The 69,598-nt window shown below is 40.1% G+C and overlaps 8 protein-coding genes across 8 annotated transcripts in view; 2 read left to right on the top strand and 6 right to left on the bottom strand.

Annotated features, from left to right (window-relative positions):
• The window catches only part of LOC134640608 (extracellular calcium-sensing receptor-like), a 5,112-nt gene extending 2,908 nt beyond the window's left edge, over window positions 1-2,204 (bottom strand). The window contains exons 1-5 of the mRNA XM_063492516.1: window positions 2,201-2,204; window positions 1,945-2,104; window positions 1,315-1,603; window positions 1,135-1,221; window positions 554-745 (exon numbers count right to left, since the gene is read on the bottom strand). Of these exons, the coding sequence (XP_063348586.1) occupies window positions 554-745; window positions 1,135-1,221; window positions 1,315-1,603; window positions 1,945-2,104; window positions 2,201-2,204 (732 nt within the window). The remainder of the gene's footprint in view (window positions 1-553; window positions 746-1,134; window positions 1,222-1,314; window positions 1,604-1,944; window positions 2,105-2,200) is intronic.
• Window positions 2,205-4,643: 2,439 nt separating this feature from the next.
• On the top strand, window positions 4,644-7,198 carry LOC134640607 (extracellular calcium-sensing receptor-like). The gene is made up of 6 exons (XM_063492515.1): window positions 4,644-4,822; window positions 4,965-5,310; window positions 5,633-5,920; window positions 6,130-6,536; window positions 6,792-6,871; window positions 6,990-7,198. The coding sequence occupies exons 1-6, from the start codon at window positions 4,644-4,646 to the stop codon at window positions 7,196-7,198; spliced, it is 1,509 nt and encodes a 502-aa protein (XP_063348585.1).
• A 2,980-nt stretch (window positions 7,199-10,178) lies between these two features.
• LOC134640606 (extracellular calcium-sensing receptor-like) lies at window positions 10,179-12,183 on the bottom strand. The gene is made up of 4 exons (XM_063492514.1): window positions 12,142-12,183; window positions 11,527-11,715; window positions 11,292-11,415; window positions 10,179-11,083 (listed from the first exon to the last, which is right to left on the bottom strand). Exons 1-4 carry the CDS (start codon window positions 12,181-12,183, stop codon window positions 10,179-10,181), a joined length of 1,260 nt encoding a protein of 419 aa, XP_063348584.1.
• A 5,175-nt stretch (window positions 12,184-17,358) lies between these two features.
• Window positions 17,359-22,466, bottom strand: LOC134640604 (extracellular calcium-sensing receptor-like). The gene is made up of 9 exons (XM_063492513.1): window positions 22,463-22,466; window positions 22,207-22,366; window positions 21,577-21,865; window positions 21,395-21,481; window positions 20,814-21,005; window positions 19,562-20,095; window positions 19,240-19,464; window positions 18,369-18,492; window positions 17,359-18,260 (listed from the first exon to the last, which is right to left on the bottom strand). Exons 1-9 carry the CDS (start codon window positions 22,464-22,466, stop codon window positions 17,359-17,361), a joined length of 2,517 nt encoding a protein of 838 aa, XP_063348583.1.
• A 5,869-nt stretch (window positions 22,467-28,335) lies between these two features.
• LOC134640603 (extracellular calcium-sensing receptor-like) lies at window positions 28,336-33,102 on the top strand. The gene is made up of 9 exons (XM_063492512.1): window positions 28,336-28,517; window positions 28,657-28,850; window positions 28,896-29,002; window positions 29,332-29,619; window positions 29,829-30,380; window positions 30,477-30,698; window positions 31,908-32,031; window positions 32,136-32,608; window positions 32,692-33,102. The coding sequence occupies exons 1-9, from the start codon at window positions 28,336-28,338 to the stop codon at window positions 33,100-33,102; spliced, it is 2,553 nt and encodes an 850-aa protein (XP_063348582.1).
• Window positions 33,103-40,253: 7,151 nt separating this feature from the next.
• Window positions 40,254-43,359, bottom strand: LOC134640602 (extracellular calcium-sensing receptor-like). The gene is made up of 6 exons (XM_063492511.1): window positions 43,271-43,359; window positions 42,849-43,131; window positions 42,172-42,744; window positions 41,701-41,823; window positions 41,367-41,490; window positions 40,254-41,152 (listed from the first exon to the last, which is right to left on the bottom strand). The coding sequence occupies exons 1-6, from the start codon at window positions 43,357-43,359 to the stop codon at window positions 40,254-40,256; spliced, it is 2,091 nt and encodes a 696-aa protein (XP_063348581.1).
• Window positions 43,360-57,374: 14,015 nt separating this feature from the next.
• LOC134640601 (extracellular calcium-sensing receptor-like) lies at window positions 57,375-60,522 on the bottom strand. The gene is made up of 6 exons (XM_063492510.1): window positions 60,434-60,522; window positions 60,013-60,298; window positions 59,330-59,902; window positions 58,852-58,974; window positions 58,510-58,633; window positions 57,375-58,273 (listed from the first exon to the last, which is right to left on the bottom strand). Exons 1-6 carry the CDS (start codon window positions 60,520-60,522, stop codon window positions 57,375-57,377), a joined length of 2,094 nt encoding a protein of 697 aa, XP_063348580.1.
• Window positions 60,523-62,068: 1,546 nt separating this feature from the next.
• On the bottom strand, window positions 62,069-68,708 carry LOC134640600 (extracellular calcium-sensing receptor-like). Its single transcript, XM_063492509.1, has 7 exons — window positions 68,620-68,708; window positions 68,190-68,475; window positions 67,447-68,019; window positions 66,977-67,099; window positions 66,621-66,744; window positions 65,490-66,384; window positions 62,069-62,264 (listed from the first exon to the last, which is right to left on the bottom strand). Exons 1-7 carry the CDS (start codon window positions 68,706-68,708, stop codon window positions 62,069-62,071), a joined length of 2,286 nt encoding a protein of 761 aa, XP_063348579.1.
• Window positions 68,709-69,598: the final 890 nt, after the last annotated feature.

Raw genomic sequence — 69,598 nt, 5'->3', positions numbered from 1 at the left:
CCTGTGCCAGTCTAAAAACTATTTTGGGATTAAAAAGCAGCTTTTGTAAGGATTTTTGTTCCTGATATACTACAAGTCAATGTTGTTTTGGTAACTGAAAATCACAGACATGGCTATTTTTTTAATGGCTGGCCTCATGGCATATTCTTTTTTAAGCAATTCTCTTGCAGAGTGCAAAATTTGCTGTCGCATGTAAACATATCACACCAATGTGATGTTTGCATATTTTCTTAGTTATATTTAAGACAGAAAAAAAATTCTTATTTTGTGCCTGATGAAGTTGTGCTGCTGGTAGAAGCATTCATGTATCAGTAGTATACAAAAATGTAACTAGTGTAGTGCCCAAACCTTGGCTCTGTCTACTGATTTTTTTTCCTTTACAATAGGGGTATTTTGAATCAAACTGAGTAGTTTAAACTCTCTTTTTACTTTAAATGATCAAACTACATTATATTTGCAAACCTCTTTCAGCATTAGGAATTCAGAAGTTTTCAAGTGAAAAAGGAAAAACAGCTTTCTAATAAAAGTCATATCAGGGCTGGTCTCTACCTACCTGCATGATCTCCAGTGCCCTCTGTTGATTGTAGAGCAGAGGAATCATTTCTTGGTATGCCACACACACGCTGGTACCCTGTAGTTCTCTCATTAAGCCTTGCACAGCAAAACGGCCATATTCATGATCTCCTCGCACCACCCCCACCCAAGTCCAGTTAAAGCGTACCAGCAGCTGAGCAATTGCTTTCACCTGGGTTCAACCGAATAAATTCAGCTTACTCAGTTCACTGGCATATTTTAATAATTTTATTAAGTCTTAATGTGCTATTTAGACTCTGATGTAGTATATCAGTGGAAGACCAGATCAAAAGATATATGTAATTACATTACTGGTATTTTGTCTGAATATTTTAAATCTTACTTATTTACTTAATATTCAGTGTAGTGATTACCTGCAGTGCTGTGTAGTTTCAAAACTGCACCACAAAATGCCATGGTTTGTAAATCACTACATTGGTTATACATTTTGGTTATTTTAGTAAGGGAACAACTGAAAATACATAAAGATTCAACATCTTTATTTTAAATGATAGAGCACGGACAAATCATTCTGTTTGTTTTTTGTTTTCAGGCCCTTACCTGATAATCATCATTAGGGATTACCCTGAAAAAGGTAGGGTATTTTGTTCTGTCAGTGAAACATGCACACGAAGAAAAGTAACTGATCTGTGTAAAGCAAAAAAAGGAGAGGAGAGTATAACAGATCATAATGATGACATGCAGGTTTGGAGGATTTAGAACTAAAAGAGGCGTTATTACCATTGGGATTTGGAATGGCTGGAGGATTCTTGACACCACAATGGACTGAGCAGAACCAGATTCGCCAATTACAGCAAGGAGCGGAGAAGCACCGCTACACATGGGAGAGTCATCTTCACTCATCCCGTTTAGTACAGCCATAGCAGCTCTCTGGCCAGTCAGTGGATATGCACATGAATCAAAGATTTTGTACCCCAGGGTGTAATTGGGCAAAAGCTCCAGATTCTGGTTTACCTCCTCAACTGCCAGCCTCATCGTTTGAGCCCAGCGGAAAGCCCTGGGATCAAATCTGTGGCTCAGAAGACAGAAAAATACAATACACATTACACACAACAAGAGTGGAGAAACACTGAAAACAGAGAGCGGTGTTCTGATTTAAAATTAGTAGTAATTTGATTTATAGCTGTCTTGTGCATTAGCACAGTAGATTACTTTTCCCCTGTTTTCTTACTCTCTCTTTCTTACAGCAAGTTAGGCATATTGTCTAAAACTTTAGATAACATTAACACTGAATTGTAGTAAATAGCATGTATAAATACTCCATATAATAATACAGTCCACAGGCAGTGCAACAAAATCACACATTATTCAATAAATAATAGATGGACAGAAACAGTGTACTATGCTCACCCATTACACTTCACTGGCGGTGGTTTGTAGGTACAGTTAAGGTCTGGCATTTCTTGGTTATAATGAAGGGGAAAGATTCCTGCAATAATGTAGTCACCCTCAGCTATAAAGCCTGGCTCAAAGCTGTTTTGAAGAATGCACACTTTTCCTGCAGATGTGGCTGAGGAGGTAAAATTAGAGATTTGTGTGTAAGCTAAGGTAAGTATAGCAACACGATAAAGCAAAGGAAGAAAGGTAAGTAGGTGCATAGTGTTACACATTCCCACAAAAACAGGAAAAGTTTTTAGGCAAGGTTATATACTGTATCTAAAGTCAGTATATGGCCCTCCCATTATCAGTATATCCAATCCAGAGCTAGAGTGGTTTGGTCATCAGCAGCCCCACCTCATTTACTAAAAATGTTTACTGCACTCTGAATGGCATTGTACTGGAGTTAGAATATTTTATTGGGAAAACATACATCAATTAAACATCAATACATTTTAATATATTAAATTATGGTTAGTCTTTAAAGAAAGGATTAATTAATAAAGTTTACTTATGATGACCAGTAAGGTTTTCTTGTGCGTGGCTTTGTGTCATTTTGTCTGTAAACACAATAGCTTGAAAAGTTTTGATTGAATTTCCATAAATCTTTGTAGGGGTGAGGTCATGTTAACATATCCAGCATGATAACATATCCCAAGGTCTATTAGCGATTATAATGCTATATAGAGTGATTTAAAACTATGCTTCTTACTGCCATTGTTTGTATTAACAACATATAGGCATATAGGGAATGATATATGGAAATTCTAAATATCACATTATGTTAGATCTCTGACCTCTTCTTCAAGGTCAAAAAAGGTAAAACTTTTTTGACCTTGAACCCTACATAATGTTTATATAGAATTTATATAAACATTATGTAGGACGTTAAGAGTAAATACTGTCCAGACACTGAGTTGCCTTGGAGGAAGTTTGCAATCTAGGAGTGGTTCTGGTTTAACTGAATATTTCCCTGCCCTTTTGCAGGGAAATTTTAGTAGTATAATTAGAGTGTGTTATGCTCATTTGTTTTGAAAAGTGAGTTACAGTAAGTGTTTGCATTGGAACAGAATATCTTTTGTTTTGTCACATGTCAGAGAAGACTTACATAGCAAAGTGATAAACAAACACAAAGGTGTGCCTCTGGGTCATTTCTAATGCTGGAATAACAATTTCTAATGCGGAAAGGATAAAGAACAGATGTTTATCCATAAACTGCAATATGTAAGTAGTTTTGGTCCTTTACACAACTTTGTTTGTATATTCAAGAAAACATTCCTTTGGAATTTGATTAAAATGCAAAAATAAACAAATTTAATTTGGTTCAAGTAATTTCTTCAACAACTGTGCAAAGGTGCCCCAGAGCGTATTCAGCAGCAGTAAGATATGAGATGCAAGGTGGGGCACACACCCTGAAAAGCACAACCAAAGAGCTTGGATTGGTGAAAATTTGTGATGCATATGGATTAGAAATCCCTGACTTCCAATGGTAAAGTCCAAAGTGTCTCAGTGATAACAGGAGCATTAATGGCCAAGATGGATAGCATATCCAGCCTATTCAAAGCAAAACATTAGCGGTTTTTGTCCTGAAGATAAAATGCAAAACCCTGAAACCCTCTGGTAGAGGACCAAGCTTGAAAATAAGACACAGACACAACCCAAGGGGGTGAGAGGGATATGTATCCAATTCAGCTCAATTCAGTTAAATTCAATCCAGTTAAATTAAATCCACTTCAATTCATTTCAATTCAATGGTGTAAAGTATTCCGCCAGTGAACCCAAGAGCATTGGAGACATGTTCTCTGGAATGACAAATCATGCTTCTCTCTCTTGCAGTTTAATGAATGAGTCTAGGTTTGGCTTTTGCTAGGCAAACAGTACTTGTCTTATTGAGTTGTGTCAAGTGTAAAGTTTGGCGTGCTATTATTGTCATTGTTTTTTCAGTTCCTGTGAAAATAAATCTTAATGCTTCAGCATACTAACACATTTTGGACAATTTCAGTCTCCCAACTTTGTAGAAACAGTTTGGTGAAGGTCCTTTCCTGTTCCAATGTGGCTGAGCACCAGTGCACAAGGCAAGGTCCGTAAAGATGTGAATGACCAAGTTTGGTATGGAAGAACTGGACTGGGTCCTGACTTCAATCTAATGTAATACTCACGGGATGACTTAAAGTGGAGACTGGAAACCAGGCCTTCTCATACAACATCAGTGTCTTACCTCACAAATGTGCTTCTAGAAGAATGATCGAAAATTCCCAATAAACACAAACCTTGTGAAAAGTCTTCCCAGAAAAGTTGAAGTTTTTATAGTTGCAAAGAGTGGGACAATATCATATTAAAGCTATGGGATGTCAGTCAAATTAATATAATTAATGTGTGTGTGTGTGTGTGTGTGTGTGTGTGTGTGTGTGTGTGTGTGTGTGTGTGTGTGTGTGTGTGTGTGTGTGCGTGCGTGTGTGTATTTCACCCAATAGCATGCTCTGTTACAGCCCGTTTGTGGGCAGTCCTCTCAGATCTGTGTCCCACAGTATATAACTAAACTGTGTCTGTAAATATCATACTTCTTGTTTTCTTTTTATGTATTTTCTATCATTAAGGTTTTACAGCATTCCTTCAAACCTGAGTTAGCTATGACATTGTTGACTGCATGGCTTTTTATATTTCTTTATCTTATGAACAACAAGCATGGCTCAGCTGCTGTTTTGGATAACTGTGTATTTTTGGGAGAAGAGGATAAAAATAGTCTTTACGAGGATGGAGATTTTGTTATAGGGGGCTTATTTCCTTCACATTACAATCCTGGGTTTTCTCATCCAACCTATAAAGAAAAACCAACAACTAATATGTATAAGTAGTAAGTGATTATTATTCACAGTAGTTAACACACATTTGCTACTGTAACACACAAACTCATTTATGTCTGTTTACGGTTTACATGTGTGTGTTTGTGTGATGTGTATCGTATGATTAATTGTTTCTACACTTCTGTATAGTTTTAGCTCTCGTGCCTTGCGGTGGATACAGACCATGACTTTCACAATTAAAGAAATCAATGGCCGCAGTGATCTCCTGCCACACCTAAAGCTAGGTTTTCACATCCATGACAGTTGTGATGACATACCTGTGTCTCTGAGAGCTTCTTTGTTGTTGGTTAATGGGCAGCCAGACAGAGGCTTCAGAGCTGAGAGTTTCTACAGGGACAAAGTTCTAAAAAACAATGACTCTAATTTAGGCTGTGATGCTGTTTGCCGAACTGTGTCTTCAGTAATCATAGGAGATGCTGGCTCTGGGGTGTCTATGGCACTGCTTCGAAGTCTGGGTTGTTTCCATATCCCTCTGGTGAGAAAGTCTGACCTGCATCTGCTAGTGCTGAATGTAATACTGTTTGTAGTTACACCTTTATCAGGTTTGCAGTGTAGATTAACTAATTATATTTTCAGAAATATATAAAGACATTCAAATGTAAAAACATTTTCAACTTATCCTTTTTTTTAATAATGAGTAGACTTACAGCTCTCTCTTTCTGCATTTTAAATAGTGTGAAAATCCTATATCAGTGCATCATTATGAAGGCAGTGGTATTACAATTTTGATGCTTGTTTCACAGCCCTTTCAGCAACTCATCATGCTAATGGTTAACTAATGTTTGCTGTAAATCTAGGTGAGCTATTTTGCATCCTGCAGCTGTCTGAGTAACCAAAGGGAGTTCCCTACCTCTATGCGCACCATGCCTAGTGACACCTTCCAGATTAGAGCTCTGGCTCGACTGGTTAGTTATTTTGGCTGGACCTGGGTGGGAGTGATTGGTGTGGAATCTGATTATGCCCGTTTTGCCATCCAGCTCTTCCTTCAGGAGTCAGTGCACTATGGTGTGTGTGCTGCCTACACACATTTCTACCCTGTAGTGGTCAGTCAGCAGGCTCTAGATGACCTACTGAATGTCATTCAGGTACCTCTGCATCTATGTTAATATATTTTTATATTTATATATTTGTAGAATTAGTAATAAAAATGACTTGTTTCATATTTATTATATTTAAAATATTAACTTTAAGAAAGAAGAATATTTAAAGAGGACCTAGTTTCTACATACAATCCATTATTTAGGATTTTTTAAATTAATTAAATATTAAATATATCTAAATTTTCCATTATTAGTTTTCATCCTCAAAGGTCATCATTAACTTTTCTGGTGAGTCGGAGATGCAGAGTATTCTGAGAGAGATCATGCGTCGGAACGTGACTGGCCTGCAGTGGATTGCAAGTGAGGCATGGGCCACTGCCAAGTCACTCTGGGAGAAGTCTGGAGATCTTCTGATGGGAACATTAGGATTTGCGATCAGGAGAGCTGCCACAATTCCTGGGCTTAAACAACATCTCACCAGTCTTACAGCATCCTCTCTTCATAAATCAGCTTTCCTGGCAGAATTTTGGGAAGAGACTTTTGACTGTCAACTAAATGGGTCAGTGAATACCCATTCTCATGGCTCTGACAATTTCTTTGACAGACAGCCTGTCATGATCCTGGGTCCTTTTGACCCAGCGATTTTGTGTTTCCTATTATTGTGAGTTTGGTTCTGTTCTTCCTCAGTTAGTGTTTATTCTTTTCTGCCCTTGTATCCCTGTGTCTAGTCTGCGTTCTGAGTCTGTGTCATTACGTGTATGTGTTTCCTGTTTTATTGTGAAGGTCTGCGTCTTATGTGAGTGTTTTCAGTTGCCTCCCTTGTCTCGTCACGTTAATCACTCCCTGCTGTGTCCCCCACCTGTGTGTAATCTCCCTGTGTTCTCTGAGTGTATTTTAGTCGTGTCTTGTGTCTTAGTCGTTGCTGGTTCGCCTGCGTTAGTCCCTTCCGTCATTCTGTGTTTATTCCTCCGTCTTCCTGGTCATTCTCCCTGCAAGGTACCTTCGTTCGTGTTCTGGTTTTGTGTTTAGTTTTTAGTTTTCCCAGTTTAGAGTTTTCAGTTCTGTTTCTCACCACCCTTTCTTTTGTGTTGCATTTCACCTTCGGTTAATAAAGCTCGCTCCCCACTACGCCGTCTGCATCTTGGGTCCATTTATATTCACACACGGCCTGCCTCGGCACCCCGTGACAGTACAAACCAGCCACAACATGGATCCAGCAGACTTACCCGGGGAGAGCGATCTGATGCGAGTCCAAAGCCTGGTCGAGTGGATAACCCACACCTCAAATATGAGAGCAAGGATCGTGGGGATAAATGCTATTGAGGTGATCCTCAAAGGAAATCCCTATCTCCGCCAGGTCAGAGGATGTTTGGACTTATTGGCCAACTTGTATGAAGCCCGGGAGGCGGCGCGAGCTCGGGAAATATCAGACTTGGTCCAGCAGCAACAGCCTACAGCCACCCCGGAGCAGCCGCGTCAGCCTCACCTGCCGGATCTGGTTTTACCCGGCCCGTCGGAGCCGTCTGCGGGGAAGAAACGTCGATCGCGCCGCTGGCGCGCCACCCCACAGCCAGACGTTCGGACTTCCAAATCGCCGGCTGTGGTGAGTGAGGACTCTTTTTCCGTTTTGGATTGTGGAACTGTTTATTCCGGGGCTGTGTTTTGTGCGGCAGATAATATGAACAGCTTATCGCCTGCTCAGCCACTCTCAGCTCAGTTAGCTGCCCAGCGGCCACTCTCAGCTCAGTTAGCTGCCCAGCGGCCACTCTCAGCTCAGTTAGCTGCCCAGCGGCCACTCTCAGCTCAGTTAGCTGCCCAGCGGCCACTCTCAGCTCAGTTAGCTGCCCAGCGGCCACTCTCAGCTCAGTTAGCTGCCCAGCGGCCACTCTCAGCTCAGTTAGCTGCCCAGCGGCCACTCTCAGCTCAGTTAGCTGCCCAGCGGCCACTCTCAGCTCAGTTAGCTGCCCAGCGGCCACTCTCAGCTCAGTTAGCTGCCCAGCGGCCACTCTCAGCTCAGTCTCCAGTGTCAGCCGCTCACTCACCTTCAGCTCAGTCTCCAGTGTCAGCCGCTCACTCACCTTCAGCTCAGGCTCCAGTGTCAGCCGCTCACTCACCTTCAGCTCAGGCTCCAGTGTCAGCCGCTCACTCACCTTCAGCTCAGGCTCCAGTGTCAGCCGCTCACTCACCTTCAGCTCAGGCTCCAGTGTCAGCCGCTCACTCACCTTCAGCTCAGGCTCCAGTGTCAGCCGCTCACTCACCTTCAGCTCAGGCTCCAGTGTCAGCCGCTCACTCACCTTCAGCTCAGGCTCCAGTGTCAGCCGCTCACTCACCTTCAGCTCAGGCTCCAGTGTCAGCCGCTCACTCACCTTCAGCTCAGGCTCCAGTGTCAGCCGCTCACTCACCTTCAGCTCAGGCTCCAGTGTCAGCCGCTCACTCACCTTCAGCTCAGGCTCCAGTGTCAGCCGCTCACTCACCTTCAGCTCAGGCTCCAGTGTCAGCCGCTCACTCACCTTCAGCTCAGGCTCCAGTGTCAGCCGCTCACTCACCTTCAGCTCAGGCTCCAGTGTCAGCCGCTCACTCACCTTCAGCTCAGGCTCCAGTGCCCCCGCTACCCGTAGCTCTGGCTCCACTGTCACCAGTCTCACACACTCACTCTATGCAGGGAGAAAGTCTAAGTTCCAGTCAGGGAGTTTCTCGTGCTTTAGCTGCTTCAGGCACCGTTATGCACTCCAGGGCCTCCCCAGAAGCTAATTTTCAGTCCCCAGCTGTTTCTGGACCCCTGAAGATTAAGCAGCCCTCAGAGAACAACTCTGGGTCAGCGCTGTCTGAGCAGAGCCAGTGCTCAGCACAGCACCCATTGCCTTCGTGTCTGCCAGAGGACTCTGTGCCTGCTGGCTATGTGATGGCTTTTGCTGGAGGGTCCAAGGGGCCCGTCCAGCCTTCGTCTCGTGTCTCCGCTGGAGGGTCCGAGGGACCGCTCCGGCCTTTGTCTCTAGTCTCCGCTGGAGGGTCCAAGGGGCCCGTCCAGCCTTCGTCTCCTGTCTCCGCTGGAGGGTCCGAGGGACCGCTCCGGCCTTCGTCTCCTGTCGTCGCTGGAGGGTCCAAGGGATCCGTCCAGCCTGCAGCGCCTCCGTCTCAGGCTTCCACGCCTCCGCCGGCAGCGCCACCGTCTCAGGCTTCCACGCCTCCGCCTGCAGCGCCACCGTCTCAGGCTTCCACGCCTCCGCCTGCAGCGCCACCGTCTCAGGCTTCCACGCCTCCGCCTGCAGCGCCACCGTCTCAGGCTTCCACGCCTCCGCCTGCAGCGCCACCGCCTCCGGCTTCCACGCCGCCGCCTGCAGCGCCATCATCCTCGTCTGGTCCAGCTTCAGACTCATCATCCTCGTCTGGTCCAGCCTCCGTGTCTCCGCCTTCAGCGTCGCCTGGTCCAGCCTCGTCTGGGTCTGCAGCTAACCGGCCACTTTCCAGGCCACTGGCCAGGCGCCATCGCCGTCGCGGACGGCCCCCAGACCCCCTTCGCCTGGGTTGCTGCCGTTGCCTTCCGCACGGCCGGCCCCCGGACCAGTGCTGTCGTCGCCGCCGTTGCCTTCCGCACGGCCGGCCCCCGGACCAGTGCTGTCGTCGCCGCCGTTGCCTGCCGCACGGCCGGCCCCCGGACCAGTGCTGTCGCCGCCGCCGTTGCCTTCCACAAGGTCGGCCCTCTGAACTGTCCGGGCTCCTGTGCTGTTGGCCCCCTGGCCGGCCCGCTGAACTGTTCTGTTTTGGACTCTGTTTTCTTGGGCTCCGGTGTGTTTCTTTTGTTGTTGTTTTTTGGTTTTGGACTCGTGTTTTGTTTTTTAACCCTCTTGGTGCCCCTGTGTTGTCTTACCTCGATTTAGCTTATTTCTTCCTTATGCATTTTATGTCATATTTCATGTTTTTTCAATGGAACACATGATTATTTCAAAGGATTTACTGTGTCTTGTTTAGAATAGTGTTAGAGAGACTGATAAGCAGGCAACAGTTTATTTTTTTAATCTTAAATTGTGTTGCACGTGTGTGCATGTCTATGTTTAGATGGACAAAATTTGCATACAATTACTGTCATACATTTCTTTCAGCAGCATAGAACATATCTTTCAATGTACTGAAATGTTAATTATAAATCCTTTATCAGTCACAAATTACATTTAAATATGTATATACCCAAACTCTGTTATTTAATGTGTTGCAGACTTTTAAGTGACTGGGAATGTTTACTAAAGTAATATACATGTAAACAAAAAAAAGACATAACTTTAAATTGTTAATGTTTTTTAATCTTTTAGTTTATAGTTTTTCCCATAACATGTTTCTTGGTATTTCTTTCTGGCTTAAGAAATATTATGTAACACTTGGGTGCAAAAATGCTACTTAATAGGCCAAAAGCTGAGGACAAAATTGCAAATATTTCTACAGCTACAGTGAACTTTCCAGGAGAGCTGATGTATGCTGGGATGAAGGTAATCCACACAGCACAGAATATCAGCATGCTGAATGTGATCAATTTGGCTTCATTGAAATTATCAGGAAGTTTTCTTGCCATAAATGCCAGGATCAAACAAATGATCGCAAGGATCCCAATGTTTCCCATCACTACATAAAAAGCAAACTCAGATCCTGTGTTGCATTCCAGAACAATCATGTTGTTGCTGGATGTGAACAACATATGTGGGTAAGGTGGGTTTGAAGTCAGCCATAATGCGCATATTACCACTTGAAAGAAAGTGCAGGAGCAAACAATGATTCTTTGTTGTGCATGACCAAACTTTCCAGCAACTTTGTTACCAGGAAATGTGACTTTGAAGGCTGTGACAACAACAATGGTTTTTCCCAAGACACAGGAAATGCAAAGGGCAAATGTCACACCAAAAGTGGTGTGGCACAGCATGCATGACCAGACTGTTGGCTTACCTAGGAAAGTGAGAGGACAGAGAAAGCACAGAAAAAGAGAGAATAATAAGAGAGAGCTCAGCTCAAAGTTGCTGGCTTTTATCACAGGAGTTTCTTTGTTGTGGACAAAAACCACCATTGTGGCCAGAGATACTGAGGCCCCTAACAGGGATACAACTGTTAGAGCTATTCCCATGGGCTCGTGATATTTCAGGAACTCAATTGTCCTAGGAATGCACTCATCTTTTCTCTCATTGGACCAGTATTCCTTTGGACAAGGTGTGCAGTCTGCTGCACCTGTTGAGGATAAACAGAACACATGAATGATGGCTCTAGATGCCATTCTAGGAGAATAGAAAATTATAATATATTAAAATTATAATTTAAAAAATCAGTTGAAAGAAGATGCGGTAAAACATTGATATTGTAAATATTATATATATGGAGACACTGAATTTGTGGTATTACATTGTGTGCAACAGAAATGCACAAACACTTTACCTACCTGTTGAGTTGGCTATAGTTCCCTCAGCACAGGGTACACAGTCAAAACAACATATAGGTTTTCCCTGAATTTGAGCTTTTCTGGTTCCAGCTGGGCAAACATTAGAACACACTGATGTGGGCACCTGTGACAAAAGAAACTTTAAAGTATTGTATCAATGGCAGACTATGTGTTAACAAAATAATAAAAAGGTGAGATACTATAAGTGTACAGTATTAAAAAAAGAGAGAATTACTGTTTTCCCTGTCCTCCACACTATTTTGTCCTCGTCAATGCTGAGCTTGTAATCACCATTTGCAGCAAATGTCAAATTACCAAGTGTCACATGATGCACTTTTCCATTTATCAACTGCCAGTTAATAATTTCATAATTAGCAGGAGGATCACCATTTTCATCAAAATACACCTCGGCACCAAGCTTCAACTGGAAATGTGAGTAAAGTACCAAGACTGCAATTTATTTCTTTATTTTGATATTGCCATCACCCATCACCATAGTCTTAAATGTTCTAATTCTGATAGTTCAGGACTTCAGGATTAGAACATAATTCAATGTAGTAAGTGAGTAATTAGTTGTTAAAATATAACACAAATCATTTCTCTGTACTAATATTAAAAATTGTTGAAAATTATCATAAAATAAGTATAATCACATAAAATGTACTATCTCTCAAAATCCATACTAAGACATTTCTGGACATCTTTAGATTGTTGTGGAGTGTAAAGAGCCATGGCCTCCAGGGTTTTACCTCCTCTTTGGTTACATTGGCCTACTGGCCTTTGTCTGTCTTCTCCTGGCATTTCTTGGACGCAAACTACCGGACAGGTTCAATGAAGCAAAGTTCATCACCTTCAGCATGCTGATTTTCTGGGCTGTGTGGATCTCTTTCATCCCAGCTTATGTCAGCTCTCCTGGAAACTTTTCTGTGGCAGTGGAAATATTTGCTATATTAGCATCTAGTTATGGATTGTTACTCTGTATTTTTGTGCCCAAATGCTACATCATTTTACTGCACCCTGAAAGAAATATTAAAAAAGGCGTGACCAGAAAATGTTGGAGATGAACATCTATATAACATATGTTTTTCAGAGTAAACATGTTATGTCATCTCAGTTAAAAGAGAATAAAACAAAATCCTAAATAAGAGATTTTTGTTTTGTTGTTTTGTTTTTTAAGCTTATGTTTTCTCATGCACAGGTGGATTAGTACATCCCTTAACAGTTGTAACGGCAGTCTGGCAACGAAGGAGTGCCTAGCAGGTCCAGCGGGCATTTGGTGTGGAGGTTAGCCGGATAACTCGAAGCCAGTCAGTTAAATCGAACAACAGACCATTATTCCTTGTTAGCAACATAAAACCATACAAGCTAGGTCTCCACGGCTCTACTCTGTCCGTACATAGATGTGCGGGGATCGATAGTCGCCAGCGCCAGTCCGTTACAATGATGAGGTCTCTCTCTGGACAGCCATGCGAGCAACATGTAAGAGCTGCCACTATACTCACACACAAACTAGAGCCGTGTCCAAATTCATAGGCTGCATCCTCCTGAGGACTCGGCCTTCGCGGTCTACGTGGGCCGGGTCCTCCGAAGGCCAGGTAGGCCGGAAGTGAGTGGTTGTGGAATTGGACGGTCTAGCCTTCAAATTTGCATCACCAGCTGTCTTGGTGGAGTTTAATAAACTGAGCCGTCTGCTCCTTGCTATCTAAAATATAACAGGACAGTGGCGTAAATTCTCGATCATCTCACACTACTGTTTAATAAGTTTTCTGTTTGACGTTTATTCTAAGTGACTTATATATCATGTTTAACCTGAGTGGCGAAAGACCACACGGGGTCTGCAAACAATGTGCCGGGAGTCCAGTGTTCTCGCCGGCTCTAGTGAGCCTCGACCTTCCAGTTCGCTATCAGGCTGGTGGGTAACAGATGTCTCTGAAAACGTCGGAGCACTTTTGCAAATATGTGATGTCTTGATAAACTGAGCAGATATTTGAAGTTTACACAATTACATTCTCGCCTGAAAATTTCTTAAAAGTTTATTTTGTGATCCAGAAATAGTAATATGAGTAATATTAAAACTAAGTAGCTGCTGCCATTGTTGGAAACTGGAATTGGCTGGGTTGCGCTATGAATTCTGGGATATGGTGGGCCACGAAGGATACACCTGGCCCATCCTTCAAATCTGGGGAAAAGGAGGACGCATTTGACGGCTGCATTTGGAAGAGTCTGTGAATTTGGACAGCCTTCGTCACATTGCCGTTGACGTAATCGGCTTACAAATGCGGCCTCAGGAGGATGCAGCCTATGAATTTGGACACCCCCTAGGAGACTCCCCCCAAATACTACAATAGTGGGACAACCTCCCCCCTAGTAGTGCTATAACACAATAAGGGTTGTTACACAGTGCATCTTTAAAAAAAATTTAATTACCTAACTTACTTCTTGTATTGTAAGCTACTGACCAGCTACTGAAGAAACTACAATTAGTTGCCATTTGAAACTGCATCACAGTTTATAAAGACCAATAACGTCTCTAATAAAAAGCACAGTTTACCATCACAAAAATATTTGATACTGATACTGACTGATACTAACTATAGTTAGACTACACATATGAGCATGTTTATTTCTTTGTCCCATAGTCTTCAGACTTGGAAGGATAGCATATTTATATATATGAATATATTAGGATCAACTAGTATGTTAGGTGACTGCCTGTAGGTGACTGTCAAACCACAAAGGTCTGTGTTTGATGCTTTACAATATAAACTAATTTTACATCATGGGCCACATACAATAAGTGGTCCAGTTACAATGTCCCCTCCAATTTTTCATGTGTCTGAGCGAACACACAAACTCCCTGAGCGGTCCCTTGGACGACTGTGAGCAACAGCAGACGTGTGTACTGTGGTCACGCCAGCATCGAATCCATCCAAGTCACATGGTTTAGTAAAATAATCAAATTACAGCATTTACATTTATGTTAGACTACTTTTAATTAACTGCTTTAGCCCACTTAAAATGAAAATTTAAAGAAATCTTGTTCATGATCTGTGTAGTATGTTAGCTCTATTGGAAGTAAAAATAACTTGAACTCCAATTTATAAACACAACTTTCTTTCTTTCTTTTTTATAAAGCTCTGACTTGTATTATGAGTATGAGTCTGTGGTCTGGGAGAGAGTCCTGTAACTCTCTGTCTGCAAAATACAGTATATAATGACCAATGTTGGGCAATTAATTATATAGTTACTTCTTCAAAAAAGTAACTGAGTTATGCAAACAACAAAGTTTTTTGCAGCTGTTTACCTAATAATGCAGCCAAGGCGTTTTTTTAAATAAACCTTTCAAACTATTTGCAGAACAATCAGGTGCTCTGCATAAAATTTGATGCCACACAAATTATTTGTGCCACTCCAAAAAATAATTTCTGTCCACTATGAGATAAAGGAGAACATCACAAGCCTGATACCTGTAGGCCTGACAACAGAAGATGTATCACTCCTGTAACACCTGTAACATTCAGCAGTCGCCTCATTGCTCTGACGCACACAAGAAAACTATTGACTACACTACACACTAACTACACAAGACAACACACTACCTACACAAGATTTGCTTAACGTCGCAAATCTCTCACATCTCAAAACACTGCCGTCACTCCTAAAACTTCCCCCCTTCCTAAACAACTAAATGCCATGTTGCCATATCATCTTTTGATTGGTCGACATGGTACTTTTTTCGACGAATAGGAAAGGGTGGGGTTTTTTGATTTTGTCTTTGCTCACAGGCAGAGAGTGCTTTCGAGCGTTTTCCTTATAAAACGCAGTTTTTACCGTTTCTTCCCGCAGTAAATATAAGCAATGATAGTATTCAGGAAGAAAACCAAACATTGCATATATTTTTATCATAACTCTGGTTTTATGTGGCCTATCAACACAATTTAAAAACTGGTATAAAGTCCACACTTTTTCCATCAATTGTTCCGTCTGTCCTGCTCACATCTCCAATGGTTGTGCACGTTGTCATTAACGTGGCTTCACTCCACATTAGCCACGCTGCTTTGCTAGCTAAAACACCGGTGACGGCACATAAGGACGCTGTCATAGCCTGTCAGCGACGTTGATTAGGTGCGTATATACGAATGTGAATCGCATTATTAGCTGGACTATGGAATAAGGTGGCATCGTTCTAATCCCATACGGGAGCAGCCAGTCACTTACTGACTAACACTGCAAAACAGAATTGTTAAAGTATTAACTTTAATTTCAATTCAGGTTAGATTTTTTTCTGTACGCAGAGACCGTGCCAGCAGTGCACAATTGCGCACGCGCGCAGCTCAGAGGGAACATTGGCCAGGTACCTACACATTTAATGAGATATCATATTATAACAAAAAGAGGATTACTTTCAATAGCACATCTCAGTTGTTCCATATAATAAATTTACAATTTTGTAGTAAATGAAAGAAACCTGTCAGCACAAATCTTTTTGCTTAAACTGTAAGAAATAAATGTAAAAACTGACAGACAATTCTGGTAGTGTATTGCCCAGACTGTCCTGTGATTATGAAGTAGAACGTTTTTGTTAATTCATAGAAAATGTACTATTTTTATTTTTTATTTTTTACTGTGAGCACACTCTAGAAAACACATACATTGTACAAAGTGAAAAAACTGGTTCTTTTCAGTCATCTAATTATTCATCTATTATTTTATTACTCTAGCATGAAAGGGTGAGGTCTTTATCAGCATGACAAGTTGTAAAATTTATAAAATAACAGTTTTCCATAGCTATTTGTGTGGCCAGATTGGAGCCACCCCTGCTTTACTGGGTTGTGATGGGGTGCTACAAAGGGGGCAGAGAGAGCCAGTACCAAGAAAGGAAAGCATTAAGTTTTCAAATCTGTGGTCTGTTTCATTAAGTGGCCTGATCAGAAGACCAAGAACACTTTGGACTCACTGGTGTAGAAGATGTTCAGCAGGTTTGGGGAACCAGAATCACACAGACCAGGGCAGGAACTCTGAGGACACAGCCAGGTGGGCAATGAAGAGACGCTCTACTTTTACAGGTTCTCCCACAGACAATGTTGTCTCCCCCCAACATATTATCAAATTTCTTTAACGCTAACATAAGATTTTTTTAAAAAGAAATATATATATATATCTATATATATATCTATATATATATATATATACATATTTGTTTTCTTCTACAGTCTACTACACTATGTTCCCTGTTCTAATAATCTAATCTAATAATCTAATAATCCAAAACAAATCCAGAAAAAGTTGGGATCTTGTGTAAATTATAAATAAACAAAATGCAATAATTTGTCAAGCTCTGTTTTATTCCCAATATAACACTGAAAAACATAACAAATTTTTAAATTGAGAAAATGCACTATTGAAAAAAATGTATATCAACTAATTTTTGATGGAAGCAACCCATCCCAAATAAGTTGGGACAGGCCCATGTTTACCACTGTGTAGCATCCCCTCTTCTTCCACAAAGCAATGTGTAAACATCTGGAAACTGAGGAGACCAGTTGCTGGGATTTTAACTTGCCTTTGGCCCACAGGAAAGAGTGGCCTTTTTGAATCATACTAACATATAGTTTCTTCTTGCAACACAGAGCTTTAACTCACATTTGCGGATGATATGGGAAACTGTGTTCTCTGAGAAGACTTTTGATTATATTGCATACATTGAACATATATTATAGGTGACATATTCAAATTCCACAAAACTTAATGTTGAGGAATATTATTCTTAAATTGTTCAACAATGTAGATGCAGAATTTGGCAGTTTGCCATACCCCTGATCATCTATAATTCTGAGAAACTCTGTCTCTCTAAGATGTTCTTTTTATGGCTAATCAGGGTACTAACCTGCTGCCAGTTAACCTAACTAGTTGCAAAATGTTCCTCCTCCTTTTTTTAGTACCACTTTCTTCTCCAGCCTGATCACGACTTTTTGGGAAATAGGTTTGTATATTAGAATTGGTCAAGAAATAATATTAAACAGTGAATAGAAATTTCAAATCAAACAAATTTAAAATGGTTAACTGATTACTTCTTTTCTTTTCCCATTAGGTGTTGTTTTGTATTTTTTTCTGGCTTTAATAAAATTATGTAACACTTTGGAGCAAACAGACAGAGTAGCAAGCCAAAGCTGGAGGCCAAAATGGCAAAGGATTCAACTGCATCTGCATAATTTCCAGGGGAGCTGATATAAGCAGGAATAAATGCCAGCCACACAGCACAGAAGATCAGCATGCTAAAAGTGATAAACTTGGCCTCATTGAAGTTGCCTGGCAACTTGCGTGCCAGAAATGCCAGTACAAAGCAGAGACAGGCCTGGAGACCAATATATCCTAAAACACACCAGAATGCAAGGCTTGATCCTACGCTACACTCCAATATGATCTTTGAGCGTTCGTATTTAGTATTTCGTGAAGGATAAGGGTTTGCATCAATTAGCCAAGCACCACAAATAACTACTTGAACCAGAGTGCAGCTGAAGATAATGGCCCTCTGCTGCTTGGGTCCCAACCACTTCATGATGTTTTCCCCTGGACGGGTGGCAGTGAAAGCAGCCAGCACCACCAGTGTCTTTCCCAGGATGCAGGAGATGCAAAGTGAAAATGTAATGCTAAAGACAGTGTGACGCAGCATGCAGGACCAAAATGTTGGCTCTCCAATGAAAACCAGAGAACAAAGGAAACACAGTGTTAAAGCAAATAAGATAAAGAAACTAAGTTCTGAGTTATTGATACGGACAATGGCAGTGTTTCTGTGGTAAAAGAACACTGCTAAAACAACTATAGTGAGACAAGCCCCCACCACAGAAATGACTGTCAGGGCTATACCCAAGGAATCATAGGCCAAAAACTCCACTTCTTTGGAGATACAGGCTGTTCTGTCTTTGTTTGACCAGAAGTCCTCAGGACAAAATGTGCATTCTATTGCATCTGAAAGACAGAGAGTCAAAAAGCAAGAATTCATTTAAATATTGCCTAATTGTATCAGAACATTACATTTAAAATGCTGCGACTTGTAATACTTAGATTTAAACTCACTTCTCTGATTGCTAATCTTGTCATTGTCACATGGTACACAGTCAAAGCAGCAGACAGGCTCCCCACGACGGACAGCCTTCCGGGACCCTGGAAGACAGCTGGAACTGCATACAGACACTGGCACCTGGCAAGGTAGAAAGCATATGACTCCCAACTCTGATGAGTGAAAGAATGTCCTACGAATATAATAGTTAGTTACTGAATTATTTGCTTGGGCCACTGATCATACAAACAATTAAATAAAAGGCTAATTGCTTAATCAAATAAGAATCAAAATATGTATTCCTCAAATTCTTCTGTCTAAAGTCAGTGTAAATAAATGCCTGGATTTTATAATGTAGGTTAAAATTTGTGTCAGTTTAACCCCCTGGAAAACTATGCTCAATATTTTCTCCCTTCTCACTTATTAAATAATAGAACCATACTTTTTTTCCCCTTTATTCATTTAGTCAATGTAACCAGGAAAAAAATAATGAAAAAAGGCTTTGCTGTCATTTGCCCACAGAGAAAGGAGTTACTACCTACAAATTTATTCTCTGTGATATTTATGCATCTATCATCAAAACTGAAAAAAGTTATTGTGGCTTCAAGGTACTTAACTGTAGCTGCTTTAAAACAGTCATGATGGAATTTGAATGTAGAATTACAAATGCCTTTGATGAGTTGTGCCGTAAGGATTACAGAGAGGATTGAGTATCAAACATACCTTAACCTTATGTCTCGTTTTGAATACTGACTGTTTACTATCCATGTATGCAAAGGGATGGACATCAGATCCAAACCGTCCTGCACACCTGACTTACCTCCATCTTAACCTACAGAACTTCAACAGTTGACATCTGAAGGTAAAAACACAGTGTGAGCAGCTTGCCTCACTCTGATCCCCTGCCCACATTATCATGTCCTCCTGGATCACCAGCTCCTCTCCAGCAGGTTTGGTTCCATCAAACAGCCCCACGTTGACAAATTCAATGTTCCCGCTTGTGCCTCTCTGCCAGTTGATAATATCATAATAGGGTATAGAGTCACCCTTCAAGTCAAAGTTTACCTCTTCCCCAGCAATTATAAATTTCACTTCCTGCAGGTAGTACTGGAGCTTGAGAAACCATTACATAACATGAAACACTTAAACAGACATGCAGCAGACAAGACTTTAAGTGGTATTAATTAATGGTAAGTATTCTGGACTATACCTGCCAAGGCAGTACATTGTCACTTTGTGCACATGACTGGTTCTTAAAAGGCCCACTGCCTGGTTGACACATGAGAAGGTTGTGCAGGGAATGAGCAATTGCATATACCGCCTTATATACATTATAGGCCACTCTAGGGCTTGATGTATTCAAGTAGGCTGAATGCTGCTTCAGTGGTGACTCTTGCCCTGAGCAAGGTGGCAACTGGGAGGCAGAAGACAGTGAAGGACTACAGCCATACAGAGCCTCCCACAGCTCCTTTACCAGCATATTATTGGGATACCTCTGTGGGTTTACTGTTTCCAAGTAGTTGCTGAGTCTTGAGATATAACCTTTTCTGATGCCAAACCCGACTGTACCTCCCAGATAGGGGTAATACTCTTTCCCTGTAAAGACAGATGCTGTGACCCAGGCCTCACTAGCCACCCACTGGATTCCAGTGATGTTCTGCTTCATGTAGTCTCTCAAGAAAGGCGTCATTTCCCCCTCAGCTGAAAATACTACTACCACTCTTGCCAAAGAGCTACGCATTACCTTTTATAAAGGTAATGCATGAGGAAGAAGGAAGGAGTTTGCAAGGAAGAGGGAAGGCAAAATACATCATTTTAAAACATGGTGACAGGAAAAGGCACATTGATAAGATTTTAGATTTTTGTAATAATCTCATCTGTTGGCATTTGGGGTTAGATTGCCTAAAGGCCTGTGCCAGTCTAAAAACTATTTTGGGATTAAAAAGCAGCTTTTGTAAGGATTTTTGTTCCTGATATACTACAAGTCAATGTTGTTTTGGTAACTGAAAATCACAGACATGGCTATTTTTTTAATGGCTGGCCTCATGGCATATTCTTTTTTAAGCAATTCTCTTGCAGAGTGCAAAATTTGCTGTCGCATGTAAACATATCACACCAATGTGATGTTTGCATATTTTCTTAGTTATATTTAAGACAGAAAAAAAATTCTTATTTTGTGCCTGATGAAGTTGTGCTGCTGGTAGAAGCATTCATGTATCAGTAGTATACAAAAATGTAACTAGTGTAGTGCCCAAACCTTGGCTCTGTCTACTGATTTTTTTTCCTTTACAATAGGGGTATTTTGAATCAAACTGAGTAGTTTAAACTCTCTTTTTACTTTAAATGATCAAACTACATTATATTTGCAAACCTCTTTCAGCATTAGGAATTCAGAAGTTTTCAAGTGAAAAAGGAAAAACAGCTTTCTAATAAAAGTCATATCAGGGCTGGTCTCTACCTACCTGCATGATCTCCAGTGCCCTCTGTTGATTGTAGAGCAGAGGAATCATTTCTTGGTATGCCACACACACGCTGGTACCCTGTAGTTCTCTCATTAAGCCTTGCACAGCAAAACGGCCATATTCATGATCTCCTCGCACCACCCCCACCCAAGTCCAGTTAAAGCGTACCAGCAGCTGAGCAATTGCTTTCACCTGGGTTCAACCGAATAAATTCAGCTTACTCAGTTCACTGGCATATTTTAATAATTTTATTAAGTCTTAATGTGCTATTTAGACTCTGATGTAGTATATCAGTGGAAGACCAGATCAAAAGATATATGTAATTACATTACTGGTATTTTGTCTGAATATTTTAAATCTTACTTATTTACTTAATATTCAGTGTAGTGATTACCTGCAGTGCAGTGTAGTTTCAAAACTGCACCACAAAATGCTATGGTTTGTAAATCACTACATTGGTTATACATTTTGGTTATTTTAGTAAGGGAACAACTGAAAATACATAAAGATTCAACATCTTTATTTTAAATGATAGAGCACGGACAAATCATTCTGTTTGTTTTTTGTTTTCAGGCCCTTACCTGATAATCATCATTAGGGATTACCCTGAAAAAGGTAGGGTATTTTGTTCTGTCAGTGAAACATGCACACGAAGAAAAGTAACTGATCTGTGTAAAGCAAAAAAAAAGGAGAGGAGAGTATAACAGATCATAATGATGACATGCAGGTTTGGAGGATTTAGAACTAAAAGAGGCGTTATTACCATTGGGATTCGGAATGGCTGGAGGATTCTTGACACCACAATGGACTCAGCAGAACCAGATTCGGCAATTACAGCAAGGAGCGGAGAAGCACCGCTACACATGGGAGAGTCATCTTCACTCATCCCGTTTACTATAGCCATAGCAGCTCTCTGGCCAGTCAGTGGATATGCACATGAATCAAAGATTTTGTACCCCAGGGTGTAATTGGGCAAAAGCTCCAGATTCTGGTTTACCTCCTCAACTGCCAGCCTCATCGTTTGAGCCCAGCGGAAAGCCCTGGGATCAAATCTGTGGCTCAGAAGACAGAAAAATACAATACACATTACACAAAACAAGAGTGGAGAAACACTGAAAACAGAGAGCGGTGTTCTGATTTAAAATTAGTAGTAATTTGATTTATAGCTGTCTTGTGCATTAGCACAGTAGATTACTTTTCCCCTGTTTTCTTACTCTCTCTTTCTTACAGCAAGTTAGGCATATTGTCTAAAACTTTAGATAACATTAACACTGAATTGTAGTAAATAGCATGTATAAATACTCCATATAATAATACAGTCCACAGGCAGTGCAACAAAATCACACATTATTCAATAAATAATAGATGGACAGAAACAGTGTACTATGCTCACCCATTACACTTCACTGGCGGTGGTTTGTAGGTACAGTTAAGGTCTGGCATTTCTTGGTTATAATGAAGGGGAAAGATTCCTGCAATAATGTAGTCACCCTCAGCTATAAAGCCTGGCTCAAAGCTGTTTTGAAGAATGCACACTTTTCCTGCAGATGTGGCTGAAGAGGTAAAATTAGAGGTTTGTGTGTAAGCTAAGGTAAGTATAGCAACACGATAAAGCAAAGGAAGAAAGGTAAGTAGATGCATAGTGTTACACATTCCCACAAAAACAGGAAAAGTTTTTAGGCAAGGTTATATACTGTATCTAAAGTCAGTATATGGCCCTCCCATTTTCAGTATATCCAATCCAGAGCTAGAGTGGTTTGGTCATCAGCAGCCCCACCTCATTTACTAAAAATGTTTACTGCACTCTGAATGGCATTGTACTGGAGTTAGAATATTTTATTGGGAAAACATACATCAATTAAACATCAATACATTTTAATATATTAAATTATGGTTAGTCTTTAAAGAAAGGATTAATTAATAAAGTTTACTTAAGATGACCAGTAAGGTTTTCTTGTGCGTGGCTGTGTGTCATTTTGTCTGTAAACATAATAGCTTGAAAAGTTTTGATTGAATTTCCATAAATCTTTGTAGGGGTGAGGTCATGTTAACATATCCAGCATGATAACATATCCCAAGGTCTATTAGCGATTATAATGCTATATAGAGTGATTTAAAACTATGCTTCTTACTGCCATTGTTTGTATTAACAACATATAGGCATATAGGGAATGATATATGAAAATTCTAAATATCACATTATGTTAGATCTCTGACCTCTTCTTCAAGGTCAAAAAAGGTAAAACTTTTTTGACCTTGAACCCTACATAATGTTTATATAGAATTTATATAAACATTATGTAGGACGTTAAGAGTAAATACTGTCCAGACACTGAGTTGCCTTGGAGGAAGTTTGCAATCTAGGAGTGGTTCTGGTTTAACTGAATATTTCCCTGCCCTTTTGCAGGGAAATTTTAGTAGTATAATTAGAGTGTGTTATGCTCATTTGTTTTGAAAAGTGAGTTACAGTAAGTGTTTGCATTGGAACAGAATATCTTTTGTTTTGTCACATGTCAGAGAAGACTTACATAGCAAAGTGATAAACAAACACAAAGGTGTGCCTTTGGGTCATTTCTAATGCTGGAATAAAAATTTCTAATGCGGAAAGGATCCATAAACTGGAATATGTAAGTAGTTTTGGTCCTTTACACAACTTTGTTTGTATATTCAAGAAAAAATTCCTTTGGAATTTGATTAAAATGCAAAAATAAACAAATTTAATTTGGTTCAAGTAATTTCTTCAACAACTGTGCAAAGGTGCCCCAGAGCGTATTCAGCAGCAGTAAGATATGAGATGCAAGGTGGGGCACACACCCTGAAAAGCACAACCAAAGAGCTTGGATTGGTGAAAATTTGTGATGCATATGGATTAGAAATCCCTGACTTCCAATGGTAAAGTCCAAAGTGTCTCAGTGATAACAGCAGCATTAATGGCCAAGATGGATAGCATATCCAGCCTATTCAAAGCAAAACATTAGCGGTTTCTGTCCTGAAGATAAAATGCAAAACCCTGAAACCCTCTGGTAGAGGACCAAGCTTGAAAATAAGACACAGACACAACCCAAGGGGGTGAGAGGGATATGTATCCAATTCAGCTCAATTCAGTTAAATTCAATCCAGTTAACGTAAATCCACTTCAATTCATTTCAGTTCAATGGTGTAAAGCAGGGGTAGGCAACCTTTCTGATGGCGAGTGCCATTTAAAATTTCCTCAGAAGTCAGTGTGCCATATGATTGCATTAGCAATAAATTTAATAACGCTCTATATGAACAGTTACACAATATATAGAACCACTCTATAGAATTATATTTGTTTGCAGATGTTGGCAGCTATCAGTGAATAGTTATCAGCTATTTTGAAACAAAAAAAGACACTTTTTATCCATAACAGCAAATGAACTGTACAACAGAAAATATAAATGCTATTTATGGTCTCCTCACAACAATGACAAGAAAAATAAATATGGCCAATATGGCATGTCTGTTAATACAGAGACACACATGTTAATGTGATCTCAGGTCTCCCACTCAGAGACACAGGTCTCCGAGTTTCCAGCATTCAGATGGCTACCTGAGGACACTCCTGTGAGAGAAAATCTGCTCACACAGATATGTAGAGCCAAATACTGTCAATAAGGCCTCTGCAATGTTCTGAAGACAGTTAAACTTGTCAGGTAGTGATGTCCAGCAGGTGAAAATGCAGCTCCATGAACACGCACAGCTGTGGATTCCAGCTGCTTCGATGTTGCATTAACTGGCATTAACTCAGCCAGTTAATGCGAGACAAATCCAGCTGCTCATTAAAGATTTCTGGTTCGATCAGAAAATAAAACATTGGTCCATACACCTGAAAGTCCCAAAAATGCATTGTGTCTTGAGTCTACGAATGTATCCGTGTATTTCCGTGGTGCTGATGCTGTGCTGAGCGGACAGCTCCTGAAGCTTTTGAAGTGTCGGAATGTGGAAAGCCAACACCGTCCCTCTTACCAGTAGGCTAAGTTATTTTTAGCCAGTTACAAGTTGAATCTGGTAGTTGGGGTTGTTAGCGAAGATACCGTCATTAAGAAGCGGCACAACTAATGTGTCTATGCGAGCTGATTTGCGATGTGCACCGCTGGCCATTTATTTTTTGATGCACCTTCTCAGATTAATTCACTGTGTGTCGTGCCCAGGGCTGGACTGGGACGATAAAACAGCCCGGGCATTTTAACTAAAGACCGGCCCACCAGCTATTAAAGCCATAAAGAATTTGAATGAAAACAAATGCTGTTGTGACAGTGATGTACAATCTTGTTGGTATATGTATGATTTCTATACATTTTATGTCAGATAAAAACTTTGGTTGTAAGCTTCAGATAATTATTTAATAACAGCCAGACATTTTAAATGAGAATAAGAAAGTATTTCTTTGTGCCCTCCTTTCCCTGTTAATGCCCTACCTGGCCCCCCTGGCAAAACTTTGCTAGATCCACCCCTGCACAGTTACCAGCTGTCAGCTACTTAGAAAAAGATATTGGTGTTATTTGTCTCTCAGAAACAGTTCATAATTTCCCTTCAACTCACTCATGTCACCTAAAAGGTAAACCTGTTTCTCCATCACCTGTTCAGCGATGATTCAGTAAGGACATCTCCTGGTTTCATCTTCATGTTTCTCTCTCACCAGATATACAAACCGATATCATGACCAGCAGGTTTTACAGCTGTGGCTCCAGCAAACATCAGCTGATACTAGAAATTAATATTAAATAAATTCTAACAACAGCTGATAAAGCTTAAACGTGCTGCTGTTGTTTAGCGCGACATCCGACGGTTTCCCCTTTCTGGCACAAAGTGGGCGATAAACAAACAAGAGAGAAAAGCCAATCAGCTGATCATTGACCAGTTTCATGATTAAAGTAGCAACAGGAGAGAGAGGGGAGAGAATGAGAGGAGAAGAAGAGGCAGCTGTACAGCGTAACAGCAGAATAAATCCACCTTTGTGTCTTTTTCCATCCTAGACAAATTGCGTCCCTTCTCAGCTCAACACGAAACGCGTAATAATTTCTCTGAATGCGGGACGATTCCGTCTTTTAATGGGACGGTTGGCAACTCTACTAACTAACCTTATGAATAAAATAAAGTTCACTATCAGTAACATCATAACACCGACCCAGCTGTATGGAAACTCTGTCATGCTAGCTAGTACGCAGTCCGAGTTATTGTAACTGACTGTAAAAAGTCAGCTCAACGAAAATAAACTCCACCTAAACTTGGTTTATATCTGACCCAGATATACTGCAGGTCATAACTTCTTACCTGAAGTTCAGTTCACCTGACACTCGGACCTGCGGCTGCCTCGGGTCTCTCCTCCTCCTGCCTCCCCTCTCCCTCATCCACCTGCTGGCCTCCACCATTTGTTAATTTTACTGAATCTGTGGAAGCTCCGCCATAGCCACCACCAAACAGTTAGTTATTTTTACACATCGGCCAGCATCTGGCCAATCCACCACCTCTCATTGCTTATACCATTACAAAAACAACAACAACAGCAACAAAAACCATTGGCCGGTAAAAACGAAAAATCACCATAGCTGGACGACCATAGCCGGTCCAGCTATGGTCGTGCCATCAGTTAACCCTTCGCGTGCCAACTGTGGCACGCGTGCCTAGGGTTGCCGATCCCTGGTGTAAAGTATTCCACCAGTGAACCCAAGAGCATTGGAGACATGTTCTCTGGAATGACAAATCATGCTTCTCTCTCTTGCAGTTTAATGGATGAGTCTAGGTTTGGCTTTTGCTAGGCAAACAGTACTTGTCTGATTGAGTTATGTCAAGTGTAAAGTTTCAATTCAATTCAATTCAATTCAATTCAATTCAATTTTATTTATATAGCGCCAAATCACAACAAAAGTCGCCTCAAGGCGCTTTATATTGTACAGTAGATAGCACAATAATAAATACAGAGAAAAACCCAACAATCACATGACCCCCTATGAACAAGCATGTTGGCGACAGTGGGAAGGAAAAACTCCCTTTTAACAGGAAGAAACCTCCGGCAGAACCAGGCTCAGGGAGGGGCGGGGCCATCTGCTGCGACCGGTTGGGGTGAGAGAAGGAAAACAGGATGAAAGACATGCTGTGGAAGAGAGACAGAGATTAATAACAGATATGATTCAATGCAGAGAGGTCTATTAACACATAGTGAGTGAGAAAGGTGACTGGAAAGGAAAAACTCAATGCATCATGGGAATCCCCAGCAGCCTACGTCTATTGCAGCATAACTAAGGGAGGATTCAGGGTCACCTGGTCCAGCCCTAACTATATGCTTTAGCAAAAAGGAAAGTTTTAAGCCTAATCTTGAAAGTAGAGATAGTGTCTGTCTCCCGAATCCAAACTGGAAGCTGGTTCCACAGAAGAGGGGCCTGAAAACTACTTTTAAATACTCTAGGAACAACAAGTAGGCCTGCAGAGTGAGAGCGAAGTGCTCTAATAGGGTGATATGGTACTACAAGGTCATTAAGATAAGATGGGGCCTGATTATTTAAGACCTTGTATGTGAGGAGCAGGATTTTGAATTCAATTCTGGATTTAACAGGAAGCCAATGAAGGGAAGCCAAAACAGGAGAAATATGCTCTCTCTTTCTAGTCCCTGTCAGTACTCTTGCTGCAGCATTTTGGATCAGCTGAAGGCTTTTCAGCGAGTTGTTAGGACATCCTGATAATAAGGAATTACAGTAGTCCAGCCTGGAAGTAATAAATGCATGAACTAGTTTTTCAGCATCACTCTGAGACAGGATATTTGTTTGTCGTGCTATTATTGTCATTGTTTTTTCAGTTCCTGTGAAAATAAATCTTAATACTTCAGCATACTAACACATTTTGGACAATTTCAGTCTCCCAACTTTGTAGAAACAGTTTGGCGAAGGTCCTTTCCTGTTCCAATGTGGCTGAGCACCAGTGCACAAGACAAGGTCCGTAAAGATGTGAATGACCAAGTTTGGTATGGAAGAACTGGACTGGGTCCTGACTTCAATCTAATATAATACTTACGGGATGACTTAAAGTGGAGACTGGAAACCAGGCCTTCTCATACAACATCAGTGTCTTACCTCACAAATGTGCTTCTAGACGAATGCTCGAAAATTCCCAATAAACACAAACCTTGTGAAAAGTCTTCCCAGAAAAGTTGAAGCTGTTTTAGTTGTATAGAGTGGGACAATATCATATTAAAGCTATGGGATGTCAGTCAAATTAATATAATTAATGTGTGTGTGTGTGTGTGTGTGTGTGTGTGTGTGTGTGTGTTTCACCCAATAGCAGGCTCTAAATTGTCTACTGGTTACCTTAAGTGATGTTACAGCCCCTTTGTGGGCAGTCCTCTCAGATCTGTGTCCCACAGTATATAACTAAACTGTGTCTGTAAATATCATACTTCTTGTTTTCTTTTTATGTATTTTCTATCATTAAGGTTTTACAGCATTCCTTCAAACCTGAGTTAGCTATGACATTGTTGACTGCATGGCTTTTTATATTTCTTTATCTTATGAACAACAAACATGGCTCAGCTGCTGTTTTGGATAACTGTGTATTTTTGGGAGAAGAGGATAAAAATAGTCTTTACGAGGATGGAGATGTTGTTATAGGGGGCTTATTTCCTTTACATTACAGTCCTGTGTTTTCTCGTCCAACCTATAAAGAAAAACCAACAACTAATATGTATAAGTAGTAAGTGATTATTATTCACAGTAGTTAACACACATTTGCTACTGTAACACACAAACTCATTTATGTCTGTTTACGGTTTACATGTGTGTGTTTGTGTGATGTGTATCGTATGATTAATTGTTTCTACACTTCTGTATAGTTTCAGCTCTCGTGCCTTGCGGTGGATACAGACCATGACTTTCACAATTAAAGAAATCAATGGCCGCAGTGATCTCCTGCCACACCTAAAGCTAGGTTTTCACATCCATGACAGTTGTGATGACATACCTGTGTCTCTGAGAGCTTCTTTGTTGTTGGTTAATGGGCAGCCAGACAGAGGCTTCAGAGCTGAGAGTTTCTACAGGGACAAAGTTCTAAAAAACAATGGCTCTAATTTAGGCTGTGATGCTGTTCGCCGAACTGTGTCTTCAGTAATCATAGGAGATGCTGGCTCTGGGGTGTCTATGGCACTGCTTCGAAGTCTGGGTTGTTTCCATATCCCTCTGGTGAGACAGTCTGACCTGCATCTGCTAGTGCTGAATGTAATACTGCTGTGTTTGTAGTTACACCTTTATCAGGTTTGCAGTGTAGATTAACTAATTATATTTTCAGAAATATATAAAGACATTCAAATGTAAAAACATTTTCAACTTATCCTTTTTTTTTAAATAATGAGTAGACTTACAGCTCTCTCTTTCTGCATTTTAAATAGTGTGAAAATCCTATATCAGTGGATCATTATGAAAGCAGTGGTATTACAATTTTGATGCTTGTTTCACAGCCCTTTCAGCAACTCATCATGCTAATGGTTAACTAATGTTTGCTGTAAATCTAGGTGAGCTATTTTGCATCCTGCAGCTGTCTGAGTAACCAAAGGGAGTTTCCTACCTTTATGCGCACCATGCCTAGTGACACCTTCCAGATTAGAGCTCTGGCTCGACTGGTTAGTTATTTTGGCTGGACCTGGGTGGGAGTGATTGGTGTGGAATCTGATTATGCCCGTTTTGCCATCCAGCTCTTCCTTCAGGAGTCAGTGCACTATGGTGTGTGTGCTGCCTACACACATTTCTACCCTGTAGTGGTCAGTCAGCAGGCTATAGATGACCTACTGAATGTCATTCAGGTACCTCTGCATCTATGTTAATATATTTTTATATCTATATATTTGTAGAATTAGTAATAAAAATGACTTGTTTCATATTTATTATATTTAAAATATTAATTTTAAGAAAGAAAAATATTTAAAGAGGACCTAGTTTCTACATACAATCCATTATTTAGGATTTTTTAAATTAATTAAATATTAAATATATCTAAATTTTCCATTATTAGTTTTCATCCTCAAAGGTCATCATTAACTTTTCTGGTGAGTCGGAGATGCAGAGTATTCTGAGAGAGATCATGCGTCGGAACGTGACTGGCCTGCAGTGGATTGCAAGTGAGGCATGGGCCACTGCCAAGTCACTCTGGGAGAAGTCTGGAGATCTTCTGATGGGAACATTAGGATTTGCGATCAGGAGAGCTGCCACAATTCCTGGGCTTAAACAACATCTCACCAGTTTTACAGCATCCTCTCTTCATAAATCAGCTTTCCTGGCAGAATTTTGGGAAGAGACTTTTGACTGTCAACTAAATGGGTCAGTGAATACCCATTCTCATGGCTCTGACAATTTCTTTGACAGACAGCCATGTAAAGGGACAGAGGATTTAAATGATGTTTACTCTCCTTATTCTGATGTGACACAGCTAAGAGTGTCATATAATATCTACAAGGCTGTGTACCTAGTTGCCTATGCCCTACAAGATTTGAGTAATTGCAAATTAGGAAAGGGGCCTTTTCTTAATGGCACCTGTGCAGACCCCAAAAATTTTAAACCGTGGCAGGTGAGTCAAATTATGGGTTCAGTGTTATCTTAAAATGCTGAAGTCAAATGTCCCATATATTTTCTTTAAATAACATTTTATTTCTTTTTGTTACAGCTCATTCACTATATGAAACGTGCAAATTTCTCGGCACTGGGAGAGAAAGTCAATTTTGATCAAAATGGTGACCCCATTGCTTATTATGATCTAATGAACTGGCAGAGGGCGCCTGATGGCTCTCTTAATTTGGTGAAAGTCGGCTTCTATGATGCCTCATTACCTTCTGGACACAGCCTAGTTATTAATGACTCAGTGATCCAGTGGCCTCTAGGGAAGAAGGTGTGTTCTCCGAAAACAGGCCTGAGACCATGTTCACCTCTTAGACTGTTGTATGCACTGTTGATCAAAACATCAACTAATTTGTTCTTATTAGTGTGCAGCGTATTTTGTTGTTAACACTAGAACTACCAAGGGGTCTTTTTGAAACCCTGGAATTTAAAAATGAAATTATTCTGTTAAATTAACAGCCCATCTTCTCGCATTTGGTGACTTTTCCTCAAGTTGATTTATTACTGGATGTGTGGGATAATAAAATAAATAAATTATGACCACTTATATCTGGAAATTGACACCATAGAAATATGTAAAACAACAACCCTGAATGCTGAGTTGCCTAGCAGCATATTTTATTTACAGACATTTAAATATGAAGGCTGCAATAACATGAGCCAAGGCTAGCTAGATCTGATTGACAGATAACTATATCAGGGACTTTTATTAGATAAAAGGATGGGTTTTCGAGTTGGGTCAGAGTTGGGGAGTGCATGACGGAACAGGAGGAGAAATGGGTGGGTTGTTGGCTGAGTAACAGAGGAGCCATAGCTGAATTGAGCAGAGTCCAGAGTGTAGAGTGCTAATCAGAGACCACAAGAGCCAAATCAGACAGGTTTCAGGCCAGAGGAGCATAGCTGAAGCAGTGAAGCGCTGCAGACTCAGCAGACCAGTATGGACACTCAAAGAGAGCCAGGGGCTGAGAATGTAGGCTGTGACAAACTTTCACCATTGTATGTTTACAATAATGAATGTATTGAAGTTATTAATGTTGACTTAAACCTTCTTGATGACCTCATATTAATGACCATAAGTTGCAGTTAAATGCATATGCCATAGTAATATATATACATTTGTGAACACCACAAATTATTTACAAAGTTAGCATTTCACTTTATTTCACTTTAATGTAATTCATGACTATGCTGATCTTTTCTTTTTTTAAAGACATAATATAGCTAAAAAAATTTTTAAAAAAACCCCCAAACATATAGCGCTCATAATAAAAAGTATAATTGGTACCCTTTTATTCGTTGCTTGAAATTTTGTTAAAACTTTATTATTCAGCTTTTTCCATAATACCTGTAAGCTTGACTTGGGTTTACTTTGTAAATCTATAATGCATATTTATTCTCATATAGAACAAGTTACTTTTGGATTTGTGTATAAAACTAAAATTAGACTCTATAGTTTCTGAGTGATTAAACTCCCTATCAGGCTATCCAGTCTGTATGCAGCAGCAGCTGTCCACCAGGTACTCGCGTCGTCAGGAGAAAGGGGGAACCCATCTGCTGTTATGACTGTGTCCCCTGTACTGAGGGAGAAGTTAGTAATAAGACTGGTATGTTTTTCCTTCTTTATGTTTAGTCCAAACATATATTTTTATGTTGCCATTTAAAATTTGGCTTCAATAAAGTAAAAGTTATGTTCTCTGTTCATCACCAGATTCTTTGGAGTGCTCACGCTGTTCAGCAGACACATGGTCCAATACAGCCAGGAACCTCTGTATACCAAGGACTACTGAATATTTATCTTACTATGAGTTTATGGGTATTCTATTATGTGTTGCATCTGTTTTTGGAGCCTGTCTTTCCCTTTTCATCATCACCATATTCATTTCATATAAAGACACACCACTGGTTCGGGCCAACAACATGGAACTGAGCTTTCTCCTCTTGGCGTTCCTTGCCATTTGTTTCCTTGTTGGCTTGCTGTTTATTGGTGAGCCTTCAGACTGGCTTTGCCGTATTAGGTACCCAGCATTTGGGATCAGTTTCGCCCTCTGCATATCATGCCTCCTCGCCAAGACAGCAGTGGTTCTGATGGCGTTTAGATCCACACTACCAAGAAGTAATGTTATGAAATGGTTTGGATCTAACCAGCAGAGAGCAAGTGTGCTTTTAGGAACAGCTGTCCAGGTAGAAATCTTGTCCGCTATCAATATCTATTCATTGTGTCACTTAAAAATGACCATTCTCCTGTTATTTTTGCATTCTCTCAGGTAATAATCTGTTTTATCTGGCTGCTTACTAGTCCACCTTATGCCAACAATAATACAGATTACCACGGGGCTACCATCATCAAGGAGTGTGTCCCCGGTTCAGAGGTCGGCTTCTGGTCTGTTCTTGGATACATTGGCATCCTGGCTTGTGGGTGCCTTCTAATGGCTTTTTTAGCTCGAAAGCTGCCTGATCATTTTAATGAGGCAAAGTTCATTGCTTTCAGCATGTTAATATTTTTTGCAGTGTGGATTACTTTTATCCCAGTCTATGTGAGCACAGCTGGAAAATATACAGTAGCGGTTCACATTTTTGCCATTTTAGCTTCAGCTTTTGCACTTCTTTTTTGCATTTTTGTTCCAAAGTGCTATATTATATTGCTAAGACCAGAAAAAAACTGCAAAAAAAAATGATGCAAAGATGAAACTACATTTTTTGGTGATAAAAAGTGTAATAAATAAGAAAGAGATTTTAAACACATAAACCTACGCTTGTGTTGCTAAACCTGGAATTTAAATTAAAAAAACAAAAAAACTAAACAACCTGAAATTCTCTTGCCTCATATGAACAGCATACAACAATTATACAACCTACAAGCGCTGACCTGTAAGAACCTTCTTATTTGGAGAGTCGATAGACCTGGGTACATGCTTGTTGTAACATCTTTTCTCTGATTGTCAAGTGATAGTCCATAATAATTTATATCTACTTTTCACTGCCTATGTCTCCTTATGAATTATTTCTACCTGAAGTCCTCTGAAGAGATCATATCTTTAATTTTCTATGTCACGCTGAATAACCTGGAAGAATAAATATAGAAAATATGTTTTATTGTAAAATGATAATGAGACAGTTTTGGAAGAACTTCCCATTACAGCTTGGTAATTTGGTAACAGTGAGGTAACCGGTGAAAAAAACATTTTAATAATAGGCCATTAAATTCAATTACCAATGCAATAATCAAGGAAAAATATGAATATATTCATAACAATATGGTAGATAGATGATATGGTAGATTGTAGACAAAATTACAAAATCTAATGTAAAATGTAAGGGTAGTCATGTTAGTTTTTACATTTTATTGCTGAAGTGTGTTCTCATATAAGTACTTTGTAAACAAAAGAAACAATTCCAAAAACAGTTGATTCTGTTCATCTGGACATAGTGTTTTTTAGAGGGAGAAACGATTCGTTTACTCATCCAAGTGACTTCTTCAGTCTCAGCTGACTGCAGGTTTCCCCAACCTTATAAACAGTACCTTTACACAATGACTGAACTAGCCCACTGAATGAGCGATGGGCTGTGAGGTCAGTTCCTTTATCATTAATATGCAAATTGTCATGACCACTGATCACCCACCATTGATCAATGACCATTGCACAGGGCATATAGCCAGTTTGTTATTACTTAGCTTTGAAATGCAAGAGAAAGAGAAAAAGACCAAGACAGACTTTTAATTAATTAATTTGAAAGCCTGATGCCTAGCCTCTGATTTAGTGCTCAGCTCAGATAAAATAATTATTGTGGGTGATTTTAACATCCATGTAGATGCTAAAAATGACAGCCTCAACATGGCATTTAATCTGTTATTAGACTCAATTGGCTTCTCTCAAAATGTTAAAGAACCCACTCATTACTTTAATCACACTCTAGATCTTGTTTTAACATATGGCATAGAAACTGAACATTTAACAGTGTTTCCTGAAAACCCTCTCCAGTCTGATCATTTTCTAATAACATTTATATTTACAATTAGTACACAGCAGTGGGGAATAGACTTCATCACAGTAGATGTCTTTCTGAAAGTTCTGTAACTAAGTTTAAGAATATAATCCACCCACTGTTATCATCTTCAATGCCCTGTACCAACACAGAGCAGAGCAGCTACCTGAACAATGCTCCAACAGCGGTCGATTATCTTGTTAATAATTTTACCTCCTCACTACGTACGACTCTGGATACTGTTGCTCCTGTGAAAAATAAGGCCTCAAATCAGAAGTATTTGACTCCGTGATATAATTCTCAAATATGTAGTCTAAAGAAGATAACTCGTAAGCTGGAGAGGAAATAGTGTGTCACAAATTTAGAAGATCATCATTTAGCCTGGAGAAATAGTTTGTTGCTTTATAAGAAAGCCCTCCTTAAAGCTAGAATATCTTACTATTTGTCACTGATTGAAGAAAATAAGAACAACCCCAGGTTTCTCTTCAGCACTGTAGCCAAGCTGACAAAAAGTCAGAGTACTGTTGAGCCAACCATCCCTTTAACGTTAACTAGTAATGACTTCATGAACTTCTTCACAAATAAAATTTTAACCATTAAAGAAAAAATTACGAATAATCATCTCACAGATATAATATTATCTACAGCTACCTTTAGTACCATTAATATTCCTTTAGACTCTTTTTCTCCAATTGATCTTTCCGAGTTAACTTCAATAATTACTTTGTACAAACCATCAATGTGTCTTTTAGGCCCCATTCCTACAAAACTGCTCAAAGAAGTCCTGCCATTAATTAATGCTTCAATCTTAAATCTGATCAACTTATCTCTAATAACTGGCTATGTACCACAGGCCTTCAAACTGGCAGTAGTTAAACCTTTACTTAAAAAGCCATCTCTAGATCCAGCAGTCTTAGCTAATTATAGGCCAATCTCCAACCTTCCTTTCATTTCAAAAATCCTTGAAAGAGTGGTTGTCAAACAGCTAACAGATCATCTGCAGAGGCTTGGCTTATGGCTTATTTGAAGAGTTTCAGTCAGGTTTCAGAGCTCATCACAGCACAGAAACAGCTCTAGTGAAGGTTAAAAATGATCTTCTTATGGCCTCTGACAGTGGACTCATCTCTGTGCTTGTCCTGCTAGACCTCAGTGCAGCGTTTGATACTGTTGATCATAATATTCTATTAGAGCAATTAGAACATGCTGTAGGTATTACAGGCACTGCGCTGCAGTGGTTTGTATCATATCTATCTAATAGACTCCAATTTGTTCATGTAAATAGAGTCCTCTTCACACACTAAGGTCAACTATGGTGTTCCACAGGGCTCAGTGCTAGGACCAATTCTGTTTCCATTATACATGCTTCCCTTAGGCAGTATCATCAGAAAGCATGGCATACATTTTCACTGCTATGCTGATGACACCCAGCACTATCTATCCATGAAGCCAGATAACACACACCAATTAGTTAAACTGCAGGAATGTCTTAAAGACATTAAGACCTGGATGGCTGCTAACTTTCTGCTCCTTAATTCAGATAAAACTGAGGTTATTGTACTCGGCCCTGAAAATCTTAAAAATATGGTATCTAACCAGATTCTTACTCTGGATGGCATTACCTTGGCCTCCAGTAACATTGTGAGGAAACTTGGAGTGATTTTTGACCAGGATATGTCCTTCAATACACATATTAAAAAATATATGTAGGACTGCTTTCTTCCATTTGAGCAACATCTCTAAAATTAGAAATATCCTGTCTTAGAGTGACACTGAAAAACTAGTTCATGCATTTATTACTTCTAGGCTGGGCTACTGTAATTCATTAATATCAGGAAGTCCTTAAAACTCCCTGAAAACCGTCAGTTAATCCAAAATGCTGCAGCAAGATTCCTGACAGGGACTAGAAAGAGAGAGCATATTTCTCCTGTATTGGCTTCCCTTCACTGGCTTCCTGTTAAATCCAGAATTGAATTCAAAATCCTGCTCCTCACATACAAGGTCTTAAATAATCAGGCTCCATCTTATCTTAATGAGCTTGTTGTACCATATCACACTCATTAGCGCACTTCGCTCTCCCACTGCAGGCTTACTTGTTGTTCTTAGAGTATTTAAAATTAGAATGGGAGGGAGAGCCTTCAGTTTTCAGGCCTTCTTCTTCTATGGAACCAGCCTCCAGTTTGAATTTGGGAGACAGACACTATCTCTGCTTTTAAGATTAGGCTTAAAGCTTTCCTTTTTGCTAAAGCATATAGTTAGGGCTGGACCAGGTCACCCTGAATCCTCCCTTAGTTATGCTACAATAGGCATAGGCTGCTGGGGGACTCCCATGATGCATTGATTTTTTTCTTTCCAGTCACCTTTCTCACTCACTTTGTTGTTAATAGACCTCTCTGCATTGAATCATACTTGTTATTAATCTCTGTCTCTCTTCCGCAGCATGTCTTCTATCCTGTTTTCCTTCTCTCACCCCAACCGGTCACGGCAGATGGCCACCCCTCCCTGAGCCTGGTTCTGCCGGAGGTTTCTTCCTGTTAAAAAGGAGTTTTTCCTTCCCACTGTCGCCAAAGAGTTTGCTCATAGGGGGTGACTTGTTGGGTTTTCACTGTATCTATTATTGTAGGGTCTAACTTACAATATAACGCGCCTTGAAGTGACTGTTTTTGTGATTTGGCACCATATAAATAAAATTGAATTGAATTGAATAGAAATGTTTCTCTTTATGCAGCTCAAAAACACCACCTTCAACCCTTCTTAAGTCAGCTTTACAAAAAAGTTCACAGTCCTATTTGTTCCCACAGACATATAAGATGAGCTCATGGTCTTTATGATGTCATTTTAGATTTATTTTTGGACCACTATTGGAAATAGAAACCGCAGAGGAGCAAGAGTTAGCATTCGGGTTTTCTTACAGAGAAAAGTTAGTTGTGAAAATTTGCCTTTTACAAGAATGTGACTTGCCTTGTACAACACAAGGACTTACCAATAATTAATGTAAGTGTCACAGAAATGGCTTATGTATAAAGAAGTTTAATAGATGTTTCCAGCAGTTAAAATGTTCTTGCTTGTACGATTCTGTGGACGATATTGTAAAGGTGCGTTTATCTTGTATAGGAGACATGTTTATCTTGTCACAAGGAAGTCACAAGTTTTTGTTACACCGCTATTATCGCGAGGTTTGGGTGTGATAATATAGGCTGTGAGCCCACGTTTAATAATCACGCTAAGGAGTTCAGCGAGCTATCTGCAAAGGCCTGGTTAGTCTACCAGCTGTACAAGGTATTTGCTATTTGCTATAACTGTATTGTAATATTGGGAAATTTGTAATGTATGGTGTTCTAATTATTTTATGTGTTAATTTAGAATGCACAGGACTGTAAAGTTATTGTTCTAGGACCTCCGAAGTGGCAGGTGGCCACGAGGTAATTTTTTTTGTAGTTAAAACACAAGTGTTACTTTTGATAGACTGAAGCGCTTAAAGCCTTTGTGTTTTATGTTTGTAGTTTTCACGGCGTTCAATAAATGCAGCAAAGCGCCCGTCTTGAAGAAGCCGTGCCTGTGTTGTCATTTCGGAGTTATAATTAGGATATTAACCGATACATACATACTATATGGAAGACAAATATATGAATTTAATGCTAAAATAACAATATTTCATTATCACTAAGAACTCGTGAAAGTATACGAGTGGAAAGACTTTTCTGACATTCACTGACATTTTGTGGTCGTGATCATTTGTCATGGAACTGAAACCAGCAGTATTGGATCCAAAATGTAGGACTCTCAGAGACGGGACTGAACTCAAAATGCAGTTTCATTGCAAAGGCGGAATGAGTGCTGGGAAAACAGATAGAGATGACATTAGTAGACAGGGAAGCAAGGAGCACAAGAAGCAACTGAACTGAGCCTGGTTACCACTCTTAAGGGCAGATAATCTGGCAGAGACTGGATTGATGAGCTAGATATATTTTATATTACAGATGATGAGGTTGATAAGACACAGGTGATCCAGCCAGGGAACACCCAAAGGGGTTGGGAAGACCTGGTCAACGTTTTCTAACTAAGAGAGCTAGAATTACAAATAAAAAGAAATCTAAGATAATAACCTCAATAACCTTGAGGTGAATGTTGCCATGATTCAAACTTGTCCAAGATTTTTAGTAGATGCAACTAGGGTATCAATTTGAAAATTCTAGACAACTTCCTTCTAGAGTTTGGCATTCACAATATTTTCAGAAAACTTGATCTGAGGTTACTGAGATTCAAACTAGTCTAAGATTGTTAGTATTGCAAAACCAAAATACTCGCCACCCAGTTGATGTCTTATATCAGTGAGTTTCTGTCCAAAAATTCATTTTCTGGTCTTGCAGAGTTTGATTTAAGGTGGTGAATGCTGGGCCTAAGCCTGAAAATCTCTCTCAACAGTCCTAATGAGAATTCTCAGGAAAAACTCATGTCTAAAAGGGAGTGGGCGAAGAACCAGCAAATTATTTAGAAACTGATTTCATTCTTAATGTCTGTGTGACCATTACAAGACTATAGCTTCCAACATAGAACGTCAGTGTACCAAATTAGACTGGCGCATACGGTACTTATAAACAAAATGATATTGTTTGGTTACATATAAAAACAACTTGCCACTGTTGCTGGAGAACATAAAACATATGCCCGACTTGTTCACAAGCAAATCATCCAATCTATAATAAATGAGGGGGTCACCAATACATGTAGCCAAGAAGTTAGGTGCTTGTAAATTAATGTGCTGGGTTGAGTTTGGCATTTTTAAACCTTACTAATTGTTCTTCTGCCAAAGGGAGACTGCATTTGTCTGTTTCTCTAGAAAGTCATGTAATAATAAAATAAAATAACATGAAAATGTCAGATGATTTTATTTAAAGTTATTATGACATTTATATAAATAAATTTTTCACACAACATTTATGTGTTCATTTCAACATTCCTGAAATTATTCAGAATTTACCATACAGGTCACTTTAGTATTAAATCTAGATGGTACGAAGCACTATATCATTGGGAGAAATGGCCCACTACATTACACATATGTGCCAACATATTGCCAAACAGCAGTTGCCTCAAGAGCTGCTTTACCCTTCAAATGGAACTAAGAGCATGTGGTAGAAGGGAAAGTTTACGCCAGTTTTGTTCATTTATTGGGAAAGGCAGGCACATAAAATGTTATTCTTACTTTACTGGTGTAAATCAACGACCCACTAGAAATCACACAACAGCTGCAGCAGGACTTTGATAAATATTTACTTTTACAGATGTAACTGATGTAAGACTTCACATTACTCCTCATTTCAGGAAAGCAGAAATCTTTAGTGGTTGATTTGTTAATTTTACACAGTTTTTTACATGGTCCTGTGATCACAGATCCCCTGATAATTAGTAAATTTAGCTTATTTCTTCCTTATGCATTTCATGTCATATTTCATGTTTTTTCAATGGAACACATGATTATTTCAAAGGATTTACTGTGTCTTGTTTAGAATAGTGTTAGAGAGACTGATAAGCAGGCAACAGTTTATTTTTTTAATCTTAAATTGTGTTGCACGTGTGTGCATGTCTATGTTTAGATGGACAAAATTTGCATACAATTACTGTCATACATTTCTTTCAGCAGCATAGAACATATCTTTCAATGTACTGAAATGTTAATTATAAATCCTTTATCAGTCACAAATTACATTTAAATATGTATATACCCAAACTCTGTTATTTAATGTGCTGCAGACTTTTAAGTGACTCGGAATGTTTACCAAAGTAATATACATGTAAACAAAAAAAAAGACATAACTTTAAATTGTTAATGTTTTTTAATCTTTTAGTTTATAGTTTTTCCCATAACATGTTTCTTCGTATTTCTTTCTGGCTTAAGAAATATTATGTAACACTTGGGTGCAAAAATGCTACTTAATAGGCCAAAAGCTGAGGACAAAATTGCAAATATTTCTACAGCTACAGTGAACTTTCCAGGAGAGCTGATGTATGCTGGGATGAAGGTAATCCACACAGCACAGAATATCAGCATGCTGAATGTGATCAATTTGGCTTCATTGAAATTATCAGGAAGTTTTCTTGCCATAAATGCCAGGATCAAACAAATGATTGCAAGGATCCCAATGTTTCCCATCACTACATAAAAAGCAAACTCAGATCCTGTGTTGCATTCCAGAACAATCATGTTGTTGCTGGATGTGAACAACATATGTGGGTAAGGTGGGTTTGAAGTCAGCCATAATGCGCATATTACCACTTGAAAGAAAGTGCAGGAGCAAACAATGATTCTTTGTTGTGCATGACCAAACTTTCCAGCAACTTTGTTACCAGGAAATGTGGCTTTGAAGGCTGTGACAACAACAATGGTTTTTCCCAAGACACAGGAAATGCAAAGGGCAAATGTCACACCAAAAGCGGTGTGGCGCAGCATGCATGACCAGACTGTTGGCTTACCTAGGAAAGTGAGAGGACAGAGAAAGCACAGAAAAAGAGAGAATAATAAGAGAGAGCTCAGCTCAAAGTTGCTGGCTTTTATCACAGGAGTTTCTTTGTTGTGGACAAAAACCACCATTGTGGCCAGAGATACTGAGGCCCCTAACAGGGATACAAATGTTAGAGCTATTCCCATGGGCTCGTGATATTTCAGGAACTCAATTGTTCTAGGAATGCACTTATCTTTTCTCTCATTGGACCAGTATTCCTTTGGACAAAGTGTGCAGTCTGCTGCACCTGTTGAGGATAAACAGAACACATGAATGATGGATCTAGATGCCATTCTAGGAGAATAGGAAATTATAATATATTAAAATTATAATTTAAAAAATCAGTTGAAAAAAGACGCAGTAAAACATTGATATTGTAAATATTATATATATGGAGACACTGAATTTGTGGTATAACATTGTGTGCAACAGAAAAGCATAAACACTTTACCTACCTGTTGAGTTGGCTATAGTTCCCTCAGCACAGGGTACACAGTCAAAACAACATATAGGTTTTCCCTGAATTTGAGCTTTTCTGGTTCCAGCTGGGCAAACATTAGAACACACTGATGTGGGCACCTGTGACAAAAGAAACTTTAAAGTATTGTATCAATGGCAGACTATGTGTTAACAAAATAATAAAAAGGTGAGATACTATAAGTATACAGTATTAATAAAAGAGAGAATTACTGTTTTCCCTGTCCTCCACACTATTTTGTCCTCGTCAATGCTGAGCTTGTAATCACCATTTGCAGCAAATGTCAAATTACCAAGTGTCACATGATGCACTTTTCCATTTATCAACTGCCAGTTAATAATTTCATAATTAGCAGGAGGATCACCATTTTCATCAAAATACACCTCGGCACCAAAGTGATTTGTGAAATTTACCCTTTGTAAGCTTTTACTGACCTAGAAAGGAAGAGATTATGTATTAGATACAATAATAATATAAATGCTGAATTATTGATTTTTTTTTTTGAAATTTAAACATGATGCACTATTTCATACCTCCTTGTGCTGCATTTCTGAAAGATTCAAGCATAGCTTTACAGGTTTTTCTCCAACGGGTTTGCAAAATACCAGCTGATGCAGGGCGTGTGCGATAGCATAAACTGCTTTATAGACATTATGGGTTGCTCTGAGCTCTGTGACATCGAAGAAATCATGCTCGGAATTCATGAATGTTTCATTGCCTATGCATCTTTTTAATGTGGCCTCAGTACCTGTATTTCCAGGTAAAATAGGTGTGCAGCCCACCATATTCTCCCAGAAATCCCTCACAAAAGGTGCATGTGGATCTGTATATGGATTTATACTTGTAAGAAATTGTTTTAGTTTAGGAATTGCCTTCTTTTGCATTACAAATCCAAGGGTTCCACCAAAAGCTGTGTAGATTTCAGGTGTGGAGGGTCGAGGTGCTGTTATCCAGGCCACACAAGAAATCCACTGAATTCCTGTAATGTTCTGGTTCACAATCTCTTGCATCAAAGGATAAAAGTCACCCTCAGCAGCAAAAGCCAAAATTACTTTGACAGATGACTGTTTTATTATTTCCACAACTTCTAGAAATTTATCTTTAGTGTACGTGCGTAGAACTGACGCAACAAAAGCAATGCAAACGCCAAACTTTTCAACCTTCTCCTTAAAAGCAAGAATTCCATTACGTCCAAAATCATTGTCTGACTGTATGGCTCCAATCCACTGCCATCCAAAATGTTTGACCAGTGCAGCCAAAGCTTTTGCAAGGTAGTAGTCGCTGGGGATTGTTCTAAAAAATGTAGGATATTTAGTTCTGTCACTCAGACAAGCACACGTTGAGAAGTGACTTACCTATAGAAGAGAAAATTACACTGAAACAGTGTGCAACAGCATACAATGTCAAAACATCAAATATCAATTAGCATCATAAAACATATAATTGTATCTCTTACTACTGGCACACGGAATGTTCCAAAAATTCCCGCCACAGCTATTGACTGAGTTGATCCTGCCTCTGCTATGACTGCAGTTACAGCTGGTGGGCAATGAGAAGTCACATCTGCCTCCTCTGCCTCACTAGCCAGTGTTAGTGCAGCACGTAAAGCATTTGTAGGAGAATCACAAGAGTTAAGTATCCTATAGCCAAGAGATATGTTTGGAAGGAGAGCAGGATCATTGTTGATTTCTTCAATAGTAAATATAACTGCCTGGGTCCATCGAAAAACTCTCCAGTCAAACCTAAGAACATTATAGTGATTGATAACAGTCATAAAGTAACCAAGCTATTGCTTCACGTATAAAGTACAATGACAAGAATTTAAACAAAAATAAACATGCATGCATGACAAATGAAAAAGCCACTTGTGTTAAATCATACCCTTCACACTGCACTTTAGGTGGCTCCTTATCGAATGCAGAAGTGCTGATTATTTCTTTGTTGAAAATAGGGAAGATTCCTCCGATCATTATGTCACCTTCCTTAAACAAACTTGGCATATCAAACCTGCCTAACAGTTCACAGCCAGATACTGTGTTCGTGCTGAGAACACAGAGAAAAAGAAGGATACCTCTTTGCATGTTTGCACTGTATTGCCACATATGCATGAGAGCACAGTTCTTATAACAACAGTATTGGATGAACTCAGATGATCTATCATTTCCCAAAGGGCATAGTGATTGCAGGTTGGAAAGCTTAGGACAACATTGAAATGCTCTACATATGACCTATAGTCATATACTCAAGATCCCCTTTGGGTGGCGCTGTCACTTGGTGTTCGCTCTCTGTGCGGTAGAGTATCACCTTCTGTTCTAACACTCAGTGGTGTTTTTGTGAAGCTTATCTGCCTAGCAATTTAGTTAAAAAACTTATAGATAACTTATCTTTTCATGGAGTCAATCTTCACGTGCTTTATTCGAAGCACACTCTCCTTGTAGTCACTTGCTAATTTATAGTCAAAGTATTCACTCACTGTCTTTAGGGTTTCTTTTTTCTTTTCTTTTTTTTGTCTTTAGGGTTTTACTAGCTTATTTTAGCTCGTAGCCACCTTGCTATCAGCATGGCCTCTTCACCTGTCCCTCCTGCACTTTCCTGCTCATTGTGTCAGATGTTTAGTTACTCCTCAGCCTCCTTTAGCAATTATGTGACTTAGAATAAATGTAAACTATTTTTAGCTCTGGAGGCCATGATCACTGAATTGGAGACTCCGCTTCGCACCCTTGAAAACCCCATAGCTAGCCAGTCCCTTGTAGCAGACTATCCCAAGCAGCCAGGGAAACAGGCTGGCTGGGTGACGGTGAAGAGGAAGCATAGTCTTAAACAGATGCCCCATCAACCTGTTCATGTGTCCAACCATTTTTCCCCACTTGGCGATACACCCACTGGGGATCAGACCCTGGGAATTGGCGCTTCTATTCTAAGATGTGAAGCGTGGCATTTCATCTAACAACACGAAATGCCATCTTGTGGTCACCTCACTGGATCCGCTGTCGGGAGGAGTTAGCGACTATGGAGCATGGGCACTGTGGAGTGTTCTAATAGTCACTGGACTTCCCCAATCAACGTGGTGCTCAAATCTGACGGTCAGTGAAGGCCTTGTGGGGATCTTCGCAGTCTAAATAACGTCACAGAAAACGATTGTTATCCCATTCACCACATCCAGGATTTTTCCACCCATCTTGCGGAAACCTCTATTTTTTCTGTGATCGTTTTAGTACAGCAGTATCACAAGATTCCTGTGCGCACTTAGGGTGTCCTCAAAATTGCCATAATTACTCCGTAATTACTTTGGCCTTTTCGAGTTTTTGCTCATGGCCTTCGGTCTGAAGGGTGCAGCCCAAACCTTCCAGCGTTTGACTGACTTGGTATTGTGTGGGCTGTCCTTTTCTGTGCCCGTTTTTGTATACCTAGATTATATCCTCGGGACCAGCATCTCGGAGGAATAGCACATGTCCCACCTGCATCAGGTTTTTTGACACTTGGCAGCACATTGCCTGATCATTAACCCGTCTAAACGCCAGTTTGGTTTGCCAGTTCCGCCGAGATTAAAGTTGGAGTAAAATATTGGGATCTCTCGTGTCATCCTTACATACCTCCTCAACATGAACATTTCAGATGATTTTATTTAAAATTATTATGGCATTTATATAAAGAAATTATTTGCACAATATTTATGTGTTCTTTTCAACATTCCTGAAATGATTCATAATGCTTTGTACCATCTAGTATTAAATCTAGATGGTACAAACTGTCAGGGACCTGGGTCTGAGCGAACCAGGGTCCATGAGCAGTTGTGGGCCTTTTTTATGTTTTGTGAAGATGTGTGTGCACTGTTCTGCTGTCTGGGGGTTTGTCCATGTGTTTATGTATAGGGAGGTGTGTGTGTGGTTGTGGCTGTAACCAGGAGGCCGGGCTACAGGCACCGCCAGGCCTGAGGATGGCTTGCCACGACCAAGGAGGATGCCACACACCTGCAGTGGATCAGCGTGGGCGGAGGGAACTACTTAATGGTGTGGTGAAGCCTCCACCAACGCGGGATTATTGCGTGAGACTCCACGTCAGTGTTGTTTAGTGTCAAGTCTAGTGTGTGTATGCCCGCAGTAGTTTAGTGTCTTGACGGCGGCTTCTATCATTTACTGCAGGAGTAGCATGGAAAACCCGAGTGCTGCGAGCACGAGCAGTGCAGACACACAGAAGCGGAGAGCACAAGACACGGACTTATTGGGAAGGAAGACACAGCACGGGAGTCAGGGAAACTCACGGGGATTGTTTATGTGAATATTTACTGCACTGTAAATAAACGCGCCGCTAAGCACACAGAGTCCAGCATTTGGGTCCTCCCTCCCCCACTGCCGTGGCACAAACACTGTGTCATTGCCAGTAATGGCCCACTACATTACATATAAATGCAAACACACTGCCAAACAGCAGTCACCTCAAGGCCTGTTTTATCTTTCAAATGGCATATAATGGGCTCTTGAGGACATTTCTTATCACTGTTATGCTGATGATATTCAGTTGTACATCTCTTTTAAGCCCCATGATTTATCTAAGCTTCAGTTTCTGAATGACTGCTTAGATTCTATCAAACATTGGATGGCTGCAAATTTCCTCCAACTCAATGAGGGGAAAACCGAAGTCCTCGTATGCGCTTCGGACAGATTTTTATCCCAGATAGTAAAAGCCCTTGGTCCTCTCTCAGTGTATGGTAAATCCTCTATCAGGAATTTAGGTGTCACTTTTGACTCAACTCTTACATTGGATGGGCATGTGAATTCTCTGGTTCTGTCTTGTTTTTATCATTTAAGAAATGTTAAAGCCCTATTTTATTTTGCTCTGAACTGGAGATTGCTATACATGCATTTATTTCCTCACACTTGGACTATTGTAACTCACTGTTTATGTGTCTAAGCAAAGGTTCTCTGGATCATCTGCAAGTTGTGCAAAATGCTGCAGCTAGGCTTTTGACAAAATCCTCGAAGTATTCACATGTAACACCATTGCTATCTCAGCTACACTGGCTTCCTGTTGAATTTAGTCCATTTTAAGATCCTGGTCTTGAAATTTAGAGCCTTGCATGGAATGGCAGCCCTACATCTCCGATCTCCTACAACCCTATGTCCCTAGCAGGTGCCTGAGGTCATCTGATCAAGGCTCACTTGCTGTAAAACTGACTAAGATGAGTACTAAGGGTGATAGAGCTTTTGACACTGTGGCCCCTAGGTTGTGGAACTCTCTCCCCCAAACTTTAAGAACTGTGGACTCAGTAGCTGTTTTTAAAAAACAACTCAAAACTCACCTTTTTAAAACTGCTTTTGATTAATTTTTGCCTGTTTTATATTGTCTGTTTTACCTTCTATTATTTGTTATCTTATGTGCAACACTTTGTGACTCTGTCTAGAAAGGTGCTATATAAATAGAATTGTATTTATTTATTCATCAGCATGCTGAATGTGATCAATTTGGCTTCACTGAAGTTATCAGGAAGTTTTCTTGCTATAAATGCTAGGATCAAACAAATGATTGCAAGGATCCCTATGTATCCCAACACTGCATAAAAGCAAACTCAGATCCTGTCTTGCATTCAAGAACAATCATGTTGTTGCTGGATGTGAACAACATATGTGGGTAAGGTGGGTTTGAAGTCAGCCATAATGCACATATTACCACTTGAAAGAAAGTGCAGGAGCAAACAATGATTCTTTGTTGTGTGTGACCAAACTTTCCAGCAATGTTATTGCCAGGAAACATGGCTTTGAAAGCTGTGACAACAACAATGGTTTTTCCCAAGACACAGGAAATGCAAAGGGCAAATGTCACACCAAAAGCGGTGTGGCGCAGCATGCATGTCCAGACTGTTGGTTGACCAAGGAGAGTGAGAGGACAGAGAAAACACAGAAAAAGCGAAAACAATAAGAAAGACCTCAGCTCAAAGTTGCTGGCTTTTATCACAGGAGTTTCTCTGTAGTTAATAAAAACCACCATTGTTGCCAGGGAGAGAGAGGCCCCTAACAGGGATACAACTGTTAGAGCTATTCCCATGGGCTCGTGATATTTCAGAAACTCAGTTGTTCTAGGAATGCACTCATCTTTTCTCTCACTGGACCAGTATTCCTTTGGACAAGGTGTGCAGTCTGCTGCACCTGTTGAGGATAAACAGAAAGTGTGAATAATGAATTGAGAGGCCGTGTTCGCCAAAGATTAAACTTCCTTGACAGAAAAAAATTGAAATTATTTAAAAACCAAGATGATGCAGAAACACTTTAATATTTTAAATATCACTTATACGTATACACTAAATATGTGATATTATTACTCAGCATACTTGATTTGATAAGACATATACACTTCTGATATTGGTCTACCTTTCTACCTGTTGAGTTGGCTATAGTTCCATCACCACAGGGTACACAGTCAAAACAACATGTAGGTTTTCCCTTAATTTGAGCTTTTCTGGTTCCAACTGGGCAAACATTAGAACGCACTCTCTGATAGTGAGCAAAAAAAAAAAAACCCCAAAAAAGACCCCCACCCTTTCCTATTGGTGGAAAAATGTGCCATGTCAACAAGTCAAAAAAATGATATGGCAACATGGCATTTGGTTGTTTAGGAAGAGGGGGAAGTTTTAGGAGTGACGGTGGTGAGTGAGCGAAAGAGAGACAAAGAGAGAGAGTTTTGAGATGTAAGAGATTTATGACATTTAGTGTATTTGGAGTCTAGAGTTAGTGTGCTGTCATGTGTAGTTAGTGTGTATTGTAGTCAATATTTTTATATTGTGTGCCAGAACAATGAGGCGACTGCTGAATGTCACAGGTGATGCCAAAAAGCCACCAAAGGCAGACTGCAGGGTAAACGCCTTCTCCAGGTGGAAAAACAGAAGGAGTGATACACTGTCAGGCCTGCAGGTATCAGGCTTGTGATGTGCTCCTTTATCTTAAAGTGGACAAATTTTATTTTTTGGAGTGGCACAAATAACTTGTGTGGCCTCTTATTTTAAGCAGAACGCCTAAATGTTCTGTAAATAGTTTGAAATGTCTATGAAAAAAACCCCAGCCTTGGCTGCATTTTTAGATAACTAGCTGCATATAACTTTGTTGTTTGCAAAACTCATTTACTTTTTTGAAGAAGTAACTAGTAACTATAATTCATTACTTTTCAAAGTAACTTGCCCAACATAGGTCATTATATACTGTATTTTAAAGACAAAGAGTTACAGGACTCTCTCCCAGACAACAGTCAGGAGCTCAGTGCACAGCAGGATCTTCACACAGGCTCATACTCATAATACAAGTCAGAGCTTTATGAAAAAAATATGGTAAGTGTGTTTTCAAAACTGGGGTTCAAGTTATTTCTATTTCCAATAGTATTAACATACCACACAGGTCATGAACAAGAAATTTTAAATTTTCACTGCAGGTGGGCTAAAGTACTTAATTAAAAGTATTCAAACAGAAATGTAAATGCTGTATTTTGATTCTTTTAATAAACCATGTAATTTGGATGAATGCAATGTTGGTGTGATCACAGTGCACATGTCTGATGTTGCTCACAATGGTCCAAGGGACTGCTCAAACTGTGTGTTTGCTCAGACACATGAAAAATTAGAGGGAACATTGCCCCCAAGTCATACTAACTGTCAGAATCCTTGAAGCACAGGCCAAGGGGGTGGTGTGGCAGCAACTTTCCACACCAGCCAGACTTTTAATTCATTTGAAAGCCTGATGCCTAGCCTTGTCCACCCTAGCTGGAAAACACAAAAAACAGTCTTATTTGTAATCATCTATCGTCCACCTGGGCCTTACACAGAGTTTCTGTCTGATTTCTCAGACTTTTAATCTGATTTAGTGCTCAGCTCAGATAAAATAATTATTGCGGGTGATTTTAACATCCATGTAGATGTTAAAAATGACAGCCTCAACACTGCATTTAATCTGTTATTGACTCAATTGGCTTCTCTCAAAATGTAAAAGAACCCTCCCACCACTCTAATCACACTCTAGATCTTGTTTTAACATATGGCATAGAAACTGAACATTTAACCGTGTTTCCTGAAAACCCTCTCTTATCTGATCATTTTCTGATAACATTTAAATTTACAATAGTTGATTACACAGCAGTGGGGAGTAGTAGGCTATCCTCCATTGGTCTCTCCCATACTCCACTAGCCTGGTTTAAATCATACCTGTCTGATCGCACTCAGTTTATTCAACTCAAATCCTTTACTTCTCAGCCCTTTCCTCTGACCACTGCCGTGTCCCAGGGATCTGTCCTGGGGCCCCTTCTTTTCATTATCTACCTTCTACCGCTTGGACACATTTTCCGTAAATACAATATCCAGTTTCACTGTTATGCTGATGACACCCAGCTTTATCTGTCCACTAAACCTGATTCTGCTCTTCCCCCATCCTCCCTCACCGTCTGCTTAGCCGAACTAAATTCATGGTTCTCTTCTAATTTTCTCAAACTCAGTAGTAATAAATCTGAGCTTCTCTTGGTAGGCACTAAATCAACATTATCCAGAACCAACAGTTTCTCTGTTACTATCAATAACTCGCCGGTCTTCGTTTCTTCCTCTGTGAAAAGCTTGGGTGTCATCCTCGATAGTACTCTATCTTTCAATTCACACATTAATAATGTTACTCGGTCTGCATATTTTCCATTGCGCAACATTAATCGTCTCCGTCCTTTTCTCACCCCACATGCCACTGCCATTCTTGTCCATAGCCTTGTTACTTCCCGGATTGATTATTGTAATTCACTTCTTTTTGGTCTTACTCAAAAATCCATCCACAAGCTCCAACGCGTCCAGAACTCTGCTGCCCATATTATCACCAGGACCCCTTCTATCCACCACATCACTCCTGTCCTGCAGCAGCTTCATTGGCTCCTGGTCAAATATCGTATCAATTTCAAAATACTCTTGTATACATTTAAGGCTATTCATCATCTCTCGCCTCCATATCTCTCTGATCTGGTTTAGATCACCGCCCCATCTCGGTGTCTTAGAGCTTCTTCTTCCCTTTCTCTCTCTGTCCCCTCCCCCCATCTTGCCACCATGGGGAGCAGGGCTTTCAGCTGCTCTGCTCCTCGACTCTGGAATACCCTACCTCCTGATATATCTTCCTTCCCTCTCTTTTTCTTTTCCAAGATGGCGGCGCGCACAGACGCAGCGGCTTACTGCAGGTCTCCTTATATGTGCCTTTTTGTATGTCTAATGTGTTTATCGTACATTGTACGGGCATCTATCTACACAACTGGACGTTATAGTCGTCTGGAGATATTGGACATCGGTTTCCAAACAAAGATGACAATCACCAGCGACTTTCATCGCACACACAACATTCTGGACAGGATAGCGAGACCAGCGGGATCTCCGTGGATTGTTGTCGGATCGAACAGGCGACGCAGACGGCGAAGAGAGAGGAAGCAAAAGCGGGGCTGCAGAGCTGGACTACCGGCTAGGCTAAGGAAGCAGCCACTCAGACCTTCGTTGCCTAAGTGCTGTAATAATCACGCCAGTCTATATAGCACGGACGCTAATGTAAACACAGCTCTCTCTCTGCTGTTAAATGCCATCACTTCTCACCAGCGTGCCCACCCTAACAGCGTCCACATCATAGCAGGGGATTTTAATAAGGCAAATCTCAAGACTGTTTTACCAAAATTTTACCAGCATGTAAAATGCCCAAAAAGAGGGGAAAACACTCTGGATCATGTGTATTTCAACATCAAGCACGCTTACAGAGCTGTACCCCTCCCCCATCTGGGTCAGTCACCTCTCTCTGCTCCTAACCCCAGCATACACCCCCCTCAGCCAGCAAACAAAGCCCATAAAGAGGACCATCACCACCTGGCCTGAGGCCGCCCTCCCCCGATTGCAGGATTGCTTTGAACACACACAGTGGAATGCCTTCTACAATCAAGATCTGGCAACATTCACAGATACGGTACTGTCTTACATCAAGTACTGTATTGGGAATGTCACTGTGGAAAAGTGCATCAGGGTGTTCCCGAACCAGAAACCCTGGATGACGAGCCAGGTCCGTTTGCTCCTCCGGGCCCGTGATACAGCCTTCAGGTCAGGTGACAGAGCATTGTACAGCACCGCTCAAGCTAACCTAAAGAGGGGCATCAGGACCGCCAAAGCAGAATACAAGAGGAGCATAGAGGAACATCTCAATGACGCCAGGCAGGTGTGGCAAGGCATACAGACCATTACCAGCTACAAAGGATGTTCTGTGACACCTGGGGGCTCAGACGCGGGGCTAGCGGAAGAGCTGAACAGCTTTTTTGCCCGTTTTGAGTCTCAAACACAGCACTCAGCCACACCACTCCAACAACCACCACAACCCACACCAGCTTCTAGCAATTCCCCACTCACTCTTGAGACACAGGATGTGAGGCGTGTACTCTGTGCAGCAAACCCCAGGAAGTCTGCAGGCGCCGATGGAGTACCTGGGAAGGCCTTAAAAGCATGTGCCGAGCAGCTAGCACAGGTCTTCACTGACATCTTCAACCTGTCTCTGGAACAAGCCGTCATTCCACCATGCCTGAAATCTACCATAATTATCCCCAAAAAGTCACCCATAACCAGTCTCAATGACTTCCGTCCAATTGCACTAACCCCTGTCATTACCAAGTGCTTTGAAAAACTGGTTTTGGGGCACATCAGAACCTGCCTCCCCCCCACTCTGGACCCACACCAATTCGCATACCGGACTAACAGATCCACGAGGATGCCATAGCCATCGCACTCCACACAGCACTGAGCCACCTGGGACAACAGGGGAGCTATGTCAGAATGCTCTTCATTGACTTCAGCTCTGCCTTTAACACAATAATACCAGACATTTTGATCACCGAGTTAGCCAACCTGGGGCTCCCGCCATCCACCTGCTCTAGGATAAAGGACTTCCTGGTCAACAGACCCCAGCGGGTGAAACTGGGTCCTCACCTCTCTTCCCCTCGCACTCTCAACACCGGCTCTCCCCAGGGCTGTGTACTAAGCCCACTACTCTACTCCCGCTACACATATGACTGCAGTCCCGCCCACCCAGAGAACATCATTGTCAAATTTGCTGATGACACAACAGTGATGGGGCTGATCACAGTGGGAAATGAGGCGGCTTAAGGGGAGATGAGGTCCTGAGACTGGGAGAATGGTGTGCATCAAACAACCTGGCATTTAACATCACCAAGACCAAGGAATTCATCCTGGACTTCAGGCGGAACAGAACTGCCCCTGCCCCCCTGCACATCAACGGAGAATGTGTAGAGCGAGTGGAGTCCTTCAAATTCCTTGGCGTCCCCATCTCTGCAGACCTCTCCTGGGCAGCTAACACCACGGCCCTAGTCAAGAAAGCCCAGCAGCGGCTACACTTCCTAAGGGTGCTCAGGAAGGAGCAACTAAACACCCCGCTGCTGGTGACCTTCTACAGATCCACCATCGAGAGCCTGCTGACCTATGCAGTGACAGTGTGGCACGCCAGCTGCACGGAGGCAGACAGGAAGAGACTGCAGAGGGTGGTAAACACAGCACAAAAACTCATCAGCTGCCCCCTGCCCTCCTTGTACAACTCCCGTTGTCTCAGTAGGGTCAGAAACATTTTAAAGGACACTACCCACCCCGGCTACCATCTTTTCAACCTAATGCTCTCTGGCAGGCGCTATAGATCCATAAGGGCCAGAACAAACAGACTCAGGGATAGCTTCTTCCCCAAAGCCATTACCATGCTCAACTCAAACTTGCACAAAAGCAATCTGCACTGAAATTTCATCAATTCTCTGCCTGTCTGTCTCTGTGTCAGCACTGTACTCTGTATTTATATTTATAGTAAGTGTATAGTTAAATTATTGTATAGTTTTTATAATGTGCTATAAGCACGTGTGCACTTTTATAGAGCTGTTTCCAATTTCGTGATACCATGTATAATGACAATAAAGGCTTTCAATTCAATTCAATTCCCACCTCAAAACTCACTTGTTCAAAATAGCTTATTCCACATAACCTCTCCACTCTGCTATTTTAAATTTGTTTTATGTCTTATGCTTTTATGACTGTGTAAACTGCTTGCTTTTATGTTGCTTTTATTATTCTACCATGTACAGTGTCCTTGAGTGTTCTGAAAGGCGCTTTCAAATAAAATGTATTATTATTATTATTTAATCACAGTAGATGTCTTTCTGAAAGTGCTGTAACTAAGTTTAAGAATTTAATCCACCCACTGTTATCATCTTCAATGCCCTGTACCAACACAGAGCAGAGCAGCTACCTGAATGCTACGCCAACAGAGGCCGATTATCTTGTTAATAATTTTACCTCCTCACTATGTAAAACAGCCTTATTTTTCACTGTAGCTCCTGAATCAGAAGTACTTGACTCCCTGGTATAATTCCCAAAAACATAGCTTAAAGCAGTAAGCTGGAGAGGAAATGGCATTTCACAAATTGAGAAGATCAAGAGAAACCTGAAGATTCGATAGACTGTGCAGAACATTTGTGCACAAAGAGCGGATTGAGCCATTATGCTTGTTGTCTTTCAGAAAAAAAATCCTGTAAGGGAACAAGGATGTCCACTGGTCTGTGATATCACGTAGTAGGGATAGTTGGAGGATGAGCCACCAGGTAAGTTATAGAGGTGAGTATCTAATGAATATTAAGGGAGATGACCAGCTATTGCAAGAGAGGTGATAAGGAACAAGAATTCAATTCTTGCAGCCAAAGGAGGAGCGAGCGCTGGGAAAATGGGTAGAGAGGACATTAGTAGACATGGAAGCAGGAGAAAAAGAAACAACTAAACTGAGCCTGGTTACCACTCTTGAGAGGAAGATAATCTGACAGAGACTGGATGGAACAGCTATTCCCTTTATATTGGAGATAATGAGGTTGAGGAGACGCAGGTGATCCAGCCAGAGAGTGGAAAAGCTCCGAGCTCCACCCAAAGGGGTTGGAAAGACCTGCTCAACATTTCCTGGCTCAGAGAGCTAGAATTACAAATAGAAATAAGTCCAAATATCAGGCCTCTTCATTCACCTCTTCCTCCGAGCCTTGCCAACTCCCCGATGCTGGCCACGAAGAAGTACAACTTACTGGCAGAAGAAGCGGATTACATTCTCCTGGTTGCTAGGAGCTTCGGCATCCAGACGATAGTTCCTGACTCACCGGCGGCATCTCCCTTGCCCCCATCGATTCTCCTGGGGGCCTCTGACTCATCGATGGTGTCTGGGATTGCTGCATGGCGGCACCGCAGAAAAAGGTAGTTTTATACCATCAGTGTTTTGGCACGAAAGCACGGCATTGTCTGCCACCTTACAGCTTTAAGGCCTAGAGCCTGCCGGTGTTCTGTTGCGGCTGCAACCACTAGCGATAAGGAAAGGCTGCTCTTCATAGAAGACTCACACTTGGAGAAATGTTTTCTGGTTGACTCCAGCTCTCAGAAGAGCCTCTTCCCCCCAGCTGGTTCTGACAGGCTGGCTGAGGGCTGCGAGCGACTGCTAACTGTGGCTAATGGCTCCCCCATCAAAATGTTTGGTGAAAGGTTAGTGACTTTCTGTTTTTATGACATCCGGTGGAACTGTGTACTTGCCGCTAGCTCCGTGCCTATAATAGGGGCAGATTTTCTTTGTGCTCTCCTACTACTGGTTGATGTTGCTAACAGATATTTGATTGATGCTGAGTCGTTTTCTTCACTACCCTGTTTTACTTGGGGTACCAAGCCTATAGTGCATGCTAATTTTGTTGCTTTGGGAAACGTTTTTAATGTTTGCTTTCTGAGTTTCCCTCACTAACTGTCCCTACTTTCTCAAACACTGTGATTCAGCACGGGGCGGAGCATTATATCACTACAGTCGGGCCTCCAGTGATTGCGCATCCACGCGCCACCTTGGCCCCACTAAACTGTCTGTCGCTCGGGAGGAGTTTGTGACTATGGAGAACCTGGTCATTGTGGAGCATTCGAATAGTCCCTGGACTTCCCCATTACACATGGTACACAAATCTGATGGTTTGGGCACCACGGGCAAGATCTAAATAACGTCACGGAAAACGATCGTTATCCCATTCCCCACATTCAGGATTTTTCCACCCATCTCGCGGTGACCTTGATTTTTTCTATGATTGATTTAGTACAGGGGTATCAGGTATCAGGATCTTGTGCACGTTGAGGATGTTGGCCTTTTTGAATTTCTGCGCATGCCCTTCGGCCTGAAGGGTGCAGCCCAAACCTTCCAGCGTTTGATTGACTCTGTATTGGGCGGGCTGTCCTTCATTTTGTATATCTAGATTATATCCTGGTGGCCAGCAGCTCGGAGGAATAGCACATGTCCCACCTGCTTCAGGTTTTTCAGTGCTTGGCAGCACATGGCCTGATCATTAACCCGTCTAAACCCCTGTTCGGTTTGCCAGTTCCACCGAGATTAAAGTTGGAGTAAAATATTGGGATCTCTCGTGTCATCCTTACATACCTCCACAACATGAACATTTCAGATGATTTTATTTAAAATTACTATGACATTTATATAAAGAAATTATTTGCACAACATTTATTTATGTGTTCTTTTCAATATTCCTGAAATTATTATCTATTATCTATTATTATTACCTGGAGGCACCCAAAAGACAACCGGCCCCTCTCAACAGTTAGGACAAATGATCTGGTAACTAGATAAGAAAAGGAGACCAAACATTAAGGAACAAATTCTCATTTTCTCCTAAGATAGCAGCAACTCTTTCATGAGAAATAACTTTAAACAATTCCCTGTACCACAAATTAACAGTGGGACGTTCATCCTTGACCCAGTTAATTAGAATACATTTCCAAGCCAGCAACAATATTTTATCTAATACTTTGCGCTGCAAATAAGTTCATAAAGATTCTTTTGAAAGTAAACCATGAAGAAAATACCCAGAGTCCCTTTAGATCTAATTCTTAAAAATATTGCTCAATTCTTGAGATATGGAACTCAAAAATCTTTTGATTAGTTTACATTTTCAGAAGTAATGGAAGAGGGTACCAGTTTCTTTTGGACATTTGGTACAAAAAGGGGAAACATGAGGTGTAATCTAAAACATTAGGAGCTATATATAGGTAGTGTTAAATTTTGTATTGGGCAAAAGTAGATCTAGCTATCTTAATGGCTCCTTTCCAATCCTCCTCAGAGGATTATTAAGATGATTATTAAAATCTCTCTCCCATTTATGAATAGCACTCAGTGTACTGCATGGAAAACATGATTCAAAGGAATTTACTGTCTCTTACCTATAATGTTGTTATAGAGTGATAAGGAGGCAAGAGTTTGTTTTTTTTTCTTAAATTGTTTTGCATGTGTGTGCGTGTCAATGATTAGATAGACAAAATTTAAATATATTTACTCACATACATCCATTTCTTTCAGCAGCATAGAACATATCTTGCAGTGTACTGTAATCCATCCATCCATTCGCTTTCGCTTATCCTTTTCAGGGTCGCGGAGGGTGCTGGAGCCTATCGCAGCTGTCATAGGGCGAGAGGCGGGGTACACCCTGGACAGGTCGCCAGTCTGTCGCAGGGCTAACACACAGAGACAGACAATCGTTCATGCTCACATTCACTCGCGCATTCACACCTATGGGCAATTTGGATTAATCAATTAACCTATCCCTACAAGCTGCATGTCTTTGGATGGTGGGAGGAAGCCGGAGTACCCGGAGGGAACCCATGCAAACACGGGGAGACCATGCAAACCCCACACAGAAAGACCCCGGCCTGATGGAGGACCTTCTTGCTATGCGGCAACAGTACTAACCACCATGCCACCGTGCTGCCCCAGTTAATTATAAATCCTTCATCGGTCAAAAATCACATATAAGTATGTATTTTTCCAAAACTCTGTTATTTAATGTGTCACAGAATTTTAAGTGACTCGTAATGTCTACTAATGTAATAATACATAATGTAAACACAAAAATGGCAAAATAATTTAATTGGTTAATGTTTTTTTTTTATTTTTTAGTTCATAATTTTTCCCATGACATGTTTCTTGGTATTTTTTTCTGGCTTAAGAAATATTATGTAACACTTGGGTGCAAAAATGCAAATTAATAAGCCAAATGCTGAAGACAAAATTGCAAATATTTCCACAGCTACAGTGAACTTTCCAGGAGAGCTGATGTATGCTGGGACAAAGGTAATCCACACAGCACAGAATATCAGCAGGCTGAATGTGATCAATTTGGCTTCATTGAAATTATCAGGAAGTTTTCTTGCCATAAATGCCAGGATCAAACAAATGATTGCAAGGACCCCTATGTATCCCAACACTGCATAAAAAGCTGCCTGAGAACCTGTATTACATTCAAGAACAATCATCTTATTGCTGTATGTGAACAACATATCTGGGTAAGGTGGGTTTAAAGTCAGCCATAATATACATATTACTATTTGAATCAAAGTGCAGGAGCAAATGATGATTCTTTGTTGTGCATGACCAAACTGTCCAGCAACTTTGTTACCAGGAAACGTGGCTTTGAAGGCTGTGACAACAACAATGGTTTTTCCCAAGACACAGGAAATGCAAAGGGCAAATGTCACACCAAAAGCAGTGTGGCGCAGCATGCATGTCCAGACTGTTGGCCGACCAAGAAAGGTGAGAGGACAGAGAAAACACAGAAAAAGAGAGAATAATAAGAGAGAGCTCAACTCAAAGTTGCTGGCTTTTATCACGGGAGTTTCTCTGTAGTTGATAAAAACCACCATTGTGGCCAGGGAGAGAGAGGCCCCTAACAGGGATACAAGTGTTAGAGCTAATCCCATGGGCTCATGATATTTCAGGAACTCAGTTGTTCTAGGAATGCAATCATCTTTTCTCTCATTGGACCAGTATTCCTTTGGACAAGGTGTGCAGTCTGCTGCACCTGTTGCGGATAAACAGAAAGGGTAAGTGATGTATGTAGATAACATTTTAATAGAATATAAAATTGTACTTGGAATAGTAATAAATTAAAATTACTCTTAATAAAATCATATCATGCAGTAAGACAATATTTGAAATATTAGTTATATGTAGACACTAAACAAGCATGTTAAATTGTACACTTTTAACTTAATATGGGACATGCACTCTTGTTATTGATCCCTTGTCTACCTGTTGAGTTGGCTATAGTTCCATCAGCACAGGGTACACAGTCAAAACAACATATAGGTTTTCCCTGAATTTGAGCTTTTCTGGTTCCAACTGGGCAAACATTAGAACACACCGATGTGGGGACCTGTGACAAAAGAAATGTTTAAATATTGTAGCTGTAAATGATTATGTGTTATCAAGAGAAAACTAAAGATGAGATACTAAAAGTGTACTACATGTAAAAAAGAGAGACATCAGGATTACTGTTTTCCCTGTCCTCCACACAATCTTTTCGTCCTCGATGCTGAGCTTGTAATCACCATTTGCAGCAAATGTCAAATGACCAAGTGTCACATGTTGCACTTTTCCATTTATCAACTGCCAGTTAATAACATCATAAGAAGCAGGAGGATCACCATTCTCATCAAAAAACACCTCATCACCAAACTGATTTGTGAAATTCACCCTTTGTAATTTTTTACTGACCTAGAAAGGAAAAGATAATGCATTAGATACATATAAATATTCAATTATTGGTTTTGTTTAAACAATTTCAACGATTGTAGCTTTCAGCTGCACTATTTCTCACCTCCTTGGGTTGAATATCTGTCAGGTTTAAACATTGCTTTACTGTTTGTGCTCCAACTGGTTGGCAAAATACCAGCTGATGCAGAGCATGTGCAATAGCATAAACTGCTTTATAGACATTATAGGTCACTCTAAGTTGTGTGACATTGAAGAAATCATCCTCGGAATTCATTAATGTTTCATTGCCTGTGCATCTTTTTTTTGTGTCCTCAGTAGCTGCATGTACCCCTGGCAAAACAGGTGTGCAACCCACCATAATCTCCCAGAAATCCTTCACGAAAGGTACATTGGGATCTGTATAAGGACTAATACTTGTAAGAAAGTGTTTAAGCTTAGGAATAGCCATCTTCTGCATTACAAATCCCACTGTTCCGCCAAAGGATCTATACATTTCAGGTGTTGATGTTCGAGATGATGTTATCCAAGCCACACAAGAAATCCACTGAATTCCTGTAATGTTCTGGTTCACAATCTCTTGCATCAAAGGATAAAAGTCACCATCAACAGAAAAAGCTAAAATTACTTTGACAGATGACTGTTTAATTATTTCCACAACTTCTAGAAATTCATCTCTTGTGTACGTGCGTAGAACTGATGCAACAAAAGCAACACAAACCCCAAACTTTTCAACCTCCTCCTTAAAAGCAAGAATTCCATTACGTCCATAATCATTATCTGACTGTATGGCTCCAATCCACTGCCATCCAAAATGTTTGACCAGTGCAGCCAAAGCTTTTGCCTGGAAATAGTCGCTGGGGATTGTTCTAAAAAATGTAGGATATTTAGTTCTGTCACTCAGACAAGCACACGTTGAGAAGTAGCTGATCTATAAAAGAGAATAGAACACAGAAAGAGTGTACATGTAATGCTACATCATACAATGCCATAAAATCAAATATCACTTAGTAACATAAAACAAACAACTTTATCTCTTACTATTGGCATATGAAAGGGTCCAAGAATTCCAGCCACAGCTATTGACTGAGATGATCCAGACTCTGCAATAAGGGCAGATATAGCTGGTGGGCAATGAGAAGTCGCACTTGCCTCCTCTGCTCCACTAGCCAGTGTTAGTGCAGCACGTAAAGCATTTGTAGGAGATGCGCAAGAGTTAAGTATCCTATAGCCAAGAGATATGTTTGGAAGGAGAGCAGGATCATTGTTGATTTCTTCAATGGCAAATAACATTGCCTGTGTCCATCGATAAATTCGCAGGTCAAATCTAAGGACATTTTAGTGATTGATCAAAGTAACCCAGCTATTGCTTCACATGTATATAAAGTACAATGTCAAGAATGAAAACACAAATAAACATACATGCATGACATATGAAAAAGCCACTTGTGTTAAATCATACCCTTCACACTGCACTTTAGGCGGCTCCTTATCAAATGTAGAAGTGCTGAGTATCTGTTTGATCAAAATTGGGAAGATTCCTCCGATCATTATGTCACCTTCCTTAAACAAACTTGGCATATCAAACCTGCCAAAAGGTTCACAGCCAGATACTGTGCTCGTGCTGAGGACACACAGAAATAGGAGGATACCTCTTTGCATGTTTGCACTGCATTGCCATATAAGCATGAGAGCACAGTTCTTATAACGACAGTATTACATGTAGTCAATGTGCTATAATTTCCCAAAGGGCTCAGTGATCTTAGATTGGCAAACTTGGAATCAAGAAATTAATGCTCTACACGTATTGTTAAATGCCAGTAAACTATCGTGTATCGAAAAGTGTCTAAAACTACTTTTGCAATGCACATTAATCATAAAGAAATTTGAAAGGGACTTTAGAAAACTCTTTAGCTAGATAATGTATAAGTTATCCATAGTCTTTCAGTTTTCAAGATCACAGACAGGGTAAATACAATTATTGCCCCTAGAAGTAGATTAATCTAGCTTTAAATGATGAATTATTCTTTTTGCATTTGCTTTTTAAAAGTTAAATTGCATTACATTTTTGTTTTTGTACACAAAACTATCTATCTATCTATCTATCTATCTATCTATCTATCTATCTATCTATCTATCTATCTATCTATCTATCTATCTACATACATATGTGTGTGTCTATATTGCATGAAAAAAAAATGTCGTGATTCATTGGCAGCTTTATTATTAAATTACAATTTTGTGTAATCTATACCTTTGTGCCAATTCCTTGTTTCATAACAGATCTTAAGGGCAGCGATAAATGATTTCAATAGATATATTTAATAATAATAGCAATAGCAACTGGACAGGCAAAACAGCAAAGCAAAAAAGTTCTTTTTTTTCTTTAGATGGGCTTATTCATCATATAATGAATTTTGAGGTTTGATGTGTTACTTAGTAACATGATTACATGATTTACACATATTTTTAATATGAAGGCTGCTGTAAAATCAGCCAGAACGATCTAGATGTGAGTAACATATACATACATACATATATATATATATATATATATATATATATATATATGTAGGGAACTGTGTAATTACATAAAAGATGAACAATTACTGAAGATCCGAATGGGTTGTGGACGGGATGTTTAAACGGGGCAGATTATCTTACAGCTGAGGAGTTAAAAGAGTTAAATACAGTCCCCATCAAACGTTTAAAACCACTTGAAAAATGGCAAAAACTCATGCAACACTTAAACTGAAACATGTTGTTTTACAGCTTATTAAAAGCTTAGGACCACACCTCCAACCCCCCCCCCCCCCCCCCCCCCCCCCCTAAAAAAAAAACAAAACAGAAAGTTCCAAGCATCAACTCAGTAATGAGTAACTCCACCGTTATTGTTTTCACTTAATAAAATTTGTTGCAGCATGCTTGACGCAAGCATTTTCATGAGGTGAGTGGGAACATTTCTCCAAGTGGTGAAGACGGTCGCACGGCGGGCATCCACTGTCTGGAACTGTTGTCCGTTTTAGAGAACTTCCCTCGCCATCCATCCCCAAAGGTTCTCATTTGGATTTAGATTAGGGGAACACGCAGGATGGTCTTAAAGAGTGATGGTATTCTCCTGGATGAAGTCCCTTGTCCTGCGGGCATTGTGTACTGTAGCATTGTCCTGTTGAAAAACCCTGTCGTTCCCACACAGACAAGGGCCCTCAGTCATGAGGGAAGCTCTCTGCACCATCTGGACATAGCCAGTGGCTTTTTGATGCCCCTGCACCTCCTGAAGCTCCATTGTTCCACTGAAGGAAAAATCACCCCAGACCATTATTGTACCACTTCCACTGTGGCGCGTCGAAAACATGTCAGGTGGGATCTGCTTGGCATGCCAGTAATATTGGAAACCATCACGACCATGAAGGTTACATTTTTTCTCATCAGGGAATAAAACTTTCTTCCACCCTTTAAGGTCCCATGTTTGATGCTCTCTTGCAAAGCCCAAATGGTCAGTTCTGTGGCCTTTAAGGAGACTAGGCCTTTGAAGACATTTTTTGTTTTTGAAGCCCTTCAGTCTCAGATACCATCTGATGTTTATGGGGCTCCAATCGGCACCAGTAACAGCCTTAAATTTGGTTGAGGATCATCCAGTGTCTTGGCTGACAGCCAATTGGAGCCTCCGGCTCAGTGCTGGTGAAATATTTTTGGGTCTTCCACTTGATATTTTTGTTCCATAACCTTAAGGATCATTTAAGAAATTCCAAATTACTGTCTTACTGCATCCCACCTCGGCAGCAATTTTTGCCATTTTTCAAGTGGTCTTAAACTTTTGATCAGGACTGTATAATAACTAAGAATTCAATTGCACAATTTTTATGGATCAATTTACAACAATCCTACAAATTATTCATAGTTCACCATGTGGGCTACTTTAGCATGATATCCAGATGACACATTACTAAAGCCACTTCATCCTTTCCAAAAATGGCCCACATTGGCAATTTTACATGGACCAGTTGAAGGTCACACTAAATTTGTGATCAAATAAATAACATAGAGAGAGAGTTTTTGAGGTTTTCTTTTACTTATATTTCAGTTTCTGCCTAAACCTGTTTTGCTGTTCAGATGCTCAAAGAGCATCCGCTTGTGTTTATTTATTTAGGAAAAAAAGAGGAAGGTGTGTATTTAGGCAAAATTTATTCAACCACCAACTAGAAGTCGCACAACAGCTACAGCAGGGATTTAATGAATATTTACTTATACAAAAGTAAATGTCATTTCATTTCATTTCAGGGAAAAACAACCCCTAAAAACAACAACAACAAAAAAACGCTTTAGCTCCATGGTGTTTAAATTACCACAATTTTTTAATTTTCAAGGTCACAGACAGGGGATATACAATTATTGATGGTATAAGTGGATTAATCTTGCTTTAAATTATGATTTATTCTTTTTGCATCTGATTTTTAAAAGTTAAATTGCATTACATTTTTAATGTTGTACACAAAAGCCTATTTCTCTCCATCACGATCTATCTATCTATCTATCTATCTATCTATCTATCTATCTATCTATCTATCTATCTATCGAAGCGAGATCAATCACCTGATCTGGCCTCGACCTCCGCCAACAACAAACACCTGTACTTCTTTTTACTGGTCTTCAGCTGCCGGCATCCTCCACCAAAATGAAGCAAGATCAATCAACTGCAGACCAGACAACAAACGACGGAGGCTCCAGAAAAGTGCAATCAAATGATGAGTTTATTACACAGGAGAAGAAACATCAGCATATGTCTTCCTCTGACAAGAATACACTGAATGGGGGTTTTATAGGACAGAGAATGTACGCCCCCACGTACACGTTAATTACAGGTCAAAAATACATTGTTGACAGACAAGGGTACATCTTGTACATTTTTAATAGCTATAAACAGACATATACCTTCTCTTTTCTATAACACTTGCCTTTTAAGGTAATAAACTTCAAGCCTCAGGGTCTCTAATGGCTAATTATTGACCCTCGTCACCAATCACTAAGTAGACAGAATTGGCGCAGGTCTCAAAAAGAAGCAGAAGACACTTGGGCCTTCGCTCAGCCCTGCTGCTAGATTTATGTGTATTGTAAGCATGCATGCAATTAACCTGCTATGTTCCCATCTTCCCTCAACATGTATCACCTGGACATCGTGCCAGTGAAGCTTAAAACCCTCTGGAATGGAACATCAACTCTAAGCAAGCACAGATATGCAATGTGTATAAACTGAACTAAACCTGTGAATAGAAAGGTCAATGTGGTGACAAACATCTTCAATACAATATGAACCCTGTAAGAAATATTACTGATAAAATAATGCTGTAAAACATGTTATTAATGCAGTTATCATAAGGCAGGTTATATGGCAGCAATAAAAGAATTTCTGAATCCTAACACTATCTATCTATATACATCCATACGTGTGTTTGTGGAGGGGGGTGCATGTCTATATTACATGAAAAACAGCACGATAAGATAAGACTTTATTGATCCCATGGCGGGGAAATTTGTGCGTTATGGTGGGGACTATGATGAATGCATTGCAATCTCTGAGCTCTCAATCAATCTTTCTTCTCCTTAAAACTGGCCATGATCTAGATGCGTCTAAAATATCCCCAATGTATATATTTAACGAAAGGCCGTATATAAAACATATATGTTACATATATTGCTACATTGATAGTGTTACTAAGTTACAGAACATTGAAATACTTATAACTGTACTAGTGAAATACAGATTATGTAAATCAAAACATAAATGGCAACATCATTTACCCCTTTTTCACCACTGGCCCAGCTGTGGTTCCATTTTGCAGGTGCTTTTAAATGAAGTAACTTTGCTACTGTTTGTGCTAGAGACAAAATTTAAATGATTTCATTAAAAAAAGAAAACAAGCTTTTTAATAAAAAATATGTGGTGTTTCGTGTTAGCACAAAGGTACTGTTGTCCGAACACAGACAGCAAAATTAGCTCTGCCTAGATTTTACCACGTGTTTCACATTACAATGACTTGCTAACCACTTTTGCTATCCATTCATCCATCCACTCGCTTCCTCTTATCCTTTTCAGGGTCGCGGGGGGTGCTGGAGCCTATCCCAGCTGTCATAGGGCGAGAGGCAAGGTACACCCTGGACAGGTCGCCAGTCTGTTGCCTCAAACAGAGACAGACAACTCACATTTACTCCCGCATTCACACCTATGGGCTATTTAGATTTTCCAATTAACCTACCCCCCACAAAGTGCATGTCTTTGGACTGTGGGAGGAAGCCGGAGTACACTGGGAGAACCCACAACTCCACACAGAAACACCCTGGCCTGATGGTGGAATTGAACTCAGGACCTTCTTGCTGTGATGCAACAGTGCTAACCATCATGCCACTGTGCTCTGAATTATTTTGTAATTTTACACCCAAAATTAGAAGACAACTCCAGGCGGCCTGTATGATACTTGGGTTATAAAGGTTTAACATAGAACAATATCATGATTCTTTACTTTATAATTTTTCCCATAACCCATTTCTTTGTATTTTTTTCTGGCTTAAGAAATATTATGTAACACTTGGGTGCAAAAATACAAATTAATAAGCCAAATGCTGAAGACAAAATTGCAAATATTTCTACAGCTACAGTGAACTTTCCAGGAGAGCTGATGTATGCTGGGATGAAGGTAATCCACACAGCACAGAATATCAGCAGGCTGAATGTGATCAATTTGGCTTCATTGAAATTATCAGGAAGTTTTCTTGCCATAAATGCCAGGATCAAACAAATGATTGCAAGGATCCCTATGTATCCCAACACTGCATAAAAAGCAAACCCAGATCCTGTGTTACATTCAAGAACAATCATCTTACTGCTGTATGTGAACAACGTATGTGGGTAAGGTGGGTTTAAAGTCAGCCACAACACACATGTTATTATTTGAATCAAAGTGCAGGAGCAAACAATGATTCTTTGTTGTGCATGGCCAAACTGTCCAGTAATTTTATTGCCAGGAAACGTGGCTTTGAAGGCTGTGACAACAACAATGGTTTTTCCCAAGACACAGGAAATGCAAAGGGCAAATGTCACACCAAAAGCGGTGTGGCGCAGCATGCATGTCCAGACTGTTGGCATACCAATGAAAGTGAGAGGACAGAGAAAACACAGAAAAAGAGAAAACAATAAGTAAGAGCTCAGCTCAAAGTTGCTGGCTTTTATCACAGGAGTTTCTCTGTAGTTTATAAAAACCACCATTGTCGCCAGGGAGAGAGAGGCCCCTAACAGGGATACAAGTGTTAGAGCTATTCCCATGGGCTCATGATATTTCAGAAACTCAATTGTTTTAGGAATGCACTCATCTTTTCTCTCATTGGACCAGTATTCCTTTGGACAAGGTGCGCAGTCTGCTGCACCTGTTGATGATAAACAGAAAGGGTGAATAATGAATTGAGAGACCGTGTTAGCCAAAGATTTAACTTCCTTGACAGAAAAAAGCAGTTAATTAATTAAAAATCAAGATGATGCCCTAGTACATTAATATTTTAAATATTACTTATACGTATACACTAAATATGTGATATTATACTGAGTGTGCTTGATTTGATAAGACATATACAGTTCTTATATTGGTCTACTTGTCTACCTGTTGAGTTGGCTATAGTTCCATCAGCACAGGGTACACAGTGAAAACAACAAATTGGTTTTCCATTAATTTGAGCTTTTCTGGTTCCAGATGGGCAAACATTAGAACACAGTGATGTGGGGACCTGTGGCAAAAGAAATGTTTAAGTATTGTAGCAATGATAAATAGGTGTTGAAATGATCTTACTGCCACCATTCAAATAAAGTTGAGATACTAAAAGTGTACTGCATGGAAAAAGAAAGAGACATCAGAATTACTGTTTTTCCTGTCCTCCACACGATTTTCTCCTCCTGGACATCGAGTTTGTAATCGCCATTTGCAGCAGATGCAAAATGACCAAGTGTCACATGTTGCACTTTTCCATTTATCAACTGCCAGTTAATGATATCATAAGAAGCAGGAGGATTGCCATTCTCATCAAAAAACACCTCATCCCCAAACTGATTTATGAAATTCACCCCTTGTAAGCTTTTAATGACCTAGAAAGGAAGAGATTATTTATCAGATTTTTATAAATGCTTGAGCTTCTTCTTCAGTCAGAAGAATTGTAACTTTCAATTGCATCATTTCTCACCTCCTTGGGCTGAATTTCTGAAAGATTCACACATTGATTTACTGTTTTTGCTCCAACTGGTTGGCAAAATACCAGCTGATGCAGAGCATGTGCAATAGCATAAACTGCTTTATACACATTATAGGTCACTCTGAGCTCTGTGACATTGAAGAAAACATGCTCGGAATTCATTAATGTTTCATTGCCTGTACATCTTTTGGTTGTGTCATCAGTACTTGTGCGTGCTCCTGGTAAAACGGGCATACAACCCACCATAATCTGCCAGAAATCCCTCACAAAAGGTACATGAGGATCTGTATAAGGACTAATACTTGTAAGAAAGTGTTTGAAATTTGGAATAGCCATCTTCTGCACAACAAATCCCAGGGCGCCACCAAAAGCTGTGTATATTTCAGGTGTGGATGGTCGAGATGCTGTTATCCAGGCCTCACTTGCGATCCACTGAATTCCTGTAATGTTCTGGTTCACAATTTCTTGCATCAAAGGATAAAAGTCACCCTCAGGTACAAAAGCCAAAATTACTTTGACAGTTGACTGTTTTATTATTTCCACAACTTTCAAAAATCTGTCTTTAGTGTATGTACGTAGAATTGTACCCACAAAAGCAATGCAAATCCCAAACTTTTCAACCTCCTCCTTAAAAGCAAGAATTCCACTACGTCCATAATCATTATCTGACTGTATGGTACCAATCCACTGCCATCCAAAATGTTTGACCAGTGCAGCCAAAGCTTTTGCCTGGAAATAGTCGCTGGGGATTGTTCTAAAAAATGTAGGATATTTAGTTCTGTCACTCAGACAAGCACACGTTGAGAAGTAGCTGATCTATAAAAGAGAAAAGAACACTGAAGCAGTGTGCATGCAATGATACATCATACAATGCCAAAACATCACATATATCACATGGCATAAAACATACAGTTTTATCTCTTTTACTATTGGCACTCATCATCATAAAACATATAATTGTCTCTTATTGTCTAGTTATCTCTTACTATTGGCATATGAAATGGTCCAAGAATTCCAGCAGCAGCTATTGACTGAGATGACCCAGATTCTGCTATGAGAGCGGATATAGCTGGAGGGCAATTAGAAGATACATCTACCTCCTCTGCTCCACTAGCCAGTGTTAGTGCAGCACGTAAAGCATTTGTAGGAGATGCGCAAGAGTTAAGTATCCTATAGCCAAGAGATATGTTTGGAAGCAGAGCAGGATCATTGTTGATTTCTTCAATGGCAAATATCATTGCCTGTGTCCATCGAAAAACTCTCAGGTCAAACCTAAAGACATTTTAGTGATTGATACAAGTCATAAAGTAACCAAGCTTTTGCTTTACATGTATATACACTACAATCTCAAGAATTAAAACACAAATAAACATAAATGCATGACAAATGAAAAAAAAAGTTTGTGTTAAATCATACCCTTCACACTGCACTTTAGGCGGCTCCTTATCAAATGTAGAAGTGCTGAGTATTTCTTTGATCAAAATCGGGAAGATTCCTCCGATCATTATGTCACCTTCCTTAAACAAACTTGGCATATCAAACCTGCCAAACAGTTCACAGCCAGATACTGTGTTCATGGTGAGGATACAGAGGAATAAGAGGATACCTCTTTTCATGTTTGTGCTCTATTATCATATATGCATGAGAGCACAGTTCTTATAACGACAGTATTAGATGTAGTAAGACATTCTCTCATTTCCCAAAGGGCACAGTGATTTCAGATTGGTAAGCTTGAAGCAACAAGGAAAATAATTGCTCTACTCATTATATATTTTCAAATGTCAGTATTCTATTTTGTCTGTTGTCAGTAAAAAATCATATTTCTTCTACACAGACTTCCACATATAATCTGTAGATGACCAAGAGTTCGATATCAAGAGTTTTGTGTTTAGTACTACAGTATACATTTGTGGTTGGTGAGAATAATATATGTTGTGTTTCCTCAAGAAAGTGACAGTCGTTTCTTCCACAACAGTTTATTGTGGAAGCTATTGATGTGAAATGCCTGCAAAGCACAGCACTGGCTTTTCAGTAATTAAGATATTAATTGCTGCATAACACTGCATGCATGATTAAACTATTGATGCATATTCATTACTTTAAAAACAGGCATGCTAAAATTATTATGTAGTATCCTGAATTTTTTTAACAAGATGATCATGTTGATGAGTGTAGCCACGCATGTCATTCCATTGCAAGAAGGTCTGCATTTGTTTATATTCTTGACTGTGTGATACAATACTTTTCATTTCTACACTCTTGTTGTTTGTGTTGGGTGCTGAAAAAACTTTGAAAAAACTCATTTCTAATTTTAATTTTTACAGTACGGTACAAGGCTGTGTTGTGCGGCCTTACTTGTTAGTTAGATCTACCCTTCTTTAGAAAATTTTGACCA

The sequence above is a fragment of the Pelmatolapia mariae genome, linkage group LG14, assembly GCF_036321145.2.
Source record: "Pelmatolapia mariae isolate MD_Pm_ZW linkage group LG14, Pm_UMD_F_2, whole genome shotgun sequence".
Classification (NCBI taxonomy): Eukaryota; Metazoa; Chordata; class Actinopteri; order Cichliformes; family Cichlidae; genus Pelmatolapia; species Pelmatolapia mariae.
Note: the sequence above shows the minus strand (reverse complement) of the source record. Positions and strands in the feature narration are given on the sequence as shown.

What these genes read in the sequence shown, in the direction of transcription:
- LOC134640604 (XM_063492513.1), bottom strand. An exon ending in CCGCCAGTGAAGTGTAATGG is followed by an intron (nt 21,866 to 22,206) that starts GTGAGCATAGTA and finishes TCTGAGCCACAG; the next exon opens with ATTTGATCCCAGGGCTTTCC. An exon ending in AGCCATTCCGAATCCCAATG is followed by an intron (nt 21,482 to 21,576) that starts GTAATAACGCCT and finishes TGCTTTACACAG; the next exon opens with ATCAGTTACTTTTCTTCGTG.
- LOC134640601 (XM_063492510.1), bottom strand. Translation starts at nt 60,522, where the DNA reads ATGATCGGAGGAATCTTCCCAATTTTGATCAAACAGATACTCAGCACT. An exon ending in CCTAAAGTGCAGTGTGAAGG is followed by an intron (nt 60,299 to 60,433) that starts GTATGATTTAAC and finishes AAATGTCCTTAG; the next exon opens with ATTTGACCTGCGAATTTATC. An exon ending in AACTATAGCCAACTCAACAG is followed by an intron (nt 58,274 to 58,509) that starts GTAGACAAGGGA and finishes CAACAGGTGCAG; the next exon opens with CAGACTGCACACCTTGTCCA.
- LOC134640607 (XM_063492515.1), top strand. Translation starts at nt 4,644, where the DNA reads ATGAACAACAAGCATGGCTCAGCTGCTGTTTTGGATAACTGTGTATTT. An exon ending in ACCTACTGAATGTCATTCAG is followed by an intron (nt 5,921 to 6,129) that starts GTACCTCTGCAT and finishes TTCCATTATTAG; the next exon opens with TTTTCATCCTCAAAGGTCAT. An exon ending in CTGGTCATTCTCCCTGCAAG is followed by an intron (nt 6,872 to 6,989) that starts GTACCTTCGTTC and finishes CGGTTAATAAAG; the next exon opens with CTCGCTCCCCACTACGCCGT.
- LOC134640606 (XM_063492514.1), bottom strand. Translation starts at nt 12,183, where the DNA reads ATGAAAGAGATCCACACAGCCCAGAAAATCAGCATGCTGAAG. An exon ending in AGAAAATCAGCATGCTGAAG is followed by an intron (nt 11,716 to 12,141) that starts GTGATGAACTTT and finishes TCACATTTCCAG; the next exon opens with TTGAAGCTTGGTGCCGAGGT. An exon ending in TGTGGAGGACAGGGAAAACA is followed by an intron (nt 11,416 to 11,526) that starts GTAATTCTCTCT and finishes CTTTTGTCACAG; the next exon opens with GTGCCCACATCAGTGTGTTC.
- LOC134640603 (XM_063492512.1), top strand. Translation starts at nt 28,336, where the DNA reads ATGAACAACAAACATGGCTCAGCTGCTGTTTTGGATAACTGTGTATTT. An exon ending in ACCTACTGAATGTCATTCAG is followed by an intron (nt 29,620 to 29,828) that starts GTACCTCTGCAT and finishes TTCCATTATTAG; the next exon opens with TTTTCATCCTCAAAGGTCAT. An exon ending in AAAATTTTAAACCGTGGCAG is followed by an intron (nt 30,381 to 30,476) that starts GTGAGTCAAATT and finishes TTTTTGTTACAG; the next exon opens with CTCATTCACTATATGAAACG.
- LOC134640602 (XM_063492511.1), bottom strand. Translation starts at nt 43,359, where the DNA reads ATGATCGGAGGAATCTTCCCTATTTTCAACAAAGAAATAATCAGCACT. An exon ending in CCTAAAGTGCAGTGTGAAGG is followed by an intron (nt 43,132 to 43,270) that starts GTATGATTTAAC and finishes TAATGTTCTTAG; the next exon opens with GTTTGACTGGAGAGTTTTTC. An exon ending in TTGGAACATTCCGTGTGCCA is followed by an intron (nt 42,745 to 42,848) that starts GTAGTAAGAGAT and finishes TCTCTTCTATAG; the next exon opens with GTAAGTCACTTCTCAACGTG.
- LOC134640600 (XM_063492509.1), bottom strand. Translation starts at nt 68,708, where the DNA reads ATGATCGGAGGAATCTTCCCGATTTTGATCAAAGAAATACTCAGCACT. An exon ending in AACTATAGCCAACTCAACAG is followed by an intron (nt 66,385 to 66,620) that starts GTAGACAAGTAG and finishes CAACAGGTGCAG; the next exon opens with CAGACTGCGCACCTTGTCCA. An exon ending in GTTATGGGAAAAATTATAAA is followed by an intron (nt 62,265 to 65,489) that starts GTAAAGAATCAT and finishes TTTTTCCTTCAG; the next exon opens with TGGAACAATGGAGCTTCAGG.